The 71,366-nt window shown below is 35.4% G+C and overlaps 5 protein-coding genes across 8 annotated transcripts; 3 read left to right on the top strand and 2 right to left on the bottom strand.

The window, feature by feature from the left end:
- The first annotated feature begins 18,911 nt into the window (after window positions 1–18,911).
- LOC136804329 (radixin-like) lies at window positions 18,912–22,828 on the top strand. The gene is made up of 5 exons (XM_067061036.1): window positions 18,912–19,508; window positions 19,865–20,108; window positions 20,407–20,973; window positions 21,195–21,365; window positions 21,776–22,828. The coding sequence occupies exons 1-5, from the start codon at window positions 18,955–18,957 to the stop codon at window positions 21,938–21,940; spliced, it is 1,701 nt and encodes a 566-aa protein (XP_066917137.1). The 5' UTR covers window positions 18,912–18,954; the 3' UTR covers window positions 21,941–22,828.
- A 2,608-nt stretch (window positions 22,829–25,436) lies between these two features.
- On the top strand, window positions 25,437–36,200 carry LOC136804328 (radixin-like). Of its 2 annotated transcripts, none has more exons than XM_067061034.1 (9): window positions 25,437–25,581; window positions 31,189–31,510; window positions 31,913–32,135; window positions 32,529–32,772; window positions 33,316–33,575; window positions 34,223–34,351; window positions 34,584–34,761; window positions 35,312–35,482; window positions 35,885–36,200. In XM_067061034.1, exons 1-9 carry the CDS (start codon window positions 25,507–25,509, stop codon window positions 36,047–36,049), a joined length of 1,767 nt encoding a protein of 588 aa, XP_066917135.1. In that variant the 5' UTR covers window positions 25,437–25,506; the 3' UTR covers window positions 36,050–36,200. The 2 variants fall into 2 exon arrangements, with proteins under 2 accessions (XP_066917135.1, XP_066917136.1); XM_067061035.1 differs by lacking the exon at window positions 25,437–25,581 and adding an exon at window positions 29,415–29,532.
- An 8,404-nt stretch (window positions 36,201–44,604) lies between these two features.
- LOC136804430 (uncharacterized) lies at window positions 44,605–45,275 on the bottom strand. Its single transcript, XM_067061142.1, has 2 exons — window positions 44,997–45,275; window positions 44,605–44,855 (listed from the first exon to the last, which is right to left on the bottom strand). Exons 1-2 carry the CDS (start codon window positions 45,226–45,228, stop codon window positions 44,608–44,610), a joined length of 480 nt encoding a protein of 159 aa, XP_066917243.1. The 5' UTR covers window positions 45,229–45,275; the 3' UTR covers window positions 44,605–44,607.
- Window positions 45,276–47,019: 1,744 nt separating this feature from the next.
- On the top strand, window positions 47,020–57,199 carry LOC136804429 (uncharacterized). Of its 3 annotated transcripts, none has more exons than XM_067061138.1 (2): window positions 47,020–47,301; window positions 47,429–47,731. In XM_067061138.1, exons 1-2 carry the CDS (start codon window positions 47,070–47,072, stop codon window positions 47,674–47,676), a joined length of 480 nt encoding a protein of 159 aa, XP_066917239.1. In that variant the 5' UTR covers window positions 47,020–47,069; the 3' UTR covers window positions 47,677–47,731. The 3 variants fall into 3 exon arrangements, with proteins under 3 accessions (XP_066917239.1, XP_066917240.1, XP_066917242.1); XM_067061139.1 differs by lacking the exon at window positions 47,429–47,731 and adding an exon at window positions 56,887–57,153 and having other exon boundaries at window positions 47,036–47,301; XM_067061141.1 differs by lacking the exons at window positions 47,020–47,301; window positions 47,429–47,731 and adding exons at window positions 56,489–56,768; window positions 56,887–57,199.
- A 3,436-nt stretch (window positions 57,200–60,635) lies between these two features.
- Window positions 60,636–65,580, bottom strand: LOC136804327 (uncharacterized). Its single transcript, XM_067061033.1, has 2 exons — window positions 65,466–65,580; window positions 60,636–62,267 (listed from the first exon to the last, which is right to left on the bottom strand). Exons 1-2 carry the CDS (start codon window positions 65,563–65,565, stop codon window positions 60,907–60,909), a joined length of 1,461 nt encoding a protein of 486 aa, XP_066917134.1. The 5' UTR covers window positions 65,566–65,580; the 3' UTR covers window positions 60,636–60,906.
- Between the last annotated feature and the right edge of the window lie 5,786 nt (window positions 65,581–71,366).

The raw sequence follows: 71,366 nt of genomic DNA, 5'->3' as shown, positions 1-71,366 counted from the left end.
CTTCAGACAAAACACGTTTGATCAAAAATGGTCTTATAAATTATGTTACGTCACGCCACGACCCATGCACCATTTAATAGCACCCATAGAGGCGGTTCCAATTCTGGTTGACGTTTACTAATAATGGCCGTATAATCAGATATATGTTGTGATGTGTTTTTGAATCCTTATTCTTAGGTCTCTAAAAACGCCGCCTGGCTAATTAATTTTTTGAAAATTTTCCATCCAGGACATTTCTACTCCAACCCTCCCCCGCTTATTAACTTTTGCAAAAAATATTCTTAAAACTTCTTTCTCTTGTCTGAATTCTTCTATATCAGTGCCTTTTTTAGTGATTTTCCATTTTTATTGCAAGCCCCCAGCAATCAGCTTTTGAAAATACCTCCAACCCCCCCCCCCCCCTTTATTGGCAAGTTTTCAGGAAAAATTTATAAAATGGGGAGGGGATCATTATAAAATGATTTTGGGGTGAAAAATTGAAAAATGCAAAATAACCCCCCCCCCTACAATTACGCAGAGAAGAGTATCCAATCTTCTAATTTTCACTTTAATTTTTAACTCCCAGCAAAAGTGATGATGTCATAAGGGGGCAGGCCAAATTTGGTGAATTGGGTTCACCATCACTTTGTGATCTTTACATGGTGGCCGCACATTTTTTGAGGTAAAAATCCAGCTATTTTTGCCAAAACGTCTTGGAATTGGTTGGAATAAGTACCTTTTTATGGAAAATTTTGGTGATTTTTGACCTTTAAAGCAATCCAAAGTGATTTTTCGAGGACCCACCAATTTTTTAAACTCAATAATCTCAAACTAGCTAATTCAGCTACGAAAATCTTGAAAATAGTTATTCCAGTTTTTCCAGCTTGCATGCCCACCCTGCTTTAGGGCCCAACTAATCATTAAAATGTTAGTTTGCAAGTCTGTGCACACCAAGAACACAGTGGCTCTCTTTTTTATGAGGTAACTGAGAAAGAATTGTTTGCTATTCAATATCAAAAATCTATAAATTTTACTTGTTGTGTTTGATTTTGGAGGCTTCAGGCCTTGGTGGCCCCAAAAAACAGCATACTATCTAGATTTTTCAGAAGATTGTAATTGCACTGGTTCATAAACCCATTGTAAGTGTCCAATGGCATTTTACAAATTACTCTTCTTACCTCATTGGTTATCTATAACATAAAAAAGAAGAATATTGATGTAGCATTCTCTATGGGGCAAAATTTCCCAGAGACTAAAATTTGATATTGATAACTGTACATATTTCCCATATTAGAGCATTTTATGAGGATACAAAACAAAACATTGGACCTTAAGAGAAGAAATTAAATTTCTAGGTTATTTGCCAAAATTAATTCTTGCCAAATTTGATTTTCTGACATTTGCCTCCATTTTATCTAAAAATACCATTTTACTTCTTTTTTCAGGTAATATCTAACTAATAACAGGCCATTCGCCAAATTGGCTAATTGGCTCATTTGCCAAAATTTCTTCTCTTAAGGTAGACTTCCAGCTAGGCAAATTTCCAAGCCTAATTCTGATGATTCCGTTGAAAGTGTCGTAAGAAACGTGTTTTAAAGCATGCAAAGGCTATGATTTGAGCTTTAAAGTACAATAGATCTATAATTATGGATGGAACAATAGATATTCAAGTATTGCTATTGGCATCCTCAGCTCAGCAAGGAGCCCCATGTTTAGCCCTCTAACTAAAGTTGTGTATTTGAATCAATCGTCCAAACTTTTTGAAATGAGACAGGTTTCTGGGTTGAAGTAAATTATCTAACCTCAATAGGGTCTTTCAGCCAGGGATATTCTTTCAAGAAGGTTTCATTGAAATTGATAACTTTATTCTTTTTCAGTTTCTGGAGAAATTATCTTCTTCCTTCAAAGGTCTTGTTGAGATAAAAGTTGATGGTTGAATAGTTTGGTTTATTTTTCTTTTGCTCTTTATCGAGCAGAGTTTTGATTCGTTTATGTAACACTAATTCAGTTCACATTCAGATTCATTATCGAGGGCTACATCACTAATTGCTCCATCAGTTCCATGACTTATTGCTGCATCACTCATTGTTGCGTCATTCATTGCTGCGTCACTCATTGCTGCGTCACTCATTGCTGCGTCTCTCATTGCTGCATCACTTTATTCTGATGGAGATGGAGGCTCGTTGGAGGCTGATTGAGGCTTGTTGGAGGCTGATTGAGGCTTGTTTTCTTTGTTTCCTAAAGCTATATCAAATTTAGCATAATGAACGAACTTTTAAAATGAACGAGAGGCATTATTAACTTAATGCTTTTTGTGAATTTTTAATCGACTTGGCCTGGAGAGAAGTGTTGTCTAACCCCACCCCAAGGCAAGTCACTTCCACTTTTCCCTAAAATATAGATTGCAAATAACATTCTTTCGATTTTTTCACTTCAAAATCGCTTTATAATGACCCACCATTTTATGACTTTGGCCCCAAAAGTGTCAAAAAATTTTTCTAGGGAAAATTGCTAAAATCACCCGATAATATCCCTTCATTATGACCCCCCCCCATTTTATGATTTAACTTCCAAATGTCCACACCCTGCTTATTTGATGGCCCCTACAATTAAGCACAGAAGAGTAATGCTTTCCATAGATGTTTTATTCGGCCTGGAGAAGTGTTGTCTACCCTGTTCGACACTCCGGAAAAAAATCATAAAATGGGGGGGGGGTCATAATTAAGTGATATTTGAGTGATTTTGCCTAGGAAAATGAAGGTTTTTGACATTTTGGGGGCAAAAGTCATAAAATGAGGGGGGGTCATAATAAAGTGATTTTGGGGGTGAAAGTCATAATAAAGTGATTTTGGGGGTGAAAAAATCGAAAAAATGGAAAATGACCCCCTCCCCTACAATTAAGCACAGAAGAGTAGATTACCTGATTCAGGAGCAAAACGAATTTTCTTGGTTGGAGCTTGGGGGGATACCAAGGTTGTATTTGCCTTCCTTTTCCTTTTTATTTCTGCTTCCATTTCACTGATGGCTAAAATAAAGCAAATGTGAGATTGAAGTGGACAAATTTTCACGGTTTTCGGGATTTCACGTAAAGACCATGTAACAACACATTAAATCAGAACAAACCGAATTTTAGGCAAATTCCTTAGAATACTTTACACTTGGCAAAAAACACTTAATTCTTACATAAACAGCATATATTGAAATATTTTCCTTTAGAGGTTATGAATAAGACACTTAACGTGGACAGACATTAATACCTTTGCAATTCGGATCGTTATAGGTTCTTTTTGTAAGCTTCGTAAGAAGATCGTCCTAAAAAATAAAATGATTATGTTATTTAGCTGTTCTTATCTACACAACAAATGTTTTGTAAACCATTTTGGAAAACTTTCTTTCTAAAGTCACTGTGATAACCACTAGACAAAGAGAACTTCAAATGTTTGGTAAGGTGTAAGACAAATAAAACAAAACAAGCAACATGCTGAATGGACCTACCTTATAGTTAAGGTTAGATGAAAGTAGGAAAAATGACAACAATAGTAATAAAATACAGACTGCAATTTGTAAAAATGACGACAATTCGTTTTATGGCAGTTTCCGGCTTCTCATGCGATTTTGACAAAGTTCAGGATAAAAAAATTTATATAATAAAAATTAAGTCATGCTAAATTTTGGCATCACCATTAAGAACCTTTTTTGTAAATAAAGAATTAAATAAGTTGAAAAAATGTCACGAAAATAGGAAAAAACGGCGATTTCCAGCATATTTCCGGTTCTACAGGCCAGAAATTTTCGACACTACTAATGTGCGTCAATGTGCCAAAAATCAGAAAAAATTAATGACAAAATCTTGAGAAAATCCAAAAACTTTCTTCGGGACATTGACATTGACCAGAAAATTTCTTTTTCAAAAATCGGGCTCCGTCACATTTTGGGCGTTACCATTTTGCATCATTGTGCAAAAAATCAGAAAAAACTAAGGAGCTGAGGCCGGCCCTAAAAATATTTTCGTTTCCGGTCCACCGGGTGACGAAAAAAAACTCACACGGACGACCGCAAAAACTTTTTTTTCTAAACTTTGATCCCAACGCTACTGATCTCATAAACAAAAATAACGTGATTATAAAGTCACCGTGAATCGAACGTTTCAGAAGAAAAATCAAAGGTGTAAACAAGTAAACAAAAGTTTAACGCAAGAAAGCCCATCGTGTACTGAACGAAAAAGTACAAGAACATTTGCGCCCGGCTGACAATGAAAAAAAAAATTCACCCAATAAGTAAGTTTCCACTTCGAACATTGACTCTTGAAAGCCTCATAAGTTTCAAATACAACAACCTCAACATCAGTTTCTTCTTCAACCACTGGTACAACCGGAGTTGGATCTGCAACAGGTGATGGAGGCACACGAACAAGTACCCTTCGAGAAGTAGTTACCTTTTTTTATGAGATTTTTCAGGAAGATTGATCGTAGGCAAGGCATTTAACTTTGGTTTTTCCCACATATCCAAACTTTAGACCTCTCAATTCTCTTTCTTAAATCATTGGCAATAACGTCCAATAATACGATATTTTTTTATCACATCCACCAAATTTTTCTTCCACTCAGCATCAATTGGCCTAGAAGGCAGCTTGAACAAACCTACTCCTTTATATTGTGGAGACCACGATAGACAGGACAGCCAGGAAAGACACATCCATCTCCTTTCACCTTCACCGTTTTTTTCTATTTGAAAAGAAAATTGTTTGATTTCATATTTTGAAAAAAATGTTTTGTTTTTGTTGTTGTTTGGGTGGCTAATTATTTTCGTCCGAAAATATTATAATAAATTACAATAATTGAAATCATTAAAAGTTTCAGTCCTAAAGTAGCACCTTCGCCTCCGCAAATTTTTTTTCCGTAGACGGGCGGAAATATCTTTAATGGTCAGAAATATCATAGCGTAATGGTCGGAAATATCATTTGATGGTGGGAAATATCTTTTGATGGTCGGAAATATCCAAAACTCTGAAAATTTGAAAATTTAATGGTCGGAAATATCATTTGATGGTCGGAAATATCATTTGATGGTCGGAAATATCTTTTGATGATCGGAAATATCATTTGATGGTCGGAAATATCATTTGATGGTCGGAAATATCTTTTGATGATCGGAAATATCATTTGATGGTCGGAAATATCCAAAACTCTAAAAATTTGAAAACTTAATGGTCGGAAATATCCCGCGCTTTTGAAGATGCTTCATCAGCAAAAAAATGTAAACAAAGATGGTAGCAAAGGTGGTGTTGTGTGGCCAACTTGTTGTGTGTGCCAGACAAGCTTTTTAGGGAGAGAAAGTGGTATTGACCTTTTCATTCAAACACGACTCTTCGTTCTTTCTTGTCTTTTTTATATCCTTTCCTCCTCTAGCCCCCACTGTATGGGTCATTTTTGTCCAAGTTTTCTCTACATGCACTGCCAGCTGGATGCACTGTAAGGGTTCGATTTTGGAAGCCAAATTTTCCGCCGAACGTATGGTCGTTTTCAGATCGAGTGCTCCCCCCAGGGTAAGGTCTAGAATGGGAGGGTGTCCAGGTAGGGTTGGGACTAGCTTTAGGGTGATTTGAGAGCAGTGGGGGCTAGAGGAGGAAAGGATATAAAAAAGACAAGGAAGAAAGAAGAGTCCTGTTTGAATAAAAAGGTCAACACCACTTTCTCTCCCTAAAAAGCTGTTTACGTCTTGTGTAAAATACTGTATAAAGAACTAAGAAACAGAACAGTTCTCAGATAGTGGCCTAAAAACTTAAAATGAAAAACTACTCTTGTCTGGCACACAAAACAAGTTGGCCACACTACACCACCACCTTTGCTACCATCTTTGTTTACATTTTTTTGCTGATGAAGCATTTTTAAAAGCGCGGGATATTTCCGACCATTAAATTTTCAAATTTTTATGTTTTGGTTATTTTCCGACCATAAATGATATTTCCGACCATCAAATAATATTTTCGACCATTAAATTTTCAAATTTTCAGAGTTTTGGATATTTCCGATCATCAAAAGATATTTCCGACCATTAAAGACATTTCCGCCCGTCTACGGGAAAAAAATTGCTTCGCCTCCTCCTTCTTCGCCGACTTCTACCCATGCGTTTCGATCACGTGACCAAAATAGAAAAAATCTCAACCTCGGGCTTCGCGCAAACCCGATTTCCTGAACAGGTATTTCTTCTATTTACTATGTTTCAACCATGTACTGTCCATGCTCACGTCTACTTCAGTATAATTGACAATTTTTTCTGGATTTTTTTCCGCAGTAATGTCATGTTTTGGTAGGAGTTCATTGCATATATCCTTAGCTTTGTCAGCTATTTTGTCCTGAATTATTTCACAACAGGTTTCGGTGAATTCATTATCACGCAGAAAGTTTCAAGTCAAATAAGCTGTGCGGCAAGGACAGATCTGACATTGACGTCATAAAATCGTTTCTATCATTTACTAGATTAAAAGTTTTTTTGGAAAAACCACAATCTGTGCGTGTGAGTCTAAGAGATTCGGACAGGCCCTTTTTATTACATAAAACTTTGCCTTTTAAAATTTGAAATATAAAGATCCTTTTTGAAGTCGATACGAGTATGAACAATGGAGGGGGGTTATCTAAAGAATCCTGCATTACTAAAACTAGACAAAAAGAACGGCAAATTTCATAAAAACGACATATTTCGCCATCCACAACCCCGACCGAAAGTGACTGTACCACCCCATTCGTTTATCAGGGGAATTAACTACACGTGGTCTAAAAGAACGACAAATTACGCATGCGTGTTACAATGCAGGATTCTTTAGAGGAATGAATTTTGGAATAAATGATCATGAGAAATACATTACTTTCTTTAAATAATGAGATTGTATTTTTTTGTGAGATATTATATTTTTTTGTGAACATCTATAAAACTAATTGGTTGCGTATTAACATAAAAATAACGTAAAAATAGAAATTTGGAAATTCAGCAGATGGTGGCTTGGTTTAAATTAAGTAGGTGTGGTGGAGTGACGAGGGTGCGAAGTTCTGTAGCGTTTGCATAATCCTTGGAACATGAAGTGGACGTGTTGGAGTTTTCGGTGTTGACGTGGTAGTGGTTGTGGTGTTTGTGTCGTTTTCGTTATGTAGATGTGATGGGATTTTTAATCCGAAAATTTCGTCGTCGGTGATGGTAAAGTCAAACTCTTGTGAAGTGGACATCTGAGGAGATAAAAGTTGATTTAAAGGATTGGATTGGTTCCTGGTGTGGTTAGAGAGGGTTTTCCAAACCTTTGTGGTTGTTCGTTTCGGAAGCATAAAAAACAATTAGATTGGATCTAGGCTTTTTTTATTTCATTTTTGAACACTTCTTCTTTTAGTGTCTTTTGCCAATTATTCTTCGTTGCACCGATAATGAATGACGTTATTTCTTTTCATTTGCCGGAGACTCTTCCTTGTAATCCAACAAGGAATTCTCCAAACAAACACCTAAGGTCTAAGGGGCTTTCGCCAACCTTTTCATTGCCATTGACACTACTTCCTGTTTGGTTGGACTAGTGAGAGGATGTTGATACTCTAAAGCCTGTTCCAAAAAAACTGGTAGTCCATATATGTGGATACATAACTCTGTTGAAGGAGAAAAGATATAATCAAAAGTAATACCTTGTTGAAAAGGTAATCTGGAGCGGTTGATTTAAAGGCTTTTAAGGGATTCAACTTTTGATCCAAAAAAAGATATAAAAAATCTGAAAAATATTTGAAATCGGCGAATTTCAAAATTTTAGGAAAATATAGGTTCAAAACGTTTAGCCCAATAGAAATAATCCTCATTTTTTTCATCTTCATGTTGCAAAGGAGGAAGTCAAAACCATGGTTCATTTTGTATGTAATTTCCACAGATTGCCCAGAAAGGATAGTGGCACAAAATTCTCATTTTTGAAAACTTTCATAAATTTCCCCAAATTTAGTGATAAGCACCTTTAAGTTCAAAATTCTGATGATTTAAAACTGGTATAGCACAAATGGTATCTGCATTTTCTTAATTTTGTTTAAAAAGAGAAATCACTAATCTTTGTAAATTAGAAAATTTTATCTTTATGTTTTTAGTAAGAAGGCATTTTTATTTATTTGATTTATAATTTTGAAAATTTTGTAAATATGAGATAATAATTTTTTTGCAAAGATAATATTTAGAAACACGAATTACCTAAGCTTTCATGCTTTCATGTTAAAGGTCGTGGTCCACTTAGCTTTTTTTGGTCGCCGCACAACGCGCACGGCTCGATTATTGCATAAATTAAATAAATTAAGCCTTCAAGGCTTGTCGCAATGAACGGCGTGAGCTTTTTTGAAAGTTGAAAAATTTCAACTTTGTGCGCAAAGCTGTGCGTCTCTTCTATTGTTCTTTATGAAGTAGCCAATCAGAGAGAAGGTAAACATACTGATTGTGTGTTTATTTTCATCATGTACGATTGCTTTTGTTTTGATTTTCTCTTACGCGCAACTTTTTTCTAGTTTTCAATGGAAGTATAAAAGCGCTCTGGGCACAATGCGCTCGAGCCGTGCGCATTGAACGGCGACCAAAAAAGGCTAAGTGGACCACGACCTTAACTGAATTCACGATGTTCACGACCGAGCTACCCATACTTAAAACACCTAAAAAACACAGTGCGTTTCCCATTAATTCTATTGTCTATTTTTACCACCATATAGCCAATACACGTTTTTTTATAAGAACACCCAAAAATTTTTAAGCCTTCGGATGTTCTTAACTTTTTGGGTTTTAAGCCTAAAAATGTTCTTAATTTCACCCTTTTGTGACCATTTTACCTAACCTATATTCCGAGTCTTTTGTTCTTATATAATTTGTTCTTATGAAAAAACGTGTAAAGGTAAAACAGGTCTTTTTGGGCGGTTTCCGCATGCAGTAATACCTCGTTATTATCATAAAATTGACTTTTTTCTCTTCTGGTTATTTCATTCGATTATGAGAAACCTCCGTTGATTTATTATCCGAAATAAAAGCTAAACTGATGTTTGAAACAGATTTTGTGATAAAATGTCGTGACTAGTAAAACCCTTTAAAACACAGTTGTTCTGACCTAAAGGAGAATCTTTTTCGGAAAAAAAAATCATGATAGATGAAAATGATTTCTTGATTATTTGTTTTCACTTTTTAATGAAACTTCTAAGAGAAGAAAGGTTTCTGAGGGTTGCAACACTCAAAAGCAACGAACTCTAGAGGCTGTTATAAATTTCGTTTTTGTATTTCTCTAGATTTTTATATTTCAAAAAAGATATTTCTTTTGTTGGTGTGTGCGGACATCTTTTATCATACTTATAGATATGTTCGCCTTTTTAAATCTCTAGCATATTTGAAGTGAAGTCGAGGAAAATACATGCCCATCTTCTGACATGGGGTATTGGGCATTACTGGTGGTGGTGGGCACTGTGGATAGAGGGTTTCGAAAATGACCAAATTTGCGCGTACAATCTTTATGAATAGCTGTAAGATAAAATACGCTAAAATAATGCATTAAGATACGCTGAGTTGAGTTTATTGTTGGTACAGTAAAGTCTATAATTCGAATATCTATAACTCGAATGTCTCCTTTAACTCGAACGAATTTTCTTGTCCCTTCAGTTAACAATGCCTCATAAATCTTCCTCTATAAATTCCTTAGTATAATCATAGTATAATCATATAGAGACACTGTTGTATTTCTTGATCGCGCCATCCAGTAGTCTATCAAAAAGCCTTGAGTGGACCCCGTACGTTTCGTTACATATTTTCTCAGATCGCTAAGTGACTGCACAAGAAGAAGTTATCCCCCCTCAAAACACAATGTGAAAGTTTCTTTCGCACAGATGAGAAGATTAGCACTTAATTCAATTAATAATCCAAATTTATCTGGCCGTTTGCGTTTCTGTGTTTGACGAGTACATTCTTTTACTTGAGAGATATAATGAATAATCAGTTCTATATTATGAAATAAAAGAGATAAGACACACGCTAATCGATCCATTTTCATAGAAAAGTCTTTTCGATAAAACACGACGAAGAGATATTCTTTTGTCGGAATCTATGCAATCTATCTGTCTACCTTATTCTCTCTTCAAAAAATGAATGTGTAGCATTGTATGGGGTACGAATCTTCCATGATATTATATATTATGAGACTTTCTACTCGCCAGCCCGGGCAATGCCCCAATGAGTAAAGAGCGAGTATGTCTAAAAAAAAAAACAGAATAATAATTTGAATAACGTTCTGGTTACGACACTATTCATGAAGTACACGCTTTTTTATAAGAATATCTTCTATATGAAAATCAGGGTGAAAACTGGCCCAATCGTAAGAATACCCTCTTATGGTGAGTTTCCGATAGTTTCACAGAATTTGTAAAATCTAAAAATACTGTCATTTTGCCGTTTTTTGTATTTGGCTAACAGATAAAACTGCTTCTTTTGTCTTAAATTTAAACTTTAAAAAAGAAATATAATGTTAGCTAAGGGTCTCTTGAGTGCCAAATTGATCATTTCTCATGTTTGTATAGAAGACCCATAAAAGTCAAATTTAAAAGTAAGAATACGCTAGCTAATATTTCACCCTAAATTTCGGCAATTTCTTAAGATAAGAATACCTAACCCTCATCCAAAGTGTACTATTCTTATAAAAAAGTGTGTACATGAAATTGACCATCCTCCTCCCCTTTCATTGATGACTAAGAAAATGAATCCAAGTCAAATGTTGTTTTTGAGCTTTTGTTGTGCAAGCAAAGCAAAAAAAACCGCCATGTGGAAAAGAAGAATTTCGTCCGACATTTTCCCTCTCGCCCCTCTTCTTTTTTGCGCTTTTTCGGCTTTAAAAAAACTGACATATCGAGGCACTTCCGCTGTTTTAGTAACCCGACACGGAGCCGAAAAGTCAAAGTGAAAGCCTCGATTGCCCAATCTCTTTCATTTTCTCACTCTCCCCAGACCACGCCCGCCCAGAATCGTGTGGTTCCGTAAGCAAGTGAGTTGAAAATGTAAATAAGTGATTTTTGATTTGATTATGTGGCTGACATGGTTTGCCCACTTCCCAATTTCAAACAAGTGTTACATTGTGCTTTCTCGTGTATGATGGTAGGTTTTGTAATCCTTGAAACTAATGATGAATAAAGTAGACCTCTGAAACTCCTCTTTTTGTAGTTGACATCAATTATCGATCTATTTTTTATATTTTTATGGTCGTCTTCTTTTGCTTTTCTCTATAATTTTGCTTCATCATATAATAGCTATATTTATACATTAAGGTATAGTTAGCCTTACTAGTTTTGAGTAGTGTCAAATATATTGAACTTAAATACGTTTTCCTAGCTATCAGTTAGCTGACAAGTGATATGAATTAAAGTTGAGCAAGTCAAATTTTCCAACCTTTCAGACTGGGTACAGGGTTTGTTTGGTTTTAAATAATACTCCTGTAGGCAAGTGCGAAAGTCTATTGCATTCTAATTACTGCAGATGAAATTATGATACCTCCATACTTAAGTTGATGCAAGTAAAACCAGCAAGAAATTACTGTCAGTCAGGCACATCCTGGCAATTGAACGGGGTGAGCATTTGCATGGGGTATTCGTCACCCAGTGTAAATGAGATAGGACGTCTCAGGATAAAAGCGTGAAAATGAATAAAAATTAACTTCAAACTGAAAAAGGGAAAAAAGGAAGAAAACTGGGAACTTTATTTTTTCGTTAAAAGTTTCTTCAATCTTCGAAGACAAAATTGACCCATGGAAAAAAAATTTCATCTATGCAGTTCTTTGAAATGAAGCAAAATATTTCTAACCCGGTTCAATTCTTCATGTAGTCTTGAATCATGCTTTGCTGAAATTATCCTACCAAACAGTACCAATATCATTGTTGGTACTATATATCGCCATCCAAAAATGGTTGGCTTCAATCAAGATTTTCTAAAACCTCTGCTTAGTAAAATTTCTTCTGAGAAAAAGCAACTCCTCCTTCTTGGAGACTTCAATCTTAATCTTTTAAAATGCGAGGATGATTCAGAAATAATGTCCTCCATGGATATCCTCGATTCTAATCTTATACTTCCACAGATCCTTTTACCAACAAGAATAACTGAGGACTCAAGGACTCTCATTGATAATATTATTTCTAGCCCATCTGATAATGGAACTGTATCTGGCAACATATGCTTTTCCATATCAGATCATCTCCCCCAGTTTTGTCTCTTTCCATCATTTGAAGGTAAGTTTCCCGGTGAAGATAATACTTTTTTTCAGCAAGACTGGTCTCGTTTCAACCGAGAAGAATTTATTCTGGATTTTCTTGAAGTTGATTGGGACACCCTTTTTTTGAGATTTGGTCATAATCCAGACTCCTGTTTCAATATTTTTAATGACAGAATGAAAGTACTTGTGGAGAGACATCTACCCACAGTCAAACTTACCAAACGTCAAGTTAGATCAAAAACAAAACCATGGATAACGCCAGGAATTTTGAAGTCAATAAAAAAACGTGACCACTACCAAACAAAACACGCTAAGGCTAAAACTAAGGAGTCCAAAGATCGACTCTATGAATTATATCGTAGGTATCGAAATATGATAGTCACTTTGACTAGACGTAGTAAAAAAAACCACTACATCAGATATTTTGATTTCCATTCTAAAAACTCTAGAAAAGTCTGGTCTGGTGTTCGCGATATAATCTCAACAAGGGCTAACTCAGAATCACCCATTTCAATCATCACAGGTGACTCTTTGACATCAGATCCTGAGAAAGTAGCCAATTCCTTCAATGATTTCTTCACTACTATAGCTGATTCTATTCGTGAAAAAATGCCGCCTTCTTACAATCACTTCAGCAGTTTCATGAAAGATCCAAATCTGCATTCCATCCTCTTAGCACCAACCACTAATCAAGAAATTGCGAAGGTGATTGGCTCTTTCTCATTAAATAAAGCAAGTGGTCCTCATAGTATTCCTATAAAAATCCTTAAACTTTTAAGACTTGATATTTCTGTGCCAATATCGGCGCTGATAAACTACTCCTTTCTCAGTGGTATTTTTCCCTCTACTCTCAAAATATCCAAAGTTGTGCCTGTCTTCAAACACAAAGGTTCTCCCCTTGAAGTCTCTAATTATAGGCCAATTTCACTCTTATCTAACATTGAAAAAATTTTTGAGAAAGTGATGTACTCACGTCTTTCTGATTTTCTTGAAAACCATAATCAAATCTACTCTCGACAATTTGGTTTTCGTAAGGCTCACTCTACTGAGCATACACTCATTAATATTGTCGAACGTATCCGAAACTATCTTGACAATGGTGGGTTTGCCTGTGGTGTATTTGTCGATCTACAAAAGGCTTTCGACACAGTTGATCACGAAATCTTACTTGAAAAACTTGATCACTACGGAGTCAGAGGCATTGTAAATGACTGGTTCCGATCTTACCTCACTAACCGCTCCCAGTATGTTTCTCTTTCAGGCTCAAATTCCCTTTTAAAATCTATTAATCATGGAGTTCCTCAGGGTTCAGTCTTGGGTCCTCTGCTGTTCTTGTTGTATATAAACGATCTTCACCGCTGTATAAGAACCTCTGAAACATATCATTTTGCTGATGATACTCATTTACTAAATTTTTCAAAAACTGTATGGAGTCTTTGTGGGAGGGTTAATGCTGATCTCAGAGTTTTAGTCAGCTGGCTTAATGCCAACAAAATTTCTTTGAATGCTAGCAAAACTGAGTTTGTTATTTTTCGTTCCCCTTGGAGACAGATGGACTGTATTCCAAGAATTAAGCTTTGCGGGAAAATTCTATCACCAAGTAAGAGTGTGAAGTATTTGGGTGTTCACCTTGACAATCATCTAAACTGGAAGGTTCATACTTCTTTCGTTGCTGCTACATTGAGAAGGGCAAATGGGGCAATATCCAAACTTCGTCACTATGTTCCAATTCACATCCTTCTAAACATTTATCATGCAATTTTTGCTTCTCATGTTCGCTATGCTAGTCAACTCTGGGGACTGTGTGACAATACTGTCACACATAGAATTCTTACTCTTCAAAACACTGCACTAAGACTCATGACCTTTAGTGAACCAAGAACTTCTGCCACTCCCCTGTTTGCTGAACTTAAATTACTCAAAATCTTTGATCAGGTGAAAGTAATGAATATCTTATTTATTCAAAAATACCTCCAGGGTAATCTTCCATCTGATGTCCTATCAACACTTAATTTTGATGAAATTGATCACAAAACTGGCACCAGGGGCAAAGCTATTAAACTACTAAAACTTTCAACGGTCAAAACCACAAATTTTGGACTTAACTCTTTCTCTCGTCTTTCGTCAAAACAATGGAATGAGTTACTAATAAATCATCCTGACACTGATTTTCACAACCTTGATACTGATGAACTAAAATCTTTAGCTACAAAATTCTATTTAGACAAATACAAAGCTGAAAACGAATAATCTTTGTGTGTGTGTGTGTGTGTGTGTGTGTGTGTGTGTGTGTGCGTAATTGTGTGTGCATGAGCTTAGTGTGTTTTCCCAGGGTGGGAGGGGGTGGGTCGTGTAACAGGAAGAACTTTATAGATAAAACTACTCAAAGAAATTTTCATAAAATAAAAGTAAAAATATTTCTTATATTCATTATTTTGTGTCACTATTAATATTATGATAATCGTTTATTCATTTGTTCTTTAGTTCTGTAATAATTTTTCAGTTTCTTCTAGGTTCCCCATTGTATTAGAGAAATCTATTTTTTTTTTTGTAAGGGGTTATCCTGCTGTGTTGCAGCGAAAATATATTCAATTCAATTCAATTCAATTCAATTAAACTGGGTATCCGGCGCTATTACGTCACTTTCGTTTTCGACCCCGTTCATTTGCCAATGGTCGCAAGTGAAAAATACCCCGTTCATTTGCCAGGATGTGCCTGACTGACTGTAATTTACCGTAACTTGATGGTCTAATGTTGACATCCCTCATATCTATAATTCCGACACCCTTTTTATCTGTTATTGAAAGAAAGGTCAAAACTATTTTTTTTTTCAATCAGTGATTCAAACTTTCATATTATTGCTGTCTCTTAAGAAGGGTGTCAAAATTAAACGAGGGATGTTGATATTAGACCAAACGCTACCGTAAGTAAGTTGGTCTTATGTCGACATCCGTCTTCTAATTTCGACATCCTTCTTATAGGAATAATAAGAAGGTCGAGATCACTGATAGACTAAAGATTTGTCCTCTCATCGCGCTAATCAAAGTCAATCAGCGATTCCGACCCTCCTCAGTTTCTATTGTTCCTATCTCTAAAGAAGGGTGTCGAAATTAGAATGGCACGCTAACACTGTCCCAAATTAGCACGTTATAACGATGCGAAGCTTCCTGTGCGACATGTTATGAAGCATTTGGGTTTTATTTCCGTAATACATACAGAGCAGAATATTTCCATCCGGAATGGCTGGAGTAATAGTTGTTTTGGAGATCGCGACAGCCTATTGAATACCGTGAAGTCGGGTAACTTGCATCAGTGGAGGGAAACTTGCATACAACTCAAATGAATGACCTGTCTGGTCATGAAAATAAAAGTTAAATCAAAACAAAATGGTAGAGTCGAGCTGCGAGCGGAACCGCGTAGTTCATTTGATTTGAAATTTTATTGGTTGCTTTGATTAGTCAGTCATTTGATGGCTATGCAAGTTTCCCTTCACTGATGCAAAGTTACCTGACTTCACAGTAACAAATTACTCCACATATATGTAATGTATATAATGCCAATAAAAACGTGATAAATTATCCTGTCTCTAGGTAACTGCTATAGAGTAATTAGTTATTCAATAGGCAGTTGCATTCTCCAAAACAACTATTTAATACCGTCAACTGCTCTAACTTGGGACGATTGGTCGAAACATGGGACTGTTATATCTGGCTTGTATTTTCACTGACTGTTAAATCTCTTTGACAACAAATTTGTTTTGATAACTCCACCAAGTTTATCAATCATACTTTCTGTCATAACATTTCACGATAACTTTCACTTAATTTTTATCTCACTGTGTTTCTAATAGCTAAGTCTATGCACGCCAAGCTTAAAAGCACACATACAAATAAATATTAGGTTAAAAGTTAAAAATTATCAAATAGCCTAGCGATTGTACTTTTTAGCCTAGTGCGCAGACACTGGTATAGCAAATAAAATAGATGAAAATTAAGTGCGAAAGTAGATCTACTACAGTATGGAGGCATTACGTAATGTTTTCACTACTGGAGTCAAAATAGTATCGCACCTAGCCTAAGGTTTGTTGGAACACTATCTTACATTAGTGGCACTTGGGGCTAAGAATAGACCTTTACGTGAATGTGACAGTCTATTTAATAACAAATAACTAGAACATAATATTTTGCCCTCAGGAAGTAGCCACAAATAGGCACAATTATTCCAGCTCAAGGCAGCAGCTGTTCTTATTTTTAAGGCAAATCAATTAGATAATGTTATCATTTAAAAAGATTATGCTATGCTAGTTATTCTGTAGCATTTTGTGATCTCCTAAACAACTTAAGAGGCTTCCTGGGCCATCTCTATCTTTCTTAGTAAGGGATACATATCAGAAGAGTGGTTTTTCCGTGCTTCGACAAAAGTGAGTTGCTATTCTATGCAACACTTCCAATTGAAGCTTCTTGTAATCTGAAATCATGAACCCCTGGCAATATCACTTAATGCCTTGCGGGGGGAGAGCTATCTATTTTTCTTTGTTTGCTTTGTAAGTAGTATTATGTTCATAAGTGTAATGTAGTTTCTCAAATCATATAGAAAAAAAAATCATGAGCAACAAGACCAATTCTTTTGAAAAGACAAGCAAAATTAGGCAAAATCTCATATTTTTGAACAAAGTAGTCTTACTGCTAAGAATGATTGTTAAAAATCCCTTGGTAGAAAATTAAAAAAGTTAACTTTTGTATAATAGATAGCCTCTACCTTCTCTTTTTTAGTTTGTAAGTGGAGACATCATAGAATCATGTTGAAAACATTCCTGAACTATCAAGGCTTAAATTTGGTTATTTTTGTAATTTTTAGGGGGTATAATCAGCTGTAAAATGCCATAAAAACCAAAATATAAAATTAATAATGATTTTCAATGTTTGAACTTTTACAAAGAGTTTAATTAATATTCTATTTAAAAGACTGTCAAAGTCATTCTGGTTTTTAGAAGCCTTATCATGCAGTCAAGTTGAATGTTTGACTAATCCTACGGCCAAACAAAGGATGGTTGGGCGATATCTTTGTTGTCTGTGTAGAACATATCGGTCACTGTGTTCCGACAACAATCTGCCCATCACATCAATAAGTTGTCCCTCAGGAGGACTTTCTCTACTAGGGAGTTCCAGATATCTACTTAAAAATTTGTTGTTCGCTACAAACCTGTCATTGAGTTTAAATAACCATCGGCATGAATGTCGAAGAACGCTATGGATATTTGAATGAACCCACTTAAATTCCCTAAAACAAAGGAGATATTATGAATTACTTTAGTATTTATTGGTTAAGAATAATTATTTAGTTAATTGCTTTTCATTTTAACTTTTGCTTTAACTCACTCATGAAGCAAAATCAATATAGTAATTAATCTCCTATCAGGCTATGATAGTTAAGGTCTCCTAATGTAACATCAATCAGAAAGATGCTCTTAAATAAAAAAACTCCTGATCTTCTTTTGTCAATAAAGAGCAAAAATGGAAGGTTACAAAAAACTTACCCCAAAACTTCACATCTTTTACATCCTTAAAATACATCCTTTAGACTGCATTTTGGAAAGACGAAACACCCACACTACAAGTCCCTAAATTAGATGTTGACCCCCAAAAGCTTTTGGATCGTTATTCATCAGAATGACAAGAATTGGAAGCAAACAAAAGTGAAGATGAAAATTTGGGCTAAAAGATTTCAAAATATCCATTTTGATCAGGTCTACAAACAACGGCTGGTAATTACCGGTCATTTCGTAGTTTCTACCAGTCATTCTGGAGCTTACTTTTCACTTTGTCCAGTTAAAATTTGAAGGCTATAATAGGTTTATTCTGGTTTATAGGCTTCTTTTGTAATTTTTAATCATGTTAATTTAATTGCATTTCTTTTGGTCCTCATACATAGTTCGCACCCCCCCCCTTTATAAAGGGGGGGGGTAGCGATGTTCAGAAAATCTCAGAAAGGGGGGGGGTAAGAGAATTTTTTCTAGAAAGGGGGAAGTTTTTAGAAAGGGGGGGGGGGGTTCATCTAGAAAGGGGGGGGGGTAAGATGTCAGTGGTATGTTTTTTTTTGTGTTTTCCTAAATTAGAAGTTTTATTTTTAATTTACAATGCAACGTCTTCTTTATTAATTGTTTAGTATGTTTGAAACATTCGATTCAAAATGATTCTATTTTTTTCGCAATGCAGTGTGTTCTATTTTCTTTTGTAGGATTTTAAAATTTTGAGGGGGGTAGCATCAAATTTTAAAAGGGGGAAGAACCTAGGGTAGGGGGGTAGCTCTAGGGTAGGGGGGGTAGTGACCCCCTTCCGAACTATGTCATACATACTTACCAAATCATAATTATAAGAACTGGTTTAAAAAGTTTGTTCTTTCACAACCTTGCCTTGAGATGTTATCATCCCAAAATTTCTAGACCAGACCTCATGCTCAAACCGTACCGTTACATTGGCAAAACTACAAAAAATTTCTTATTTACAGCACTGTTGATTAATACAGATTAACAGTTTCCAGGCTGAGAGCATCTATCAAAATAGTTCATTACCATCATGACCTCATGAATAGGTAACCCCTAATACAAGTCTCGGCCAAGTGACTTCTGGCCCTGACTTCAGAAATCTGGCGCTGAAACTAAGTGCTCTTACCAATAATTATCAAATATAAATCTATGAGTTCCTTTTTTCTTTCACTAGGTAGATAACAAAAAATAAATCAAGATGCCTTCAAAGCCAATCAGTGTTCGCGTCACCACTATGGACGCCGAACTGGAGTTTGCCATCCAACCCAGTACCTCTGGTAAACAACTCTTCGATCAAGTCGTCAAAACTATTGGTTTGAGAGAAATCTGGTTTTTCGGTCTGCAATATGTCGATACAAAAGGTGATACAACGTGGTTAAAATTAAACAAAAAAGTGACGTCACAAGATATCAAAAAGGAAACACCATACCAATTTAAATTCCGCTCCAAATTTTTCCCTGAAGATGTCGCAAATGAATTAATTCAAGAAGTCACACGAAAACTTATTTATTACCAAGTTAAAGACTCTATACTAACTGAAGAGGTGTACTGTCCGCCTGAAACTTCAGTTCTTTTATCCTCGTACGCTATGCAAGTCAAATATGGAGATTATAAACCTGAAACACACACCCAAGGATTTTTATCGAAGGATCGTTTATTGCCACAAAGAGTATTGAACCAGCACAAAATGAGCCATTCTCAATGGGAAGAACGTATTGTCAACTGGTGGGCTGAACACAAAGAAATGCTCAGGTACATTGATTGATTGACTGATTGATCGATTTACTGATTAGATTGATTGATTGATTGATTGATTGATTGATTGATTGATTGATTGATTGATTGATTGATTGATTGATTGATTGATTGATTGATTGATTGATTGATTGATTGATTGATTGATTGATTGATTGATTGAGAGCTGATTCGTGAGTACTGTCCAAAAATAATTCACACAATAACCTGCAACAGCTGAAACTTTATTCTAAATTCGACACTCATCAATTTTATTTTTTCTGAATGAGTTTGTCGAATTGTCATATAAAATTTATAATCTGTTATAGTTTGCATTCCAACTTTTCTTTCTCATCAAAATACTTGATTTTCAGGGACGATGCTGTACTTGAATACCTCAAAATCGCACAAGATTTGGAAATGTACGGAGTCAATTATTTCGAAATCAAAAACAAGAAAGGAACCAAACTATTCCTTGGCGTTGACGCATTGGGATTGAATATTTACGAACAAAGTGACAAATTGACTCCCAAAATTGGTTTCCCATGGAGTGAAATCCGTAACATTTCTTTCAACGATAAAAAATTCGTTATCAAACCCATTGATAAGAAGGCGCCTGTAAGTTTTACTGTATTTCCTTTTGAAGTTAGGTATACAAAATTTTGAAAATCTTTGATTTCGTCTGAAATGAAAATTCGAACACTCAAAGTTATCAGCTCTTAATTTTACAGCGTCTTTAAAAAAATAACTACTGAAACATGGGGGCACGTTCTCCGGTGTCACTTTTTTTGCATTTTAGTTCATCTAACAACTCTTGAAAAAGTTTCTGGTTGATTTCTAACAAATTGCGTGGATCAGTCAGAAAACTGCCAATTAATAGGTATAGCGACTTCAAATTCAATATATGTTTTATTAGGAATTTGTATTTTACGTCGACCGATTACGAATCAATAAGCGAATCTTGTCGTTGAGCATGGGTAATCACGAATTATACATGAGACGACGAAAACCCGACACCATCGAAGTCCAACAGATGAAAGCACAAGCACGCGAAGAGAAATTGGCTAAACAACAAGAAAGAGCTCGATTGACGCGCGAGAAACAGGCCCGTGAAGATGCCGAACGTGAAAAGCTCGAAATGGCCGATCGTCTGAGAAAATTCGAAGAGGAAGCTAAAGTCGCTCAACAAGCGCTTGACCAAGCTAAAGAGGACGCCATCCGAAAAGAGGGATTAAGAAAAAGAGCTGAGGAAGAGGCTGCCCGTCTTGAAGAATTGAAGAGACAAGCTGAAATCGAACGACAGAAATTGGAAGAGGAAGCGGCCTCTCAGAGAATCGCTAAAGAAGAATACGAACAACGCGCCGCAGCCGCCGCCGAAGAAGCTGAACGCCGCGCGGTCGAGATCGAAGAGAAGCAAAGAGAAGCAGAGAGATTACAACAAGAATTGGCTGAATCTCAACGTCGTGAAGATGAACAGAAACAGGTAAGGGAACAAAAAGTCTTTTATTTTAGTCTTGCCCTATTCTTTACCGTCAACCTGTTTGGGAAGATCTTTGTTTGTCACCGCATTCTGCAAGTCTATTTTTTGAGAAAGAGTTGATATAAGAAGTTTTGATCAATTTTTGAAAATTTCTTGTCGTCAATGTTTTAGTTGTTGTTTTTTAATTCTAAGCAAGCTTTCTTTTACTTTCCATCCTTGCGTAGGAATTATTGAAGATCATTTCGACACCACCTACCATCATGGTACAAACAGATGAGGCTGAAGAAACCTCCAATGAACACGGTGCTGATCTGGAAGAAGCTGAAATGGACAATCGTGAATTGGAATACACTTCGGAACAAGACAAGAATGAACGGCTCAAGAACCAATTGGCTGTAAGTGATGTTGTTTGTCAATATATTTTGCGTGTTTGCTTTTCCCTGTCTCAAAGCAGTGCCACAGCGCGCAATGCATTATTCATGAAGCAATTAATTCTATGGAAATGCCCGGGGTTTTGGCAGTAGTGGCAAATTGAAGCTGTAGAAAAATTGTTTAGAATTTGACATTACTGAATCAGAGTTCACCACCAGGAACTTAATGGTTCCTCAGAAAAACTCTAATATAAGGCTTAATTTTCCGAGTATTTTATCTGGATTTTCGACTTCAACATTTTTCCATACATATGTCGGCAGTCATATTAATCTGAAGCGAATTTTCCTGCGTCTTCTAACCTGCAAACTTTAACTGTTGACTGAAGGTTCCTGACCATCAATGTTTATTCGTTATTGCTTTATTATCTTTACAGAGCCTGAGTGACGAATTGAATCAAGCTCGTGATTCAGCTCAATTAACACATGAAGATTTGTTGCACGAAGGGAACTTGAAAGAAGGTCGTGATAAATACAAAACACTTCGACAAATCCGACAAGGAAACACAAGACAACGTATTGATGAATTCGAATCTTTGTAAAAGAAAATGAACACGAACGAATGTTTCAAAATTTTTGGAACCTTTTTTACAGTTGCAGAATGAATTTATTTAAAACGAAAACCCAAGAATTATTTCCATCGAAAACAAAACAACATGAACACATGAACATTTCTGAAATTAAAAAGATTTTATATTAAAAGTATTAAGAAAAAAAAGTCTAGTATTGATTATTTTGGGACTAATATAGAACAAAAACAGGGACAATGGTTATGGCATTGGCCTTTTTGTGCAAGTTTGTTAGAAATTATTTTGACTTATAATTTTCAATTTTCATTTTATTTTGAAAATTCGTTTTCGCTCAAGGAAAAATCTGACAGGTTCCGATTTGAAGAACTAGAGGAAATAACTTTATTTTTTCTTCTATCTCAGTATGAATTTGATTTGATATTGAGATTCGATCAAGAATTTTCCTCATCTTGGAACTTTCCTCATCTTGGAACTTTAAATCTTTTTCACTGAAATTTTTTAAGTGATTTTTTAAACGTGAGCCAATTTTCATTTTTGTGCTGATTTTTAATTCATTTTTTTGTTTATTTTCTCATCAACAATCATAAGTATTACGTTTTGTTTAGCAGTTCTTTTTCATCAGATTTATATTACTACTACATAGTTAGTATTTGATTACTTTTAACTTACTTTCGAGATAACTATACCTTTTTCTGCTCCAACAAATCAAGTGAACTCCGTTTTGTGTGCAGTCATTGTCTTTTCAATTATTTCATATTCTGAAAGAGCTGTGGGTTTTTTTCTTTCTCTTCCAAACCTAATTCTCAAGATCTCCCGATTTCTTGTACGTAGAATTTAACAGAAATTTTTAAGATATATTTTCACCTTTCTAATAAAAAAATTTTCTTTTCATTTTTAGTTAGATTTATTTCTTTTTGATTTCGTCCTTTTTTTGTTGCTTTTGCCTAAATATGTTTGTTTATTCTCGTTATACATATTAGATAGGTTTTTACAGATTGACAGAGTTTTAAAGCTCCTTTGGTCCAAAAAGTTGATCATCTTTCGAGATACAATTTATGAATTTACGAGATCGAATCCAGAGTTGTTCGCCTATTTGTTAATTGAATTTCCATGCCTTCATACTTTCTATCAAGAGATCGTTAATCACATTAATTAGCTTTTAAAGATTTGATAATTTCACATGGAAGTATTAAAAATGAGCCTCCACCTAGCCTAGTGGTTTTTCGTTAAAATTTCAACCTGTTTTGATTTTTATAGCTAGATACAGGAAATGGGAAACGGGAAATGAAGATGTCATTCGTCAGAGGTAAGAAAATGATTAATTGTATGCTCTTATTCATGATATTAATGACGTAATCGTCAGCCGTGCAAAATTACTCGAATCGTTAATTGCACTATTACCACTTTTTGCACTCTTCGGCGGGGGGGACACTTTTGTCCCCTTATTCTTTTCTCTCCCAAGTCCTGTGTCAGAGACTTTTTTTACTATATAATAAAAAACAAAGAAATTTTACGTAACAAAGGAGAAAATACCGTAATTTGCACTCGTCCTTCGGACTCGTGCAAATTACTATTTTCTCCTTTGTTACTCGTGATTAATCGTTAATTGCACTCCAAACCATACGATTACTAGTACTAATGTTTTCTACGGAAGCATCCCGGTTTTCGCCAGTGCTGGCAAATTTTAGCTGGAGAACAAAGTTTTAGTTTGCAACTACTGGTTGAAATCCGTAGATAACACAATGTAATGAATATGATTATCATTGATTGCTCAGACCCCAGCTGGTTGTCACGCAAGGTTTCTTCAACGTTTGCTAACTTGCCTCACATTGAAGTCAGATGAACGTTATTTTCACGTGTTGTGTCAGCTGAGATAACCGAGAATGTTTCCTCGTTTTCATGGCTACTATCGCCACAAATGCATTCTTTACTGAGCATTATTGTAATTTGAATTTTCATTATCTTTTCAGGTATCAATAAACATGAGTTAGTTACTGAAACTAAATTATAATAAAGAACATACGCCAAGATTGCATGCTTTTTGTTTATAAGGTTGAAGTTCTATTTCTTTATGTTTTTTTCTTACTTCAGGTAAAAGTTAAAGATACAGATTGGTCTTAATTTGTTCTTTTAAAAAACTTTAAATCCTACTAAAAAGGTCTATGTTTTTTAAATCTAAAACAGAATTTTTAGTTTTGGTCGAGCCTTGGTCCATATCCATACTTGACCCAATAAACCTTGAATATTATTTCAACTCATAACTAGAGGCCAAAATCCCGCCAGGATTCTTTTATTTGTTTTGAGAGAAAACAGGTTAGATAGTCTGCTTTGGATCGATGTTAGCTTAATGATAGATGGTGTTATGAGTCAAGATGTTTAAGAACGAATAATTGCTTAATGTTGAAGATTCTAGATTTCTCACTAAACGTTAACCTTGGTGATTTCAAGAATAAATATTATCTTTCTGTTAATGAATATCTCTCTTGTCTAGCCCAAATCTTAATTTATATCTTCTTTGTTGATGTCATCAAGGTTGGAAGGTCTCTAACACAGAAACTTTGTGAGGATTTGCATTTTTTCACACTTTTGAGTTTTTAATTGTTCTTATCTTATTCTTTTTTTTTTGGTGGAATTGAAGTATTTTAGTTTTTTACCCTTTTACTGTTATATTGGCCTGTTTGTTTTAAATTCGACCAGCGTATCCTCAGGGATAGTATGAAATTGCTCAATCTTCGAGTCATGAAATCATGAACATAATATATCAGAGTGTAATGTAATTTTTAGAATAGTGGTGAGTCATCACAATTTTGGTAATTGTAATAACATTCCATTCCAAGCCATTTTGGAATACCATTTCAGCAGAGACCTCTTCAAAAAAATACTTTTTGAAATCTTTTATTTATTTTTACAAGGATCTTTTGAAGTAGCAGTTGCGTAAACAACACTCGTTAAATTTCATATCCTTATTTGGTTATTCAACTTATATTTACCAAAATTTGCGAACAAAATGGTAACCTAGGGGACTATAAAAATTTTCTTAAGATATGTTGAATTTTCACAAGTTCATAACAACTTGTTTAGATTTTTTTCCTATATAAGAAAAAATTTTCCCAATGCAATATATATTATACACTTCATAAATTTAGAAAGACTTTTTGAAGTGAATTTGATATTCTTCAATCTGAATTTTTGAAAATGGGCGTATGATAATTTTTCTGAAGTTCTATCAGCTTGCTTTATAATTTTTTTTTTGGGATTACCAAAATACTATTTAAATAGCCTATAACGTTATGTTTGTTCTTTGTTCCTTGAAAATATCTATTTGCTCATTAAACTGTTATAAAAACCAGGGGGTACATTACTAGGATTTACTTATATTTGCCTAATAAACGTTTTTACATCCTTCAACAGAAGATAGAAAAGACAAATGTCAATTTTGTCCCTTTTTTATTTCTACAAAACTTTGTGTATCTTCTTAATCTCTTTTCTTTATCTTTTTTGTTTTCATAGGAGCCTTTGTTGTGGCTGAATAATCAAGTTTACTTTTCTCTTCTTGAATTTCGTCGTTTTGTGAAAGAATGGCTTATTCGTCAACTAAATTTGCTCTTGATAAGAAGCGTACTGGAGACGAAAGCGTCAAAATGAAAAACAAGGTTTGTTATTTTTTACTATTTCTTCAAATTTTTTTGATGTAATGGTTACTTTGAAGGGTAAGGGACACGCACTTCCCAGTTTAAAGTCAAATTTCATGGATTAAGTGATGGCTATGTAGTTTGAAGGGGGTTTATAATTCAAAGTAAAGAGGGCGTTACGTTTTTTGTTATCCATAAGAGTTATTATTATAAGATCATTACGTAATGTTATGAAGTAATTGGTCTACAGTGTGTCTGTAAAAAATAGAGTAGAATTAGAAATTCTTTGTAATCTATTCCCTGCTTATTTTCTTTTAAAGATACTATACAATCTTCTTTCCTGTTTTTGTCAATACACTCTTTTTTTCAATTGCCAGTAATTTTTTATAAAGCTGGGCTGTTCTACTACTGTGCTATTTTTACTAATTTACTTAAAATTCATCCAGGCCCAGTATTGTTCTTAAAATGTTCTGTTTTTTAAAGAAAGTGTGAACTAGAAAATGATTTGACTCGTTGGTTTAAAAGGAATTTAGGAGGGTCAGTTTAGCTACGTTGGTTTCGACTAATCTTATTGAACTTAATGTGCTATGTATGAAGTTAAAAACAAAGATTTTATAATTTAACTAACACGGTTGCAATGTGTGAAAATGTGCCTACGATCTTCTATTAGGCCGGTGAAAGTTGATTTTCTTTGAAATTTGAGACTTTACTGTCTGAATCGGATCATTTTTACTTAATGTAGTTTTGAAAGGCCTCATCAATCCTTTTTTATATCACCTGGCTCTATACGGAGCTATCAAAACTTTTGAAAAATGGCTACAATCACGTGGAGTCGTCAGTCTTTTAAAAGAGCTCTTTCAGTAGATACATTTGTGTTGTTTTCTTACAAAACATTCTATTCTTTGCATACCAGGGACTTTGATATTGAAAGAAAATAAACCTCTCTCAGCCAAAAGAAGCATTTTTATGTTTGAATTGACTTTGACAGAGATGTGTTATTTTTGTCAGATGTCGTAATTCTGTAATGGCAGTGACTTCTAACTTCTCAAAAAACCTCTACGATGAAGTATTGTGTACCAATCAAAGGTGGTTCAGTATACCTTTAATTACAAAAATTGTACTGCTCTTCCCCACTTTGCTCATTAGTGATTTAATGTTTCAAATTACTCATTCTTGTGGTCAGGGCAGCGCCTCCTTTTGATTTCCGTTCGCGAGAAAAGAAGTGTGTTTTTGAAATTCTACTTCACTCAAAAAAACTTCATTTCAATTTATAGTAAATAAGACTAGACTTTCCAGTGTAAAGTGTATAAAAAATCGTATCCTTACAAATGTAGTTTTTGGAACTATTTCATTAATATTTTCTAACCTCTACATGAAAAATTGTCCTGGGTATTGAGATTAATGTTATTCGGTCAGTAATGTTTTGGATATCCGCAGCCATTTTTTTTTACCGAGGGTTGAATCTGTAAAATGGATGATATCCTAATACAACTTTGGAGGTTAAGGTGGTCGTTAACACTTCTGAGATAGGATCATCTTTTTCGGGTCGAATTTTCAATTTCGGGTTTAAATTAAAGATTGAACCTTGCTAAACAATATCCCGAAGTTTTATTTCATATAAAGAAGAGGAAAGTAGAAAACTTTAGGTCTTTAGACACGTACCTGAGCAGATTTTGTGGTCCGCCCCAAACGCCCACCCTGCCGCCCGTCACGAAAATCGCAATATTAGCCCTTCTGGTTCTTGGAGCGACTCCAAATTTTTACTGTCGCTACTTAGAGCCACAAAGAACATTCCCGGAAAATTTTACACCGGTACTGTTGATAGTTCCGGATTTATGACAATCAAAACAAATCCGCCATCTTGAATCTAGTCAAATTTCAAGTGTGGATTTTTGGGAAATGGCTGTGAAAATGGCTGTTTCATGGCTTATTTTCTTGTAGTAAGTGATGTTTGATGCTTCCTTTTTATATAAAGAGCTTCTCAAAACTCCAAGGAACATTTTTACTTGATAAACTTTCTAATTTCCTTCCCCTTGGGATCAAATTTCAGCGCCACACAATGTGTGACAGGTACGTGTAATGTTTCTTCTGTTTTCTCTCTCTTTTTAGTTATTTAATTGATAATTTATTGTTTAAAACGTCCATAACTTCATCTTGAAGCTATCCATACACATTTAGTTGGATTTTGATAGTGATATAGTTGATTTTGGTGTATTTCGGGGTTTTCGCAAAAGTGAAAGTGAAAGTGCTCTTTATTAGACTTGAGCGCAGCTTTTATTTCAAGTAATAGGGATAAAAATTTGCTTTATTACAGTGAAATGTGTTACTTTAACCAATGAAAGGGTTAGGGAATACTTTTCAATCACTTTTCACCAAATTTAAGCTTTTTCGCAAGCAAAAGTAAGGTTTACGCAACTTTTTTGTATGTTTGCGGTAATCTCAGGGTTCTGCCCGACACCATAAATTTGCTGAGACATGCAAAAGAAAATGGCTTTACTTTCTTTCTTAAGGTGAAAATTGGATCAGTGCATCAAGTTCAACTGAAATCTGTCAAAAATCCCATATTGAAAGCTTTTTTTCCTCTTTCTACAGCAAAAAATAGTTTTAAGGCCAGTTTGCGCAAAACAGCAAAACCGGGGGTTTTCAATCTTGTGGCGGAAGAATCTCAGGATTGGCTGGTCCGATTTACTTGGAATTTTGTACACAGCTTTCTCATAGTGCAAGGGGTGTTTTGAGTGAAACAGATTTTTCAAAAAATGTTTTGTTGATTTCAAAATTTAAAAAAACAGTTTTTTGCGTTTTTACCCCCGGTTTTTGATTTTTTTAAAAAAATTTTTCACTCAAAACACAGTAGGTCAATATTGTAACATAACTGCCAAATATCAAAATCTAACTCCATCTGGTTGTTGAGATTCTTCTGCCACAAGATTTTGATATCTATTTTTAGAAATGACGTCATGACCCCCGTCTTTGAAATTTCTAACTTTTTTTTCTATTTTTAGATCAAGATAATAATGAAGTATCATCATACAAAATTTCAACAATATATCATTTATATATTTTGAGATATTTCAATTTGAATATTTTTTGACATTTTCAAAAAGTTTGTTAACGACCACCTTAAACAAAGGTGATATCTCAGGATTTTAAGATGAAAGGATGGCCCCTCAATATTTTGCCAAATAAACATACTTCAAATGCTTCAATTAATTTTTCAAAAATTTCTTTCACATTGACTCCGATTGGGTCCTAGAGTAGCACTTTCAGCACCTTAAAATTCAAAAATCTACCTCTTAAATCAATATTTGATCCTCTCAGTTTAGTAGGGCCCCTAGAAAGGGAAAACTATGAAGTCAAAACCGAAATCCTCGATGCAGAGATTTCAAATGAGAAACTTATTTTAGTGTTATAGCTAGTCAAAGAAACTTGCAAACTGCCAAGGACTACGTCGTGGTTATGTATGCATATGTCTGACTTTGACTTTGAAAAGACTCAACGTCACATTTACTATCCTATCTTCACTTCCTATATTGTGTTCATTTATATTTCCGCATCCAATCAATGAACGAAAAGATGACGACTTCACTGTCATATCTCTATATTTGGTCAAATGCAAATTGTATATCCTGTTTTACTTTCCAAACGACGTCAAACGACTTTGCATCCGTGATCAGCTTCCCTTTTCATGGTCAAACGTACTCTAAATGAATACTTAATAACCTTCTGATAGATTCTTATCTTAGGAAGTGAGTCCAATCTTTTCTTCTTTCCACCATCGTATACCTATTTCTTTTCCTTAATATCTTCCTACAATCTTTCTCATGGCTCAAATCATAGTTAGTCGTTATAAAGGAAAGACGAAAACAGCATTCTGCTTGATCAAGGCAAAGAATCGAATTTTGAGAGCTGACTGATTGATAAAAAGTTCATACCAACATGCAAATCAAAGCCAAAGTTGACAAAACACCGAAAGTAAGATTAAAATCAATAGTAATTGTGATTTGATTTTGTTGTATTTAACTGGTTCTAGCTCTTGTCAAAACTTCTGGAGTGAGTTTGATTTTGTTGTGTTTAAATGGCTCTTGCTGCAAAGTCGCCATGAAGTCGCCATGAAGTCGTGATATGGATAACTTATGATGTGTTTCTTTTTGCCGGTTGTTGATTTTCAGTACTTTTTAATTGCTACTAATTGCTTAGTTTTACTTTCTAGTGAAGTATCTGATTACTTGAGGGGCTAATTGCATGATACTGCTTATCAGAGCTTTAGATCATATGTTTTATCATGAACATATAAACGACTGGACACCCATCTCATTTGTCTTTTTGTAGAAAGGGCTGCTAGCTTCGTTGCCGCCTCGTTAAAAGCATAAAATGAAACAATAGATTTTGATGATATACCACTTGGGAGTACCTTGCTAGCAACGTCGAAACTTCGACAAAAGTCTCTGTTGTTCTACTCTTCTCAAGTCTTTTATCTATACCATAACAAAGATAACAGAGGCAAAATCTTCGTCAGCTTGTCAAAACTCCGGCTAATATTTCTAAATTTTGACTTAAAAGTGTCTAATAATTTTAGAGAGTGTCGCATTCTAATTTTGATATTCTTATGACACAGTCTCTAAACTTTGGCAAGCTATTTTTTCAAGTCATAAAAAAAATTATTGGAGTGACAAAAGGGATTCAAAAGTATACACGCAGTTGAAATTCTGCATTTTAGAGTTGAAAATATTGATGAAATATATTACAAACTTGTAAAAAAATTCGAAAATAATTTTTTTGTCCATTAGGAGTAATGTTCAAGCTCTATCAATCTTTTTACCTAAATAATTCAAAGAAATAAAATTATGACAGAATATTGTCGGATTTTTCATACAAATTTTGAAAAACAGGCGGCAACGAAGCTCGCTTCAAAGAGGCAATAAAAGATAGATGTCCAGTCGTTTATATGTTCATGGTTTTATACATAGGAAAAATAGATCATGTAGGGATGATTTTGGGGCGCAATTTTTCTTACATTGAATTTCGAATCAAAAACAAAGCCAATTCTCCAGTGGGTCTGGGATTGTAGGGAATTTTTCCCATCATTAACGAATAAATTTTTGCCAGATTCTCTAGCGGGGCGGGCCTCCTACCGTGTCTATGACAAAGGGGTGTATTTGAGAAAACTCATGGCTCCGTTTCCTAAAAATATATTTAAAGGTAACTTTTTTCACTGATTTTCTGATTTTCATCGATAGTTAAGTTAATGTTATCTTTTAAAAACGAACCACAGAGACCTTGTTTGGAAACATTTTGAAAGTTTTGCAAAATTAAAGTTTGAAGACAAATCACGCTTTTACTCAAAATTGTATGTGCTTGTTAGACATTTATTTCTGATTGGTTCGAATTTATTGTCACTAATAAAGCTATCAGCTGTAAGTTGTAAAGCAAGTAACATGGTAATAAAATCACGTGAACTTTTTCGAGTAATCACATGTTGTGACTATGCATTGCAATCCGTGTATTACTTGTACCCAGATCCACTTGCACCAAATTTTAATTCTACTGATTGGCCTATAGCGCTATCAAAATCATGAAAAGTGAAACATGAACTGGGAATGACTTCAAAACATTTTATTTCTCTTTTAGACCAACGTTAAAGTAACCACTGTTGATGCAGAGCTTGAATTTCCAATCGCCAGCAATGCAACAGGAAAACAACTTTTCGATCAAGTCGTCAAAACAATTGGCATTCGTGAAATCTGGTTCTTCGGCCTACAATATGAAGATGGTAAAGGCTACACAGCATGGTTGAAACTAAACAAAAAAGTCTCTGCACAGGATATTAAACGTGAAAGTAAAGACGCGCCATATGAATTTAAATTCTTAGCCAAATTTCACCCTGAAGAAGTTGAAGGAGAACTGATTCAAATGATCACACAAAAGTTGTTCTTCTCCCAAGTTAAAGAAGGTATTTATGGGTTTTAAACTTGCCTCAGTTCAACATTGTCTACTAGACCTAAGAGTACCTGCTCTTACACCCCTATCAGTCCAACATTGACAGGGAATTTGATTTTGAAAAATTTCTTTCGTAGAATAAATCACTTATTCCAAAGAACATTTTAAATATATAAATCTAATCCGAGTTTACCTTCTTATACAATTTAATAAATATGAAATATTTCGGACACAGTCAGTCATCAAATCCTTATGTTATTAGCGCGATTAAGAATCCGGGACGAATGTCATCCAGGAGTTACCCTTGAAGTAGAATCGATTCTTGCTAGTGGAAACTCTCTTGTTTTTCCTTACTAAAGACAATTTTAAGGATACATCCAAACGTGGTAAGATATAAACTATTTTCGCTTTCTAGGTGTTCTCAACGAGACGGTGTACTGTCCACCAGAGACATCTGTCCTCTTAGCATCATACGCTATGCAAGCTAAATATGGTGATTATGATGAAGCTTCGTATAAAGTTGGGGATTCTAAAGAGAAATTGTTACCAGAGAAAGTAAAAGAACAACATAGTTTAACAGATGCGGAATGGGAGGAACGGATCATTCAATGGTGGAAACAACTTAACGATATGATGAAGTAAGTGTCAAAGGAATTGCCAAGATCTGTCTCTAAGATTTGTCGACCTGGCATTGTATATTGATAACAATATTGATGAGCAATACAAAATTGTATTATTATCTTTCTAAGATAAAAGTTACAGCCTTGTGTAGAAGGTATACTAATAGAGACCAAATTTTGCTCAACGGTATTGAAAAAGCATACGAATTTTTTGCTTCAGTTTATTATTTCTGGGTTCAATTCCTTTATCAAGGATCAAGCTCCAAAATTTCTTGTCACATACTAAATTGGCCTGAAAATGGTTGCTTGAAGATCCGAAATATTCTGTAATAATAACATTCTTTGATTTTCGAGCTTTAAAATCTGAAGTTGTACTTAACTTACAATTTTCAAAATTTCTTTTGCTACTAGAGAAGATGCTCGAGTTGAGTACCTTAAAATTGCACAAGATTTGGAAATGTACGGAGTCAATTATTTCGAAATCAAAAACAAGAAGGGAACAGAGCTCTTCTTAGGTGTCGACGCACTGGGATTGAATATTTACGAAAAGGAAGATCGCCTCACACCGAAGATCGGTTTCCCTTGGAGTGAAATTCGAAACATCTCATTCAGTGACAAGCGATTTAATATCAAACCCATTGACAAGAAATCGCCAGTAAGAACGCCTTTTCTATAACTTGTTAAAAGAAAGCAGATATCATAACCCGGGTGGGGGCACTCAAGGTAAATACGTGGAGCCCTTAAGGGTATATTTTCCAAGCTTCCTAAAGTGCACTGTAAGGGTAGAAATGAGCAAAGGAGGTATGCAGCAAACATGAGAAAAATTGCACACAAGGGTGATCTGATCATATTTCGAGTGCCCCCCCCCCCTCTCCGGGTATGATAAATACGATGGAAAGGTTTTGAATGTGTATTTTTTAGCAATAGTCATGGGATAATCTAATACTATTAGGACTGATTCTAATCGAAAGTAAACAATCTTATCCGTGAATAATATCAAAATTCAGAGTCAGTGAAATATAAAAATTTCTAATTTCGGTGAGAGTTAATTTCGCAGGAAAATGATCAATCAATTTAATTTCGGCGGGAAAAATTGTTAACGAATCTTTTAAGTGAATCAGCAATAGTTTTCTTCTCTCAAAGTATGATTTTGATTGACAAGAATTGAGGTCGTTGATGGTTTTGTGATTTTTTTCAGGATTTTATCTTTTACGTCACTCGACTTCGAATCAATAAACGTATCTTATCCTTATGCGTTGGAAATCACGAATTATACATGCGCAGACGAAAAGCCGACACCATCGAAGTCCAACAAATGAAATCGAAAGCGAAAGAGGAAAAAGAAGCACGACGCGCCGAACGTAACAAATTGAACAAAGAAAAACAAGCTAGAGAGGACGCGGAAAGAGAAAAGAAAGAATTGGAAGCTCGTCTAAAACAGTTTGAAGAAGAAGCAAGGTATGCAAACAAAAAAAAATAGAATGCCAAAATGATCTTTCATCCAACTCCGATGCTTACAAATTTTGCTTGAGACCCTTAAGTGCCGCATGAACACTTTCGATTGTGATTGACGGCATTTTAGTAATACAGACGCGCGGGCTCGTTGACGCGGATTCTTTTCTCATTGAATTTGCACATGTTTTTGCATGGTTTCTTTAAACGGTATTGGACACTTCAGCTCGTCAATTCTTTGCCACGGAAAGTCATGTGACATCTTTTTCAACCAATAAGATCTAATGATTTCGAGGGTAAAACAAACATTATGGTTTAAACTCACTAAAAGATTATGTTTACTGAAAACACATAATTAATCTTTAGTAAGTGCTCTGTTGTACCACAGCTCTGACGTCATGCCGTGGCGAAGAATGCTTTAACAACCAAGTATTACTTCCTATGTAACGATAGTGAGTTGTTATTAGCCATATAGTTGCTTTATCCTGTTGCATGGATCAAGTTCCCAAATTTCTTGTCATTTCTCAGTTGACTTGGAAAAGGGTTCTGAACGATCCGAAATTTCTTTACATGAAAATATTTTTTTTAATTGAAAAATACAATTTTGTATATGAACTTAAAAAATTAAATGTTAAATCTCTAAATATTTTCAGATTAGCACAGGAGGCTCTTGACAAAGCGAAAGCAGAGGCGGAAGACAAAGAACGAAGGCGGAAAGAGGCGGAAGAAGAAGCTGCCCGTTTACAACAACTCAAACTAGAAGCTGAAGAAGAACGAAAAAAGTGAGAGCTTTTACTTCTTTTTCTTTTCTAAACGAGGTCTCATGATTTCGCTTTGTAAGTTTGGACTGAAGAGCTGTCCAGCGGCAAAACGTTTCAAATTTATACGATTTCTTTGGACAACATAGATGTTGGCACCTTAAAAGGGTCCCGATTCACTTTTTATTCCCTCGCTGGCCAATCCAAAAAGAATCAAATTGTCGGCCCTTCTAAAAATGAATGTATTCCTCCACAGACTTGAAGAAGAAGCTGCAAACGATCGTATCGAGCGTGAAGAATACGAACAACGCTTGGAGGCCGCACGCTTAGAAGCTGAAAGTCGTGCAGCACAGATCGAAGAGAAACAAAAAGAAGCTGAAAAGTTACAACAAGAATTGGCTGAATCTCAACAACGAGAAGAAGAACAAAAACAAGTAAGTGGCCATAAGAGTAGAAAGTAGAGTATCCGGCTAAGGTGCGCAAGCGTTGTGGGTTCGACTTTTAGCCGGGTTATACCAAAATGGTACTTGATGACTCTCTGCTTGTTGCTCAGCAACTTAGGAGACGAATCAAGGGTAAGTGGAGAAATCCACGGAGTTGCGCCCTCCCATATCTACACGCTCAGAGAAAAGAGAAGCTTTGGGTCGCCCTCGATTGCTTATAGATCACAACCTGCTCTGTTTGCATATTAGCCCATTGAAGGTTAAACCGGATGAGCATCCTCATTATCCTAACCAGTTACTGGGGCTGCTACTGAGTGGGTTTTGTGACGCTACTCCAAACTATCAGGATTTTTTCAATATATATGTTGAAAACCTTTGGGTTTGTGTAGTTACTATGGTCAAACCTCATCAATATCAATTGGTTGCCAATGAACGCTTGCAGAAGGTGGTTATGGAAGAGAATTTTCGACTGAATCCTTAGAGATCCTTTTTTGACTCTGCTTTGTTTATCTTTTAATAATAAAATCGTTCTTGATCTTAGGAATTACTGAAGATCATTTCAACACCACCAGCAGCTATGGTGGAAACGGATGAAGGTGATGAAGATGCTGAGAATGTTGGTAAAGATTTCGAAGAAGGAGAAAATGATAACAGAGAACTAGAATATACATCTGCTGCTGATAAAAATGATACGTTACGTGCTCAACTGAAGGTAATTGTGATTCTTTTGAATTCCTTACTTAATGTGTGACTCTTTTTTGTTTTTAATACACCATCAGTGATTTTAATTTTTCTTTGATCGTCTAAAGAAACCCTTTTAATTCGTGAACTGTCTAATTTCTTTTACCCAAAAAAGCAGTATTTAATCTAATGCCTTTCCATGGTATCCTCGAACCTAAATTTGCCCTTCTTAAAGGAAAATTAGACCAGCTGGCACACAACGTTGTTTCAACGTTTTTCTAACGTTCACAACGTTCATATAACGTTAGAAAATCGTTGAAACAACATTGTGTGCCAGCTGGGAGAATGCTTTTATATAATGAATGTAAGGAATTCGATATTAGCTGGCTCATGATTTGGTATAATATTCTTTCACTTTTAATTTCGTTTTTAGTCTCTTGGTGAAGAATTGAATTTGGCAAGAGATGAAGGAAAATTATCACGTGAAGATTTGTTGCACGAAGGAAACTTGAAAGAAGGTCGTGATAAATACAAAACACTTCGACAAATTCGACAAGGAAACACAAGACAACGTATTGATGAATTCGAATGCATGTAAACATTCAAGATTCATGATAGTTTTTTTGTTTATGTTTGTTTGTGTCACGTCAAAGTCAACAATCGTTTTTCAATCAGGTTGTAGCAGCTTCATGTATCCTCATGTATCCCCTGTGTTTTAATTGGTGAGGACGATTAGTTTTTCAATTATACAGATTCCAGCAGGCTGAGGAGTAAGCGGGGAGTAAGTCAGCGCTATCACCCTCGAACTTGCTGGTCAAAACTGTTGGTTGTTTCAAACCATTTCAGTTGCTCCTCCGACTTCAAAAGGGTAGATACATAAACTCGCAAGTTATTAGGTTTGTGGTAGAAGCTTTGACTTACCTTGCTTAACTGTATCGGTGATTGCCAGCAGTAAAAGAAGCTTAACTATCAAAAGCTAATCCCACCCAAAGCATGTATTATGGGGGAGGTTTCAGGGGGTACCCGATTCCGCAAGTCCGTCAATTTTTTCTCCAATTTCCGTCAAACCGTCTTAAATTGAACCAAAATTCCGTCACCGAAAATTCCTTTGAAATTCAATATTTTTGTCGAAAATTCCGCAAATTTTGAATATCTTTTACTAATTCCGAAATTCCGCAAATCTTTTTGCTAATTCCGTTTTTCCGCACTAAAATTGTCTAATTTTCCGTCTCCGTCAGAGAACCCAATTTCCGTAATTCCGTCTGAGTTTTCGCCAAATTCCGCCACTCCGTCCGAAAAAAGGGCCGATTCCGCTCCTCCGCCAACCATGAAACCCCCCCCCTATTATTGCAACTTCAAACGCGCCAATCTTTCATGTTGGACCAGGACATCAAAACAACTTGGGTTTATTTATATTTGAGAATTTCAAATGACAAACCTATTTCGTTTGCTGTAAAGTTGTTAGAAATTTTCCTGTTTCATGTTTACCGTTTTTCGTTTCTTTGAATGTAAATATTTTTCCTTTATTTTATATTATTTGGATGTGCTGATTTAGATGTCTTTCCTCATCTGAAAAAAAGTTGCCTTACTATTTCATTGATGAGATATAAAAACAAACTTGTCAAATTATTTTTACACATTATAAATTATTTTTAGTCGTATTGATAAGAAGAATAAATTCTATTATTTTCATGAAGCCTTGCAGTATAAATTTTCTAGCATGAAACTTAGTAGGGCTTGAACTTCCCAGAAAGGTTTTACAGGCAGGTTTTGTTTGACTAATGCTCTAACCCTTTGGATCCGTACATTATTTTTGTATTTTAGGGTTCCCTTTGACACCTAGGCAAATGCGATGAAGAATGACTTTTTGATGGCTTCATATACACCTGTAAAACTATATATTTTCTGAAAGCATATGAAATGTAGAGTCTGAATACATATTCGAAAGTTTTGATATTTTGCTCCTAGCAGCCAGCCTAGGTTGCCTAGCAACCAAAATTTCGTCAATTTTCAACTTTGGAGTCATCTGAAGAGTTGATTAGTTGAGTTTAGACTACGAATATCCCCACAAATAAGACCCAATTTAGTACTGACCAAATGCAGAAAAAATATTTGAACAAGCTTGTCTACTGAAGCTGAAAGTCAAAAGTACTAAAAATGGGTAATTTTTCCTTAGAAAATTAGTACGGCTATTTTAACCTGTGATAGAGACCTGTGATCTTACAAACCACTCAAAACACATGGTTTTCAGATGGGTATATTTTCTTGAGACCATCTTGGGAAAATTTCATAGAAATCCAGCAACCTAATCAGATTTTATGGTAGTTTGTTTTTGACAGGTCACGAATCCAATTGTCTCGCACTCAATTTCGCTTATATTTATACACCCCTGTCTCACAGACCCGCTGGGACCCCAGCCCTACTGAAAATTTTGGCCAAGTTTTTGTCCCCGGTGGACAAAATACCCCACAATTTCAGCTACACTGGGTAATTGACTTTGATTTCATCCCCATTCGAAATTCAATACAAAAAATTGCTGTCCAAAACCATCCCCACTGGATATTTTAAGCTAGGTAGACAATAGAATTTCTATCCCCATTGGGACTTTGATAGAAAATTTTTATCCCCACTGTTGGATAAAGTTCCACCGGGGCTGTGAGACATGGGTGTGTTCATGTAAGTCTCAGAAGAAGCGTAAGAGACTGGATATACGATATAAAATGTAACTGATAAAATGTAAAATATAATGATAAAATCAGTTTGAGCTTAACATGAGGGTATGTGCTTTCCAACTTCGACTTTTCCATAGAAATGTGACAGAGACATGCGCGATGAAATTCTTATAGTTTATCGTCACACGTTAGATTTCCCAGAGAATGCTAAATTGTGTAGTACCCACTGTAAGTCGACGCTTTCTTATTGAAATATCTGCTATTCGACTTTTCCAGTACAGTAATTGTGTAATTCGAACCAAAAATATTGGTTCGCTAAGCTGGAAGGTTGCATAAAGTAGTTTCTGTAATTCGAATAGATCTTTTTATAAACTAGCCATAGCTTTCACTAACTGCCACCCGCTAGTACAAATGATTGTAAAAACTAATTAATGCTAATTAAGGCCCGGGGGGTACTACCCTTGTCGACCGACGGGGGTGCTCCGCTGACGTTCGAAAAATGGACCCTACGTGGGACTCGAAATTTGCGATAAAAGTGACCCTGAATGGGAGTGAAATTCCAAAATTTTCTCAAATTTTCTACTTTTTCCCCAAATTATCCAAAAATAGGCACCCTACGGGGGACTGATTTTTCTATTTTGGTGTTTTTGCGACCCTACCTGGGACTCGTGCAGGTCAAAAAAGGTACCCTGACCAGCGGAGCATCCCCGTAACCCATCTTGCCCTAGTACCCCCCCCCCCCGGGAATTAAGGCTTTTTAATGCTTTATAGCAAAAGTTTGGAAATGATTTGGAATAGTTAGAATGATTCTTCTCAGCATTTTCTTTGATATATCAATGAAAAAGCTAACATGAATGAAACATTTGTTTTCTAAAAATGTGAATTACTTTTTACAAAGAATAAAATACGAATCTTAAAACATTCATTAGGAAAAGTGTCCAGGTAGAATCAATTACAGACAGTTACAGACAGATACTAAACCAGTCAAAAGACATGCAACTACATTTGTTTCAACCAATTTGAAATATAAATGAATAGAACCAAACAGCATAAGAAATGCTATGAGCCAGAAACATAACGAGCAGGAACCAAAAATTGACAGGTAACAACGTACTTCAACGAGTTTTTCCAACGGTTTAACAAAGGATATCGTGATCCAAAATTGTTTACATTAAATGGATTTACCAGTAATCTAGAAGCTGTAACAGCATTGTGTAAAGGATGGAAGACGATAGGACGTAACGTGGTAATAGTATCAGTAACGAGGCAATATTAATGAGCAGGAAGCAGGTATTAACAGGAAATAGCGTACATTCAGAACTTTTTCCAACGGCATAATAAGGGATCTCATGGACAAAATTGTTTACATTAAAAAGATATGCCAGTTATCTTGCAGTTGTAACAGCAATATCGTGTAGAAGGATGGAAAATCATGCGCGTAAGGTGGTAATAGTAGCAGTAACGAGGTAATATTGCGTTGTCAATGTAAACGAATCCTCATTCATAAAAAGCTTAAAGGGAAAATAAGAATCATGAAATTAGATGATATGGCGGTCATCGAAAAAATGCTCTGTTCGCGTTGCAACGGGTGTTAAAAATGTATGCGGGCGGTCAAAAACATTCCCGGGTTTTTTGGTTTTTTATGACGCCAGTAACTCAGGGGTGGGTGGTAACGCAAAACAATTTTTCGATGGTCGTCAGAGCAATTGAGAAAAAAGCTATAATTTAAAAGAACAAATTGCTTTTCCCAGATTTTTTCCGCATCTCCGCACCATTGAGTTTCAAGCCGAAGGCTAGAGGTCAATCTCTAACCTTTCTCAGGCAAGAAAAATTGAAGCCTTAAAATATGCGCCGTATTTTTGATGACGGATTGAATCTAGCAATTCCTTTGTTTTCGAGTGATATATTTTTCAAAATGAAGCGGTAAATTTTAGTTTCAATCTGTCATTTGTGTAAAAACCAGGCGGGTCGCTCAAGGCCGCGCAACTTTGGTAGGATTTGTTGGCTTCAAATCCTACCAAGGAGATTGACCTCTAGCCTTCGGCTTGAAACTCAATGCTCCGCACCGGAAAATCAGCAGAAAATTTGATGCGGGCGGGTGACGCGAATAGAACAATTTTTCGATGACCGCCTATATGGTGAGTGTACTGAAATTTCCTCAAAAATTGTTCACAAAAGTTTCTTTCAATCTTTGATAATAATTTCCCAAATAGTGCCTGGTAAGTATCAACAAGAACACAGGCTAAACATAAAAGATTAATAAAAGCAAGTCTTATAAAAGTACACAAAGAAAAAAATATTTGTACTTACTGTCGAAGTACCATAACACAGGATCTTTAAGCATTCTTGTTGGGAGTAGAGAATGTTGAATGACGATTGTCGAATAAATTTAGTTACAGTGGAATTTCGTTGCCAATTCAACCACCAACAATAATCACTTTTTGTCCATATTCAATCATTGTTCTACTATTATAATTCTAATCATTGTTCATTATTGGGGACAAACTGTTTGGGTCGAAAAATGAATCAATCTCCTGAATGTCTAAGACATTCCGAAGGAGATATTCCGAAAGTCAAAAGTAAAGCCTGGGAATCCATGCTATGATTTTTTCTTTGATAAACTGATGGCGAAATGTATAGCATGGTACGGGCTGAGAATTTGAATTTCTCAGATCCTAATAACGGTTGAAAACATAGCCAATCAAATTTTGTTATTCTTTTACTGGTCACACTTTCTTAGAGAAAGCGCAACTTTCGAAATTTGGTTTTTATTTTAGTAAGTGAGGACAGCGCTAAATTCGAATTTCCCACTGTAAAAAATGTGAGTCCAATATTGGACTCACAGCTCGAACCCGTCTTGTGTACATCAATTTATAAAAAAACACACGACGGGTCTCCTGTCTAAAAGTAAATGCGTATAAGTATTTTGACGAGAGCTTGAATTTAAAAAAACTTCCAGAAACTTCTTCATTCCATTTCCTGCATGTTGACCAATCGGGCAAAATTCTACAAGCGGAATAGAATCTACTGTCGAAAGCTGAGTAAAATGCCCACGGCGCTTGCTATTATAAAGAACAAGTTTTTAGGCTAGCAACTGCCGTCCCGGAAAAAAAACCGAACATTTACGGAAGAGACTAACTACGGGTAGGCTTGCGCGACAAAACAAAACAAAACAAAAAACGCAAAAATTCGAGATTCCAGTCCAATATCTATGCGTGAAACTATAAGTGCCTCCTCGTCGCTGCGCTCCTGCGGGGGCAATTACGTCACGAACATCACTTGCCTCGTATTATTTAGAGGCGTGATGGCATACCGTGTATTTCCATATTTTAATTTGTATATCGGATGGAAATGGTTATTTAGGTGTATCAGTCGAAAGATATCAAACAAAGTTATAAGCTGATTGACGTTTATAAGAGACAAAAAAAGGCTCTAACTTTTGATAGAATTCCAATTAGATAGCAATTCTGTGCTTTAAAAAGATAATTGTGAGTGGAATATTATCTAGTAAAATATTTGGAAAAAAAAAGAAAAATGAAAATGAAAAATGAAGAAGAAAAAATACAACTTCTTTTAGAAATGTGGTATAGTTACCATTTTCATAGGAGTGATTCAACAATCTTAGATCATCATCACTGTGAAAAAAATTTTCAAAAACATTCATTCAATCAAAAGTTTATTGCTGGTTGACTCTATAAAGTAATAAAAAACAACAAAATTCGTTCGAATTATTTTGAGACAGACTTTAGTATCATAACTTTATATTGAATAAATATTTAAGTGAAATTTCTCTACAAGGAATCTTGATTTTTCTTCTTTATTTTCATCTTCGTTTTTGGAATTTCTTTAAAAAATTTTTTATTTCAAATTGTTCCACTCACAAATATCTTTCCAACGACACCAAATTTAAAAAGATTGAAGAATTCCTTCAAAAGTTATAGGTAAAAGAAAAAAGAGTGCACACTCATATTGTGAACAGACTTTAACAAAGGTAGAAACGATTCAATGGAAGAGTGTCATCTCAGAGACATAACCTGCATATCTTTCCATAATTCCTGGGGATGTACTAAACTAAGTTTGCAAGGTAACGTGACGTATGTCCGAGCCAAAGTTTAAAAATCAACCCTTCAAGAGAATGAATTTTTTCCATAATCAGACCAAAGATTTATTATACATTGGATAAACGACTCATAAAACGATGGAGGGCGATCATTGTATTTTCATTGTTTTAGAAAACAATTGATGTTCAAGCTTTGTCCGCAAAGGACAACTGTCATGGCGGCTCAAAGATGTCGGATTTAAAAAAATGTTTATCAGTCTTATTTTAAAAAAGTTCTCTAGCTCTTTCTTTTTGTACATTTGCAGAAAAAAAAGTTTGAAAGTAAAGGCTAGCATACCAAGCTGGATATACATATTTGTGAAATCTGGTGTGAGAAAATCATCATCAGACAAGAAATTCAAATAAAATGCTGATAGTGACACGAAATTTTCAATTGGAAATATCTTTCCAAGACTGTCCCCAGGAGAGCTGAAATTAGCATACATAAGACTTGAGTGTCTTGGCTCCACTGTGGTATGACAATCCTTTGGAGGCACGTGGTGACAAGGTCGTTTTTTTGAGGTTGAAGTTTGAAAATTTCCGGTGTCAACATTCAATTTCTTATACACAACACGTCTTTTGCATCTTTCTCACAGCTTGAAACGTCATAACGACTTATAATTATCAATTAAGTGGAAGAATCTGACTCTCACAGGAAAGTTTTAAGTCTCTTTTGGGAATTGGATGAGTGGTTTTCGATAAGGAATGCAATAAAAATGCTTCGAAAAAACATTTAATGAGGGAAGGAAAGTGAACAATAATATCATTACTGCGGACATAGCTAGTACACGAGAAATCGGCAAAAATCTGTTACTTGTATATCCAGTGTATAATAAATTCTTGATCAGACATACCGACTCGCTATCTGAAAATTTATCTGATATTCTGATAGCGTATTGGCGGCCACCCACGCTAAAGCTCTAAAGAGGCGGACCAATATACCATCGGAGAGGTTTAGTAGTCGGGTTCAATGACTACATCTTCGTTTCCTCAAGAAATTTTGTTTGTCCCGACTGAACAAAAATTTAGCATGAAAATCTCTGCTGCGCCGACAGTCAATAAGTAATTTTACAATTTATATATTATAAAACTTTCTACTCATAGTTGTGTTTCGACTCGATACTTTAATTAGGGACACCCTGTATTTGCATCAGATTTGTTATAACTATGAGTAGAAAGTTTTAAGTGCGCGTTCACAAAATTGTATTTTAAGCTCTCCCTCTTTTTTCTTTGTCATTACGATTAATTTATACGTTGTAACTACCTTTTCTAATAAGCCTGTGTGATGGAGAACGTTCTTATATTTTAGCGATAACACACACAAACTTTTCTACTCAATCGCATGTTCAAACTCGATACTTTAATTAGGGACACCCTGTACAGATAAAAGTTTGCTCCTCAACTCTATCGGACTTTTCCCATACGACCATTTTTTTACAAAAGAATCCCACTGCCCATTCTGCTACTTTAGATAATTTTCCTCGAGAATATATTTTCAACGGTGTATAATTTTTTGATATGATGCAAAAGTGTGTTGATAAGTTTCTGAAAAAGGAAAAGCACCCACTTTCCAGAAAACTCTTTATTACGCACACTACAGGAGTACAAACTTTTTAGTCAAATTCGCGAAATTATATGGCGTAAATTTCGCGATTTTTCAACCTGAAAGTTTCTACCCGAGAGAGTTTGTACGCCTAAAGTATGTCGATTTCTTTGAAATCAAAAAGTATGGAATGGAGATTAAAGCTAAAGGCACTCCCCATTGGTCACATGAGGTGCCGCCCCTTAACGCGAATGTGTTTTTTTTTTAGTGTTTCGACATAAAAAATGAGATGGGACGCGGTCAGATGGTCCTACTCTAAAATCGAAAACTTAAAAAAAAACTACTGTAATTATTTAACTAATTTTCATGATCTTGATGACATCACAAAAATAAGAACGTGAATAACTTCTCGTACAATCAAGCTCCTAATTTTTGAGAAAAAAGGGAAATTTCCACGACACCCTATAGCCATAATCAATATAGAGGCGCTCTAATTTACGTAGGAGCGGTAGAGGTTTAGGCATGAGTTTCAACGCTAGACTTAAGACCTTTAGGATCTGAGGACGTAACCATTCCATACGAGGGCATCAAAATGGGGATAAACTGAGATTGTCTCGAAGGTCTTCAATTCTGGGGAAAGTTGGACCATCTGACCAAGCCCTTTTTCTTTATCTATATCAAAGCGCTTCGAAAAAACCTAAAAAAAAACATTTATGTAAGGGGGCAAAACCTTACGCGGCCATTGGAGAGTGCCTAAGTGCTAAGTGTTAAAACATCAAATTAAGATTTTGCATTTATTGTAATCAAATGGTCTATTTCAAATTTCAATTTCAGTTAATAAATTAATTGTAGGTGAGTCGTGCACGTGGGAACACGGTACCGCACAAATAGTTATCACGCCATGTATGACCCAACGGTTCTGATGGTTCAATCCATTGTATGCAATGTTTTCCAGGGATTGGTCCAGCCATCGACCATTCAAAAAGGAAGGGGCTGTGATGTGGAACGCATAGGTAGTTATCTCGCCATGTGTGTTTGGCTGGTGAGCTGAACTCGATGATTCGTGTGCATCTCATGCCAGAGATTGGACCTGTTGTGAGATGAAATACTTATCAATTTTTCAAAGAATATTTTCTGTTGCTAACAGGAAGTTAGTAAAAGTCTGAGATTCCAAAGAAACTAAGGTGAGGTCCGAAAAACGTCCAACGATGAAAAACGTTACATCACTTACCAGCGTAACTCCATCTCATACCACTGGCAATGTAGGCTGGTCCTGTTCGCTCGCAAAAGTAATTGTCCTCCCATGTGTATGGATCTGATGGTTCCAAAATTCTTGTGCATCTCCAGCCATTACCAAGATGTCCTGCATATGACCAACGAAATTCACTTGGCCAGTGTGGATATCTTGGGCATTGCCCGTATGTTAGACCAAGAAGGCCAAAGATTAAAAGTAACTTGATCATTTTGTCAATTGTTGTTTTTTTAATGAATTATCTTCTTTTGAAGTTGTCTTTTGATTATTGCCTGATGTTTGAGTTTGCAAGGATCTTTTATATACAATATTGACATTGTAAGGCAAACCCCCTGATTTTCTAGTTGAATGTATTCTTATTTTGTATATGATCAGGGGGTAATCTCGGGGTTCTTTTGGATTTCCGTTTGAAAACGCATGGAATGATAAAATAGTAACTATTAGCTCTTTTGGAGATGAGCCAATCTTTTAATAACATTAATTACAGAAACCACATGCTTGAGTGAGGTACCTCATTAGGGATAAGGGGAAAGTATTTAGCAACATAAACTAATCTTTCAGGAAGCTAACAGCCAATTATTATTGTTGCGCTTGACCCAAACTGAAATATATCTAGATAATTCCAAGCCTTCTTTAAAGTTATTTTCCCTGACTTTTTATGAACAATTCTCCTCTCTTCCCGGAAAACAACTTGGTAGATTATGGTAAATAGTGATTACAATTTAACCCTTCGAGGAAGAACTTCACCCCTGAATTTTGAGTATTCTTTCAGATTTTCAACATTTCGACCATCATTGTCTTTTTCATATCATTGTTGAAAACCAGATATAAGATTTCTCAGTTTTTCATTTTTGTTGAGAACGTTCTTGCAACCATTCAATAAAATTTACCAGTATCTTTGTCCGAGAAGAATTTTTATTGGAGAGTATTAGGCTGGACAATAAATATAAAGCCGATTCTTCCCGGGGGGGGGGGTCGATCTAGGTGTAAATGGATCTTGGTTGGAAACAAACAATAACCCAGCATATGTAGTACCCAATTCCTCAATGTCTAGCCATGTTTCCCGTTTTAAAATATCAAGAAATGTGCACTTTCTGGAGCGCCTAGGGCCAGCAGGACACCAAAGTAGGATCTCAGATCTAATTTCATTTTCTGCACAGAAACAGTGACCTGAGAAAGAAAGCATCCTACTGGTCAAGACAGAATAAATTCGTGGAATTCCATGATAGATCTCTTGAGTGGTTGGGTGGTTGCGCCAATCAAGATTCTGAACTTTTTTTTAAAAGGTTTGTATAACGTAGAACAGCCATCAAGGCTCTTCAGCATGGTTTTTGTCATGGTCAAAATCTCGGTGCCATATAGAAGAATGGTCTTGACGCGACTTTTAAAGGGCGTTTGAAGTTTGAGAGTGTTAGACAAATTAGAGTGCCATAGTATTTAACATAGAGAGAATTCTAAGGAGAGAAACGAAGAAACAGCCACCAGTAAACTAGAGTGATTTAAGCGAAATTCGCCTTTACTTCTTCAAAAATTAGGATTTAGACACGTTAAGCTTGAAACTTTCAGTGTCCAAAAGCTACTGGAGGATAGAAGTCACGTCATTATGAATGTTCAATGGACTTTTAATGGACGTTTTGTGAATTGTGAAGTGACGTATTCTGTTAATTGGTCATGTAATTAATAAGCAAAGTTTCTGTTTCTAAATCTTGCGTTCTCTTAAATCCCCCTCAAGCATGCTGTTTCTACATCCTATGATAATTCTGAGAAACAAATCAGCTAATTTCTAAACTGAAGGAGCTAATTGATACTTTTTATATCATTCCATGCGGTCTCAAAAAAAAAGATAATGATGTAAAGCTATAAACCCCCTTGTCACGTAAGTAAAAAGGTACAATTCAAATCAACAAATTGAAGAAAACTAGGGGGTAGATCTCCTAATGGCAATATCTCATATATAAGGTCCTCAAAACTTTGAAAAAAAAATCAAACAACTACCAAAAGACATTCAGCTTCAAAAGAAGATAATTCATTCAAAAAACAACAGTTGACAAAATGATCAAGTTACTCTTAATTTTTGGCCTTCTTGGTCTAACATACGGGCAATGCCCAAGATATCCACACTGGCCTCGTGAATTTCGATGGTCATATGCAGGACATCTTGGTAATGGCTGGAGATGCACAGGAATTTTGGAACCATCAGATCCATACACATGGGCGGACAATTACTTTTGCGAGCGAACAGGACCAGCCTACATTGCAAGTGGTATGAGATGGAGTTACGCTGGTAAGTGATGCAAATTTTTTCAAATGTATTGTGAAATATTCTACGCTAAGTTTCTTCTTTTGTTTTATATGAACAAAAGGGATAAATTTTGCGAAAACATTGTAATTATTTCTTCATCTCACAACAGGTCCAATCTCTGGCATGAGATGCACACAAATCATCGAGTTCAGCTCACCAGCCAAACACACATGGCGAGATAACTATCTATGCGTTCCACATCACAGCCCCTTCATTTTCGAATGGTCAATGGCTGGACCAATCCCTGGAAAACATTGCATACAATGGATTGAACCATCAGAACCGTTGGGTCATACATGGCGTGATAACTATTTGTGTGCTACCGTGTTCCCACGTGCACGACTCACCTACAATTAGTAATTTATACCTTTAATGTTAGGTAGACAATGAATACAAATAATTTCAAAGTATTGTATTATAATTTTTGATTGCTCTTTCTGAATTAAACAACCATTAAAGTCTATTGCTATGATCTTCATTTATGTATCAGAGACTCTCCTCCAATCTTAGAGCGTCATAAATGCAGAAAAAGATTAAAAAAAATATTCATTCAATCATAGTATAAGAAAGCTGCGGCTGTCTTATACTATGATTCAATCAAAGGATACAGCTTAAAACTATGCCCTGGTTGACTTAAAAAAGGGCTCTTTTTGTTGATTTTTGATGATTTTTGAAGTCAACCATTGATGAACTTTGGACTATATCTTTCGATGGAATAGATTATTTAAAAAATTTTTTTCCCATGAATGATATTCTAAGATAAAAAAAAACCGCTCGTGTGAAAATGATAATTATAGCACGATTATTGAAGAAGTTGGTTTTCTTCATCTTCATTTTCAATCTTCATTTTCCGATCTTTTTTGAGTTTTTTCTTCATGACAATATTCCACTCCTGTTTGTCTTTTCAATGAGCACAAAATCGCTACTTAATTCAAATTCTATCAAAAGTTATTGAGGTTTGAAAAAAGACTGCCAGCTAATTTGAAATAGACTTTAATAACATCAACCCGAGGCCCGGGGAGGGTACTAGGGTTGGCGAATGAGGAGTATGTGCGGACCAGGACCTCCAAAAACTGACCCTCAGAGGGACTAATTTTTGCTGAAAAGAAATTTTTTTTTCGATTTTTGAAAAAAGTCATACCCTTAGAGAGATTTTATTACAATTTTATTTTTGATTTTTGAAAAAAGTCATACCCTTAAAGAGACTTTATTACAATTTTTTCTCTGGAAATCAAAAAATTTCCTAAACATCCTGAATTTTCCGACCCTTAGAGAGAGACCCTAATTTAAAACTTTCTGATTTTTTCCAACCATTAGAGAGACTTTGAAAGGTGAAATAACCGATCCGTACCTGTCCGCACATACCCATCATCCATTTTTGCCTAATTACCCCCCCCCTCCGGGACCCGAAGCTTCACTGCATAACATCTCAAATCATCAACAACAAATCTAATCCTTGAATTGACCCATAGAGGTCCCAATAGGTATAAATAAACATTCCGTAAAATGCCAGGACAGGACAGCTCAGAATAATGCTATGTTTTCAGCCAAAATGTCCCCGTTGTTGCTAAAGTTTTTACCTGAAACCGACTATAAGGTCCAGAATCGAAGTTTGAAGATTTCAACTCTTATTGGATTGGTGTTTTTAATGAGCGACTATCGAAAGGCTAAGAAACTCGTTGATACCTTTTCTCATCGTCATGCTTATCATCTTATAGTTTATGAATGCGCATTAATCATTTGAAGTAGTTCCTGGCCCTACAAAATATGAAAAATAGAATCAATTAGGTCAAAAATTAGACGATGATATCGGTACACTCCTGCCTCTGTTGACCTCACTGTCATCTCTGTAAAAACTCTTCTAAAAAAGTCCATTTGACTCATTGGACAAATCATTTGGTCCCTCTGGAATTTTGTTGCCCCACTGAAAATGTTTGAAATATTCATACATAACAAAATCAAAATGATTCTAACGCACCCCAGTAGAACTTTTCTTTCAAAAAATCACCCTAATGGAATCTTCTCCTCTCAATTCGTCTAGAATTATTTGAAGGTGGAAATACCCAAAGAAAGTATCGAAATGTTTCACTTCAATGTACTGTCCAAACTTCTATCGAAATTTTCACAGTGTTTGTTGTCGTAATAATCGACTGCTATCATTAAATCTCATTCCTTTTTATGAGCAAATTTGAGCTTTTAAACCCTAAAATCCTAAGGTTCGAAGACTAAAGTCTCATGTTAAAACTCAGAGTTAAAACTCTACTTTCCCCAACTGTAGTTTAACTTGCTTAAAAGTCATTTGTGGTGTTAAAATTTCGCAGGGAAATTCCCTTTGTCCCAAATATTTTGTCCACGATCTTTGCATATATTTGAAATAAATGAGGTTCAAATATTCTAATAGGTCTTTTCATAAATATACCCCCTGCTCACAGACCCGATAGGATTTTTTCAGCAAGTGGGGATAAAATAAACGGACCGAAACTCGATGGGGATTTATATTCCCTTATGTTTTATGGCAGGGGATTTCAATTTTTTTTTTTTCAAGTCAGAAAAATTCAGTAGGGATGGAAAAATAGCATAATATTCTGCAGCAAGGATTGGTTTATTTAATCATTTTCAGTGGGGACAAAAGTAGGAGGATAATTTTTCACCGGGGACGATATTTTGGCCAATTTTTCCAGTTGGCAGGGTTCCCAGTGGGTCTGTGAGAAGGGGGTGTATAAATTATTTTGAGTGCAACGACTGCCTCAATTTGAAACCATTAACATGGCTATCAAATCCCTTGAGTCTTCAAGTGATACTTTTATAAATAGAGTGAACAAACTTCATGTAAATTATTCAGGGAATCAATTACCATAGCTATATTTTGAAAACGAGGTAAGCATTGCTCGTGAGTTAATTTGTAAAAAAAGTCTAGTGCTATGTTGTGAGTTTTAAACCAGTTTTCGACTTTACAATATAAAAATCTTTTTGATAGATTTTTCGCCTTGAGATGAGTATTTTCCAAAGAAAATTGGAGTAGAAATTAAAGATTGGAGTATTTAAAAGTCAAATTAAGATTTTGCATTTATTGTCATCGACCATTCGAAGATGAAGGGGCTGTGATGTGGAACGCATAGATAGTTATCTGGCCATGTGTGTTTGGCTGGTGAACTGAACTCGACGATTCGTGTGCATCTCATGCCAGAGATTGGACCTGTTGTGAGATGAAGAAATAATTATAAATTTTTTGAAGAATATTTTCTGTTGCTAAGGAAGATAGTGACAGATTCGAAAAAAGTTATATTTCAACGTTTAAAAAATGTTGCATCACTCACCAGCGTAACTCCATCTCATACCACTGGCAATGTAGGCTAGTCCTGTTCTCTCGCAAAAGTAATTATCTGCCCATGTGTGTGGATCTGATGGTTCCAAAATTCTTGTGCATCTCCAGCCATTACCAAGATGTCCAGCATATGACCAACGAAATTCACGTGGCCAGTGTGGATATCTTGGGCATTTCCCGTATGTTAGACCAAGAAGGCCAAAGATTAAGAGCAACTTGATCATGTTATCAATTGGTATCTTTTTTATAGTCTTCTGAATTTTGCCGACTGCGTTAATCGATATTTTAGGAAAGTTTTAAAGCCCTTTTATATACGATACGACCTTTCGAAGATCATACCCCCTGGTTTTATTCTTTTGGAAGTTGAAGTACTCGTTATGGCTAATGCATATCCTTCCTCTAATTTGAAGCTTGATTCGCGAAACAGCTTTTAAATTACAGGTTATTGGGCTTTATCGTTTCTGTATTCTTTGTAACCTTTTTTGGAGAAATTTCTAATATGAAACAAAAACAGGCCTTTATCATGCAAACGAGGCCAATTATTTCTTGCTGCTTGTGATTTTGGGAATCTTTAATATTTTGAAACCAGTATGCTCACTAAAGCCATTTGCGCTATGTAGTTCAGTATTTTTCGTGTTTTGAAGAGAAATTTATTAATTACTCTCTGAATTAGGTGTTTCGGTCGCTTGAATCTTTAGGATTTATTTAAAACTTAAGTTAACTTAGGATTTTGGATGAAAAGCCCGGGGGCACTCGATTTCTAAACAACGGCATGTGCCGCCAAAAAAAGGGCTTCCAAAATCGGACCTTTACAGTGCCACCCTCAGCAATGAAAAGATACCCTTACAGCCCTTACAGTGCATTTTACCTTTCTGACCCTTACAGTGTAGTTTGATTTCATATCTTATTTTTCTAAAGCCACCTGAAAATGAGACTGAGATATGTTGACACAATATGTAAAACAAATGAAAATGGGTGCGAGACAAAACTATAGAGATACCAAAGATTATTACTTTCAAACTTGCAATTCAGTAGCTCCCAAAGACACCCTTACAGTGTACCCAGTTAAAAAAAGACCCTTCTAGTGCACTCTATCAAAAGTACACCCTTACAGTGCATTTCGAGGGTCACGAAAAACCTACCCTTAAGGGCGGTCAGACGATATTAGTGCCCCCCGGGCTGAAACGATACCATCATAATTGGATAAACGATTTCTGGTGAGAATTCGATTGACCACAATTTTCCTAAATGTCCTAAGTTTAGGTTAAATAAGTTTAGGTCTTCCCGTGTGCAAGAGCCTGTGCAAAGGTATTTTATGATTGATTATTGTTCCTTGAATTAGAAGATCTGAGAGGTGGGACCGAGGATGACCGGTTGTGACCACCCGTTGCCATGGAAACTGACGTCATTGGTTACTATGGCAGTCTACGAATTGGAATTTCCAAACACACAACACTTGAATTTCGAATAAAATAAAAACATTCGAATTTTGAATAAAAACACTATATTTCTAAATGAATTGAATTCACATTCAAAAATTAAAAATATTAGCCTTTTTGTCTTTTTCGTGAAAGAAAACTTCCCAAACTTGGATTTTTCTACACACACATTAAAATTTTAAGTTCACTTTTTCTAAAAAAGTCCGAGATAAAACTTGCTAACTCGAAAACTTGTGAACTTAAAATAAATTCCGAGTTAGCTAACTCGAAAAAATTTTTGCGAAAAATAAAATTCGAGTTAATTCTAACTCGAAAATCCTTTTTTGAAAATAAAAAATCGAATTAGAGTCAAGTGACGTCATTATTTGCACTTTTATGACGTCATAGTTTTGCTAACTCGAAAATTGCTAACTCGAAGTTTTCTAACTCGAAGATTCCGGGCCTCAATATCAAGTATTACTACGAAAACATTTGAAAATTCGTTGATATTTTCAGTTTTTGCCTGTGGAAGGTTAGAGCTTGGGGCACGCTCAGCCCAGCACGTTACAGGCAAAAATTTAAAATATCAATTTTGGTCAATAAACTTTTTAAAAATAATTTTCAGTCTTTTTCATAATAATATTTTATGTTCACTGGAAGGTATTTTTCTATTGCAAGGCCTCTACTATTACTAAAAGAATACAGAAAATCTTTTGATTTTTAAGGGGATTCCATTCTGTGAATGGCCGAATTCTGAAATGTTGGAGTGGATTTTCTCAAACTCCCCCCAACCACGCCAGATTTAATCCTCACCAAAATAAATCCATAATCTCGAAAGCTATCAACTGGCGACATTATGAAATCTATCTGAAACCGCATGAGATGATATACAAAGTATCAATTTTCTTCTTTGGAGATTATCCAATTAGATATGGAAAACCTCATGGTCGCGAGCGCCTGATGTGATGAGGGGGTAGTATTTTGGAACAGAAACAAAATTTGCTTCATCACTAATTATTTTACTAATCATACTGCGAATTATTTACGCAGCTTATTAACTTAGTTAGTCTCTTATCAATGCCGGGTCAACGCTCTGTTCATCTTTGATCGTTACTTCACTTAAACGTTTTTTTATAACAAACACCCAACATTTTTGAAGCCTTAGGATGTTCTTAACTTTTTGAGCTTTAAGCCTAAAAATGTTTTCAACATGTTTTTATTTTCACCATTTTTTGAGTGTTTTTGTCCATTTACCTATGAAGCTCGGTGTTCTAGAGTGCACAAAACCTTAAGATGTCTTTAACTTGTTCTTAACATTTTGGCCTTCAAAGCCTTATGTTCTTGTATAGTTTGTTCTTTATAAAATATTGTATTCGTTTGTCACTAAACAGCAAACACAAGTCCATGTAACGTCCAACTGGAAAAGAAACTTCCCTCACTAATTCAAGGAAGTAGCTTTTTTGGATTGTAATGTTAAGGTACAAGGAAGAGAACCACGGTGTGCTATTTTTAAACCAGCCATAAAGCAAAAATGATACTTCTTTCAGAGGGGTAGCCAGGAGTTTCCATTTCAGGAGATGAGTTTGCAAAAATCTTTTGATTAAAATTCTTTTCGCAACTCTCGTTGTAAGTTATCTAGATACATGCGTATCTTTTTGTTGGTAAAAGTTCAAACAGCTCAAAGAAGGCATTAGAAAGGTCAAACCAAGGAAAAGATACTCGAATTCCATGGCTGGAAAAATACCAATTTAAGGTCAAATCTACCCTGGATTTCTTTTTGCTTGATTTTCTAAGAAGACTGGAATTTAAATAAACGGGTGTTAAAATTGTTCTTTTCCAGCCTTTCAACACAAAAACTCTTGTCTGGAATTTCATTTTCCAGGTGGAAATTTTCCAGGCTGGAAAACAGTAAAATTCAGGTGTGATTTTTTTGTCATTATTTTCAAAAAAATTAGTGACTTGAAAATCCAGCCCTAATTAGATTATTACTTTCCAGGGTGGTAATTTTCCGGTTTGGAAAACAGCCAAATTCAGGTCTGATTCTTCTTGATATTGGTCAATACACTGATACTGCAGTAACTTAGAGACAGTAAAGGCGGTATTTACTCTTTCAATAATTAGTAAAAGTAGGTAGTTCTAAAAATATTTTCTGCAGCATCGAACGATTGAAAATTTCAGGCAATCTAGGCATTCTAAATTTTAAATTTTTTCTTGGGCGAAACTCTTGGAACGCTGCACCGGGTACGGCAGGTACGTTGCTTGCCGTACCATATTTTTCTTTTTGCCAACAAATGGTCAGTCTTAAAGGGGAATTAACGTTTGGAATTAACCCTGTGATTTTTTTTCGAAATATTAAAGAGGAAGAAAAATGTGATCGAACAAAAAAAGAACCACTTCAAAATGTCTTTTATTCATTGAGTTATTTAATCTTTAATTTCTCACAATTTTGACTCTACAATGGAGAAAAACTCCCCCTCTGTGTATTTTGTGACGTAAAGTGCGCCCCAACTATTCTCACTGTTACACTCTATTTGGTTGTTAAAGAGATATAAAACGTTAGAAATTAATCTTTTTTAGAGTAATTATAGCAAAACGTTGAAGACATAAAACTAGGAGAATGTAGTTAGTATTCCAAAGGTGCAGTAAATTCTCTTCTCTAACGGTAAAAAGAAACTCAAAAACTGCATTTTAAATCATCATTCACCACTCTTCCCTTATAAAAAAGAGAAACACAGTTCGCACCCTACGTCACATTTTTCGTATCCATAGCAACACAAGAGAATTTTCAAACAACTCTTATTCCGGATGTAGAAGAGTAAAGCCCTATAAACCAAATATATTTGAAATCGTCTCAATGAGCTCTATTCGAATCTGTCATTTGTTTGTTGAAAAATTTGAAACGTTAATTCCCCTTTAAATAAATCAAAAATTGTGTGACCAAACAAGGCATACTTGGCTAACAATAGCGTATTAAGGCCGTTTTTCAATAACAAAGGAGAGCGAAAATTGCCGAAAATTTTTCACCCTTGCTTCGCTCGCCTTCTTATTTTCCATTTATTTTCTTTCCTCCGATAGGGGAGGTTACCTTTAGATTCCACGTCCTCTAGTTGCACCACAGCACCACCTCTATGAAGCCTGTGTTGAAGTCTACGGCTTCTCAGACCATGATTGGCCCAAACCTCGATTTTAAATTAGTTCTCAAATAAAAGACATCTTACGGGTCTGCGAGGAAGAAATTATTGGGGGAAAGGCTTAATTTTGCATTTACCTCCCGTAACAAGCAAGTAACTTTGGCGCGGTAGACCTAAAATGTTGCTTTATGAAAGCTCAAAAAAAAACTTTATATATTGGCGAAAATGTTTGGTATAAGAATAGGCCAATTTGTATAAAAGAGACCATAAAAAGGTTAAATTTAGCCCAATAAGGTCACACTCGTTTAACCAAAGATGTAAAAGCAAAATTGGTGCGTGAACGTGAAAATGTTTTTTTTTCGCGCGTGAATACGTGAATTGGCAAAAATTTGTGCACGAATACCTGAATTGAGGGTTGACTGGGGGGCCTCGTAAAGTACGAGACTTGTTTGTACAGTTTCTAATTTGTTTTATATTAGTCTCTCTCAGGGTCGGAAAATTCAGGATTTTTAGGAAATTTTTTGATTTCCAGAGAAAAAATTGTAGGGTATGACTTTTTTCAAAAATCGAAAAAAAGGTTCACCTTTTCAGCAAAAATCAGTCTTTCTAAGGGTCGGTTTTCGGAGGTCCCGTCCGCACATACCCCTCATTCGCCAACCCTAGTACCCCCCGGGGTTACTACACAATAGATTTGATAACTGAAAATTCATTATAATATCGGTATCGGTATTAGGCTTCATTCACCGACGGTATTACGGTATTTGACCCAAAATATTGTCGGTATGACGGTATTTAAGACCCCTGAAACCCCCCCTTCTAGGCTAGATTCCAAGCCTTATTGGAGCAGATTTGAGTTAAAACCTGACTTTCCAACTCTAGTTTAACACACTTAAAAATCATTTGTTGTGTTTAAAATTTCACTGGGAAATCACCTTTTTCTCAAATATTTTGTGTAGGATTGTAGCTGTCAGCTTCCTTTTCAATAAATATAACAAGATAAAGTAAAGTTTGTTTCTGTTTCAAAATGCTTCCCCTCCTCCATGGTTTCTACGATTAAGTGTTCTGGGGAATTAACTGGCTCATTTCCAAACGAGCTAATTATTAATTGATACTTTTTTTATCATTCCATGCGACTTCCGTGGGAAATGAAACAATACATTTGAGATAACCCCCTTGTCATAAGTTTAAAAGATAATACATCTAACCTGAAATCGATAAAAACTAGGGGGTAGAACTTCCAGTGACCGTATTGTATATAAAGGGTTCTCAAAAACATTGGAAAACAACAAGCAACACTCAAAGTGTAAAAGAAAAAAATTAATTCAAAAAGCACAGTTGACAAAATGTTGAAGTTACTCTTAATCTTTGGCCTTCTTGGTCTAACATACGGGCAATGCCCAAGATATCCACACTGGCCGCGTGAATTTCGTTGGTCATATGCAGGACATCTTGGTAATGGCTGGAGATGCACAAGAATTTTGGAACCATCAGATCCATACACATGGGCGGACAATTACTTTTGCGAGCGAACAGGACCATCCTACATTGCAAGCGGTATGAGATGGAGTTACGCCGGTGAGTGATGGAACATTTTTTAAACGTTGAAATATAACTTTTTTCGAATCTGTTATCTTCCTTTGCAACAGAAAATATTCTTCAAAAAATTGACAATTATTTCTTCATTTCATAACAGGTCCAATCTCTGGCATGAGATGCACACGAATCATCGAGTTTAGTTCACCAGCCAAACACACATGGCGAGATAACTATCTATGCGTTCCACATCACAGCCCCTTCATTTTTGAATGGTCGATGGCTGGACCAATCCCTGGAAAACATTGCATACAATGGATTGAACCATCAGAACCGTTGGGTCATACATGGCGTGATAACTATTTGTGCGCTACCGTGTTCCCACGTGCACGACTCACCTACAGTTAATCAACTTCAAAAAGTTTCAAATTCTTTGTATTATAACTTTTGATCGATCTTTCTTAATAAACTTTCTTAATAACCATTAATAATGAAATTGCTTATTTGTTTAGTATTAATATGGTGTTTCATCTCTCAGAACTTTCGAAGAGTGTTTCCAAAAGAAATCTGGTCCCCAAAGAAATCCAGATTTACTTAACTTCATAAATTTGGCAAAGAAATGAATGGCTTCTCTTCCATTGCAAAAGTGAAAACCTTTGTGATTTAGTAACTAGTATCTGCCTCCAAGGTTAAAAACGTAGTGATATTTAAGTTGACGTGACATCAACACAACATTTTCTAACAACTCCGTCACGACATGCCGTGTAAACATGATAATTTGAAAAAGCAATATCATAAATGGGGTCGTGATTGGATCCAATAAGTTCTTTGGTAATCAAGTTTTGTTCTTTGTATGAGTGTTGGTTTGGGTTATCGAGAGAAATACATGAACAAGCACCATCACCTGAAACAACAAACATCTGACCACTAGGACCTTACCCTTATGGAAGAATTGCAAACATTTATGTTACCCTCATAAAAGTCCTGAAAAAGTTTCAACGCTTACATAATAATATAATAATAATAATGTTTTACAGATTTCCAGGCCACCGTGCAAGCACATGGGCCTCTATAAATCGCTCATACATTGGTTTGGTTTATTACAAAGGTTAACTTTAAACAGATATGCAACAATAGTGACAGTTTCAATCATACTCAAACATTTTCTCTTTCCAAGCTAGACCGAGGTTTTCTTTAAACTCTTGTATTGTAGATTATTTAACTACTTTTTCAGGTAGGCTATTCCACTGTTCAATGCCCCGATAGTAAAGGGAGTTGCTCTGGGGTCCACGGACACCATCGTTCCCGAAAATTCTTACCAGTTCAGAATTATGTGTTCTCATTGGTCTTATTCGTTGGTTAAATTTCTTAGGAACACACGATTTTTCATAGTGATTTAAATGTTTAATATAGAATTTTAACATAGAATTCCTCCGAAGCCTAGTCTAGCATGCTAGACGACTTAACTCAGTAAAAAATAGGAAGTAGAAAACTTGACAGGAGCATCAATATAGTCGTCTAGAATATTTTGTGCACAAAAAACTTTTCATAAAAATTCTCTTTTTTCATGTTTTTGGAAAACATTTCCAGGGGGTCTTGTTGGTTTGTTTTGGTTTGTTTTTTTTTCTTTCACTTAGAAATTCTCATTGGCTGAAATTTTTATTTGTTTATATATTTTGTTGTATATGATTGTTTTCCCACCCCGCAGAAATCTGCGGGCCCTGCTGGAACTCCCGTAAGCTACGGAAACCACCTTAGCCCAGTCGTTTATATTAACCATATCCCGACATAAAAATTTCCCGCTTTCAACAAAAACGTTATAAACGACTGGATTCCCAGTCTATCCGAAGCCCAGTTTTAGTTGTATTAGTAGACAATAAACGTCCAAAGGGTGTACATCTGACATCGCTTCTATGACGGCAAAATGACAAATCTGAATACTAGTATCTACTACCATGAGTATTTCAACCTCTGTAGACCAATAATAGAAATTTTATTGCGCATGTGTGAATATAATTACTGTAGAAAAAATTAAAGATGAAGAGCAAATATCACCATATTAATGTTTAGCAGACTGTATCAGTATGCAGTTTACTATTCACGAATTCCCCAGAAACCTCCAAGTGTAATTGAAGTGAGTTTCTTTCGAAAGAGATCTTTTACATAATCCCCAAATGTATAACAGTAATTACTAAACGTTTGATTATGGAAATGTCACTTTAAATGAATCGAAATAATAGACAGACTTTATGTTATGATTCTCTATCACTGACTCTTTTTAAAAAGCAATGATGACATTTTTGAGTTGTGTTTTCAACGACGGGAATAAAAATATCAACTTTGAACTTCATCCAAGATCTTGGATGGTCGTCATGGTTACTTTTCTTTGCATTGATTGCGCGCTGAAGAGAATCTGGATTGGTCGGCACAGCGTCTATATATAATTTCGACCTGTGCTTTTCAAGGTAAGTATCTGCTGTGACGTAAACTGCCTCTGTTATAGAATCTCCAAGTTTAAGGTCAGCTAAATAGAAAGATTTTCAGAATTCTGGATTTGAGATTGGTCATTACATCGTAACAAAAGCAAAATGAAATAATAGGATCTTAGAATAAAACAATGCAACAACATAGAAATTAATGAATTTCGGTCTGACTTCGTCGTACAAGAACTCAATTCTTATAATACGTCTTGACTTAATTAATCAGTGATTTGCCATGCTTCAAAACATATTCAGCTTTACTGTAAAAGACAGGGATAAAATTTGTTGGTTAATGGCAATGGGAATCGAAATGTTCAAAACGACGTGCAAAACCAGTCCATCTCCGTTTTTTACCCTCTTCTACTAAACTGAATTTTACGCTTATCGACATGCACGGCTATAAATAAGGCAATAAATTTTGATATTTCCTAAGAAGACACTTCATTCTTTAGACCATCTGGGCTCCTGCCTAATGGTAATGGCAGGGGTAATGGTTTACTTTGGATTTCTTATGTCAGCCACAGATAAGCTACCATTTTGTTGTCCAGCAACAACTCGATGTTCATTGATGAAACAACAACTGTTCAAAGCTGAAGCATATTTAAGTTCAAAAAACTGAAAATGAAATAATCAAAATATATAAAATAGAAGTGCACGTTAAGGCGCTACAAGAGAAGAATTTTAAATTTTTAAAATATTTATCATTCCCATATTAAATATCCGAACTTTTTAGAATTGCTTGTTATTGAGTTTTGACCTCATTTTAAAATCCACCAGTGCACGCTCGCTAGATCGACCACAATATAATCGATATCTTGAATTTCCTTTCTGTCTTTTTATATGAGGTGTCTTCTCCGAGTTAAATTCTACATGTAGAGTACACGTTTCTTTTGTAACAGCAAACTATATAAGAGCAGTAGGCTTCGATGGCCAAAATCTTAAGAACAAGTTAAGAATATTTTAAGGCTTTGCACCCAATTTCTTAGGAAAATGGACCATAAATACTCACAAAATAGTGAATTTTAGGATTAGTTCTGAACGTGCAGAAATCTCAAAGGATGCGCGAATGTTCTATTTTACGAGCTGCGCAAAAATCAAAGGCGTGCGAGAATTAAGGGAATCAAGGTACAAGAAGGAGGTCAGCTATCCTAGAAAACTTTAAGCCGCTTCCAAAGGAGAATGTATTATTCTCGTTCGTTACCGAAAACACTTTTTTGGCCGTTTTAGTGCTACATCACAGGGCTGTAAAATTTTATCTAAAAGAAAAAATCTGAGCACATCAAATATTTCAAAAATCGTCGGGCGTGAATCTTGAACCAGTTGAAACATTTTCTTCTTCAATTTTCGACTTTAAAGTATAAAAATAAATCTTTATAGCCCGTCGTCACAGGTTAGATTTTAGAGAAAGTTCACGCGGTTCAACAATTGTCAATTTCCATAAAAAGAAATTATTTCACATAAATAAAAATTTCTTTACAAAAATCCTATACATATATGAATGGTCACAGATTTTAATCAACTCTTTCCAAAAATATATACATTGTGAATTTGTTGGAATTTAAAAATTTCTTTTGAAGTTTAATTAAGTAAAACTAGGCACATCAACTGTCTAGATAATCAAATAATTCAAATAAAACTTCAGATAGTGAGAGTGTCTTAGTCCCAAATCTCATTTCAATCATGTTTAACCCATATACTTGTCAATTCTTGAAATATCTTCCTAAATATTTTCCAATAGCATTATAAGCGATATAGGAAGAAAATTGTTGCATTGTCATATTTCTGGTGTCTTTCTCATAACTATTTCTCACCAATTCTTTACTCAATTTATTGCTCAAATCTTTTGTACCATGTAGAAGGTTATGCATGAAATTATCGAATTCGAATTTTGAGAAATGACAAGGACTATGCCAGCAATGAATATGATATGCTTCCCAAATACTTTCTGTTGAGCATGAGGAATCATCGAATCTTCCTTGATTTTGGTCGGAAATTTGTGGTAGCATGTGGTTGATCGCTATTTCTCCACCATATAGCAAAGAAACCGGTCTCCACCAGCGGATCCATTCACCCTCGCTATTCTTAGTAAAATTGATGGTTTCTAAGCCTTGAGCCTTTGGCTTGAATTCGTTCAACCAAACATAGCGGGTTGTATCGTAAGTTTTATTGGCGATCGCGATAAACTGTTTTGTTTCGGCGCACCAAGTTGATCCGATACCATGTCGTCCACGATGAATCATTCCAAGTCGCTTAGAAACTTCTTTCAATCGTTTCATATTGAAGGGATCACTATAACCTCCATGGCCGAACAAGAATTTGGTCGGTTTTAATAAAAACAAAGCAGGGCTTAAAAAAACATCGTTATCCGTGCGGAGAAGATATTTATACTTCTTTGGTAATTGAGTGACGTCTTTTCTCTTAAACATGATAAATGAGTTTAGCGGGCCGTACCAGATATCCGTTTCAAAGGGTTGTTGAACGGCCCAGCATTTTTGTTTGACAGCATTACGGACTTTTGATATGTCGGTGATTTTAGTGCAGAATTGCTCAAGGTGGGGACAAATATTAGGGTGACAGAATGCGAGAAGATCGATACTATTGCGCGACTTACTTGGAATGTTTTTGTCTAAAAGTTTCTCCTCTTTGTCCGTGATATGTCTCCACGACGCATATGCGAAAGCCAAAAATTGTCTGGCGTGAGATTCGGAATTCGGGATGTATAAGATTACACCGAGGTAATCCCGAGATGTGGTTGGATCGTTAGTGGTCGGAGTTTTAGTCGTTGTCGGTAATTTCTTCGTCGTCGGTAATTTCGTCGTTTTCAGTACTTTTGTCGTTGTCGTTGTAGTTGAAGCTCTCGGTGTTTTGGCCATTTTCACATTCACTTTCTTAGTTGTCGACAGCATCAATTTTTGCTGGTTTAGATTTTTAAGGTTTTGTTTAATACTTTCTTTCATTTTTGCAGCTTTTTCAGGATTCTTTGGAAGTGAGATTTGAACCCTCTGTTCTTCTTCGATAACGGCGACGACTGTGTCACGTCCGTTGGTTAACACTTTGGGTACTAAAATATATTATAAAGACGGATCGTTACTCTTAGGTTCGGGGGGAGGGTCGAGTAAACGGGGGGTTTGAAAATTTTCGAGAATTTGATATACGGGGGGACCTATTTCCGGGGAGGGGGTTGGCAATTGTACCAAAAATAAAAACCCAAAAATAAGGTAAATATAGGCTAAAATCAGGCTATTCAGAGCAAAATAAGGGGCCTTCTCTGATTTCCTGACTTCTCTTGACAGCAAAGAATATACTTAAAAATTAATAAACGGTGGGGGGGTCCTAATAAGGTCTGAGGGGCTGGAAAATCTTCGAGAAATTAACAAGCGGGGGAGGGCCTGTTTATTTGGAACCTAAGAGGATGTGAAGATTGAGCTAGATATAAAATAATCTTGAAAATTTTGGAATTACCTTCGAGTTTAGCAAAATGCCAACACGAAAATAGTTCAACGACCTTAATCTAAAGTGGCCAAATAATATAATTTTATTTTGACCCTGATTTTCAAATGTTATTGCTTTACAGCAATCATTATAACAAGCGAAATTGCAAATGATGTTACAATATAATTTAGATTTCAACAAAATCAAGAACATTAGGACTTTTTGAAAAAAAAATCGCTAAATTCATGGTTAAAACAGGCTTAGAGAGCTGAACGGAGAATATCAGTTGCACACTCTATACGGGATTGCACACCCCCTTCTCACAGTCCCGGTAGGATTTTTTCATTTATTTGGGATGGGAAAAATAGTAAATATTTTGCATTAAGGATTGGTTTATTTTCAATGGGGACAAAAATTGGAGGGGGATGATATTTTGGGTCAGTCTTGGGTTTTTATAAGACACAAAAACTTCTGAATTTTACAGAACAGCAAGAAAGCATTCACTTGCTCACCTCAAAATTCATTTAAACAAAAGACTTTGGTTTCACAAAAATAAGAAATGTAATGTAAAATACAGAAATACTATTCCCTCTACAATATCTATCTATCCTAGGTCCAATAATGTATACCAAACACACCCCAAAATATACATACACCCCTAGGTCCCAAAGTCCCGAGGTAAGAATATACCAAATACACCCCGAAAATATGCATGTACCCCTAGGTCCCAAGGTCCCGAGATGAGAATATACCAAATACACCCCAAAATATACATAAACCCCCTTGATCCCAAGGTCCCGAGATGAGAATATACCAAATACACCCCAAAATAAATCATACACCCCTAGGTCCCAACAAGATGAGAATATACCAAACAAGACGATTTTAAGTCAAAAATTTCGCCTAATATTTAAACTGCATGGGGAAAACAAGTACTTGAGATGAAAGCTAATTCAAGATATACTACTACAAGGAAAAGATTAAGAGTTTTCGGTCATAAATTAAACACCCCCTTCTCACAGACCAACTGGGAACCCTTCCCATTGGAAAAATTGGCCAAATTATCGTCTCCGGTGGCATGAGAAATTATCCTCAAATTTTTGTCCTTACGAAAAATAATCAAATAAACACCAATCCTCTTGCAAAATATTGTGTTATCTTTCACATCCTTAGTGAATTTTCTGACTTGAAAACAAAAGAAGTTAAATCCACAGCCATAAAAATATGGGAATATAAATCCCCATCAATTTCAGTCCGTTATTTTTACCCCCCCCCCCCCACTAGCTGAAAAAATCCTACCTTTGAGAAGGGGGGTGTATTGTTGAACACAGCCAATAGGTGTTTACTTTATCTCACATTCGAGAAATGCAATCCATATACAAATTTAATAAGATTTTCATGGGAACGCCCCGAGCCAGGGTCTTATCTAAGACTAATTTACCAACTTTTTGTAGAATTATCTCGTAAGATTGCATCAATGAGAACAAAATCTATCGTCTATCAAGAGTTATTGATTTGATTCTTATAAAGTAGATGCTTATAAGAAAAATAAATATGCTCATATTTTACACCGTTCCTTGCTTATTTTGTAAAAACTAAAAGGGTATATTACCCGCTATCAAGCGTTATAAATTTGATTCTTATAAAGTATATGCTTATAAGAAAAATAAATATGCTTACATTGTACGCCATCCCTTGTTTACTTTGTAAGAGCTCATAAAGGAAGGGTATATTACCCGCTATCAAGCGTTATTGATTTGATTCCTAGGGGGTACATGTATATTGTTGGGGTGTATTTGGTATATTCTCATCTCGGGACCTTGGGACCTTTGGGACCTAGGGGTGTATGTATATTGTGGGGTGGATTTGGTATATTGTCATTTCAGGACCTTGGGACCTTTGGGACCTAGGGGGTGTATGATGTTTATCGTGGAGGGTATTTCTTTCATTCTCATCTCAGGGCCTTGGGACCTTTGTGACCTAGGGGTGTATGTTTATTTTGGGGTGTATTTGGTATATTGTCATCTCGGGACCTTGGGACCTTTGGGAGCTAGGGGGTGTATGATTTATATCGTGGAGGGTATTTCTTTTATTCTCATCTCGGGACCTTGGGACCTTTGGGACATAAGTAGGGGCACAAGTATTTTGTGGGGAGATTTTCATCTCGGTACCTTGGGACCTTCGGGACCTAGGAGTATAAGTATTTTGTGCAGGGATTTTCATCTCAGGACCTCGGGACCTTCGGGACCTAGAGGGTACATGTATTTTGTAGAGGTGTACATCATAATATCACAAATATAGAACTGGTTCGGTAAAATACACAGGAAGAAATCTTTAGCCGACGTTGTAAAAACTCCAGATCATCCGAATATTTTGGCTAATTTTTCCAGTGGGAAGGGGTCCCAGTGGGTCTGTGAGAAGGGGATGTGATTGCTAAGTAAGTAAGTTTGCGAACGCGGTCGAGGGCGACCCGAAAGCTCCCTTTTCGTATTGCTGTTTTTCCGAAGGTAAGGGAGGGTGCCACTCCTTTCCCTGGATTTCTCCACTTATCCTTGATCCGTCTCTTTAGTTGCTGAGCATAGAGATGTATCAAGTACCATTTTGAGAATTTTGGTATGACCGGGTCATACCAAAATTCTCAAAATGGTACTTGATACATCGGGAATCGAACCCAAAACATTGCGCACCGTAGCTGAATGCTCTACCTTTATGCTATGGTCACTGTGATTGCTAACTCAAGGTTCCAGATAAGTTACTCGAGTTATACTATAAAAATCAATAGAGACTGACTTCACCGTAAAAGCATAAAACACAAATGCCAACTTACCGACGTTCGAATGAAAGACTACATGATACATCACTATCATTGCAAATACTACAAAGGCAATCTTCAGCAAGTCTTTGCTTCCAGTGTTCAACCGATGCATTGTTTGTCTATTTCCTTTCCTGTTAAAATAAATTCAATAGAGAAGGTTAATTTCTTTTTAAGAAAGAGACCCCTGAAACATTCCGTCAGACTCCGTAATTTTCTACACGATAATGCCAGTCAGTTCCGAAATTACACGGGGTAAATGACGAAATATGTATTACATCGAGTTTCTTACTTTAAAAGGGTTTCTAGAACACGAAAAAATAAGTCACCTAAAGTGTTATTTCTACTAAATTTCACATATCTGTCGATTTCAGAATTTTAATATTAATTTTAATACCCTTGCTGTTTTAGCCATTAAATGTGTCGAAAAATAGGGCCTTTTCGTACACCGTAAGGATCTTATTGAAACCCAGTGAATTTCGAAATTTTCCGGTCCAAGGCACGAAAAGAATGACGATTCACCGGTCTGAAAATTCAGTTTCCTGCCTTAAGTATACATTCACGCTAAATTAGACACTAAATTATACGCCAGCCTAGAATCCATAATTCGCTGAAGTTAATTCTTTATTCACCAGTCTATCAAAAACATAAGGTACAACCCCTGGTAAACTGTAATGAGCACTGAAACGAATACAGTGTACTGTCTTCCTAAAATCAAGAGGTAAAGAAGGATAGAAGCATATTACGCCCAGTTATACTGTGACGACCTAGTCACAAATTGCTAAACCTGTTGTATTTTAAAATAGCTTTTAACTAAAGCTACTTCGAGGTATTAAAGAATTCGCAGTCGACTTTTTAAAGGAAACAAAAAAGTTGTCAGCGTGACTGTTTTAATGTAAAAACAGCAGTTATTCGTAAACTTTTCTTTTACTTTTAATCTATTTGAAAGTGACAATTTACACTCTTATTCTTATAAGACTCGACGCTTTACTTTTCGTTGTTTAACCTTTCAAAGCCGCTGTCTTTTTTTGAAAAAGGCCAAAAAGTTCATCATTTTTTTCTGGAAATTTATTCTTTCAAAGGCGATTTCTCGACCAGGACAAACTATTCAGATATCAACTTTGGTATTGTTGGAAAGCCCTTTCTCTCAGCTACAAAAAATAGCAGATTTTTTTTCTCTGAATCGCAAGTGGTCAGGAGTTATGACCAAAAGACTGTGTATCGGTAAAATGGCCTTTTCAAAACGTATATATACGTATTCTGGCTTCTAAGGGTTAACATAGACATGATTGTTTTTCATTTTTCATTTAAAATGCCTTTATCCACTTTCTCTTAGTACCAGTAGTCATTTTGGACAGTTTGGACCAGTTTGAAAGAATTAAAAATTTTTTTTAACCTTTCAAAGCCGCTGTCTTTTTTTGAAAAAGGCCAAAAAGTTCATCATTTTTTTCTGGAAATTTATTCTTTCAAAGGCGATTTCTCGACCAGGACAAAGTATTCAGATATCAACTTTGGTATCGTTGGAAAGCCCTTTCTCTCAGCTACAAAAAATAGCAGATTTTTTTTCTCTGAATCGCAAGTGGTCAGGAGTTATGACCAGAAGACTGTGTATCGGTAAAATGACCTTTTCAAAACGTATATATACGTATTCTGGCTTCTAAGGGTTAACATAGACATTATTGTTTTTCATTTTTCATTTAAAATGCCTTTATCCACTTCCCCTTAGTACCAGTAGTCATTTTGGACAGTTTGGACCAGTTTTAAAGAATTAAAAAATTTTTTTAACCTTTCAAAGCCGCTGTCTTTTTTTGAAAAAGGCCAAAAAGTTCATCATTTTTTTCTGGAAATTTATTCTTTCAAAGGCGATTTCTCGACCAGGACAAACTATTCAGATATCAACTTTGGTATTGTTGGAAAGCCCTTTCTCTCAGCTACAAAAAATAGCAGATTTTTTTTCTCTGAATCGCAAGTGGTCAGGAGTTATGACCAGAAGACTGTGTATCGGTAAAATGACCTTTTCAAAACGTATATATACGTATTCTGGCTTCTAAGGGTTAACATAGACATTATTGTTTTTCATTTTTCATTTAAAATGCCTTTATCCACTTCCCCTTAGTACCAGTAGTCATTTTGGACAGTTTGGACCAGTTTTAAAGAATTAAAAATTTTTTTTAACCTTTCAAAGCCGCTGTCTTTTTTGAAAAAGGCCAAAAAGTTCATCATTTTTTTCTGGAAATTTATTCTTTCAAAGGCGATTTCTTGACCAGGACAAACGATTCAGATATCAACTTTGGTATTGTTGGAAAGCCCTTTCTCTCAGCTAAAAAAAATAGCAGATTTTTTTTCTCTGAATCGCAAGTGGTCAGGAGTTATGACCAGAAGACTGTGTATCGGTAAAATGACCTTTTCAAAACGTATATATACGTATTCTGGCTTCTAAGGGTTAACATAGACATGATTGTTTTTCATTTTTCATTTAAAATGCCTTTATCCACTTTCTCTTAGTACCAGTAGTCATTTTGGACAGTTTGGACCAGTTTTAAAGAATTAAAAATTTTTTTTAACCTTTCAAAGCCGCTGTCTTTTTTTGAAAAAGGCCAAAAAGTTCATCATTTTTTTCTGGAAATTTATTCTTTCAAAGGCGATTTCTCGACCAGTACAAACTATTCAGATATCAACTTTGGTATTGTTGGAAAGCCCTTTCTCTCAGCTACAAAAAATAGCAGATTTTTTTTCTCTGAATCGCAAGTGGTCAGGAGTTATGACCAGAAGACTGTGTATCGGTAAAATGACCTTTTCAAAACGTATATATACGTATTCTGGCTTCTAAGGGTTAACATAGACATTATTGTTTTTCATTTTTCATTTAAAATGCCTTTATCCACTTTCTCTTAGTACCAGTAGTCATTTTGGACAGTTTGGACCAGTTTTAAAGAATTAAAAAATTTTTTTAACCTTTCAAAGCCGCTGTCTTTTTTTGAAAAAGGCCAAAAAGTTCATCATTTTTTTCTGGAAATTTATTCTTTCAAAGGCGATTTCTCGACCAGGACAAACTATTCAGATATCAACTTTGGTATTGTTGGAAAGCCCTTTCTCTCAGCTACAAAAAATAGCAGATTTTTTTTCTCTGAATCGCAAGGGGTCAGGAGTTATGACCAAAAGACTGTGTATCGGTAAAATGGCCTTTTCAAAACGTATATATACGTATTCTGGCTTCTAAGGGTTAACATAGACATGATTGTTTTTCATTTTTCATTTAAAATGCCTTTATCCACTTTCTCTTAGTACCAGTAGTCATTTTGGACAGTTTGGACCAGTTTGAAAGAATTAAAAATTTTTTTTAACCTTTCAAAGCCGCTGTCTTTTTTTGAAAAAGGCCAAAAAGTTCATCATTTTTTTCTGGAAATTTATTCTTTCAAAGGCGATTTCTTGACCAGGACAAACGATTCAGATATCAACTTTGGTATCGTTGGAAAGCCCTTTCTCTCAGCTACAAAAAATAGCAGTTTTTTTTCTCTGAATCGCAAGGGGTCAGGAGTTATGACCAAAAGACTGTGTATCGGTAAAATGGCCTTTTCAAAACGTATATATACGTATTCTGGCTTCTAAGGGTTAACATAGACATGATTGTTTTTCATTTTTCATTTAAAATGCCTTTATCTACTTTCTCTTAGTACCAGTAGTCATTTTGGACAGTTTGGACCAGTTTGAAAGAATTAAAAATTTTTTTTAACCTTTCAAAGCCGCTGTCTTTTTTTGAAAAAGGCCAAAAAGTTCATCATTTTTTTCTGGAAATTTATTCTTTCAAAGGCGATTTCTCGACCAGGACAAACTATTCAGATATCAACTTTGGTATCGTTGGAAAGCCCTTTCTCTCAGCTACAAAAAATAGCAGTTTTTTTTTTCTCTGAATCGCAAGGGGTCAGGAGTTATGACCAAAAGACTGTGTATCGGTAAAATGGCCTTTTCAAAACGTATATATACGTATTCTGGCTTCTAAGGGTTAACATAGACATGATTGTTTTTCATTTTTCATTTAAAATGCCTTTATCCACTTTCTCTTAGTACCAGTAGTCATTTTGGACAGTTTGGACCAGTTTTAAAGAATTAAAAATTTTTTTTAACCTTTCAAAGCCGCTGTCTTTTTTTGAAAAAGGCCAAAAAGTTCATCATTTTTTTCTGGAAATTTATTCTTTCAAAGGCGATTTCTCGACCAGTACAAACGATTCAGATATCAACTTTGGTATCGTTGGAAAGCCCTTTCTCTCAGCTACAAAAAATAGCAGATTTTTTTTCTCTGAATCGCAAGTGGTCAGGAGTTATGACCAGAAGACTGTGTATCGGTAAAATGACCTTTTCAAAACGTATATATACGTATTCTGGCTTCTAAGGGTTAACATAGACATGATTGTTTTTCATTTTTCATTTAAAATGCCTTTATCCACTTTCTCTTAGTACCAGTAGTCATTTTGGACAGTTTGGACCAGTTTTAAAGAATTAAAAAATTTTTTTAACCTTTCAAAGCCGCTGTCTTTTTTTGAAAAAGGCCAAAAAGTTCATCATTTTTTTCTGGAAATTTATTCTTTCAAAGGCGATTTCTCGACCAGGACAAACTATTCAGATATCAACTTTGGTATTGTTGGAAAGCCCTTTCTCTCAGCTACAAAAAATAGCAGATTTTTTTTCTCTGAATCGCAAGTGGTCAGGAGTTATGACCAGAAGACTGTGTATCGGTAAAATGGCCTTTTCAAAACTTATATATACGTATTCTGGCTTCTAAGGGTTAAGTGTATGAATTCTAAGGAAATGTGGGCGTGGCTTGGGGTGGTGGTATCGGAGAACATTTTCTAGGGTAAAAGGAGGAGCAAATAGTTGCAATTTACGAAACATGACATTTGAATGTAGATATTAAACATTATTCACTATATTGAAGCATAAGTAGCCATTTTTTGAAATTTTCAAGTTATTAACGGCCCTAATTGACGTAAGCCCAAAATTAGACTGTGGCGTGATAAGGGCCGGCGTAAAAACGGCCGATAAGGTACCTTAAGGGAATAAATTCGAGAATAAATAGATGTGGTATTAATTAATGCGAATTTAGGTCTTTTTCGCAAAATTAAATTTCGTAAAATTTGAAAGTCCCATTACATTCCCATTGATAAGTTCTGCATTTCTTTTCTAAAAATATTGATAATTTTAGAGGTGAAACCCCAAATATATTTATTTTCTGGACTCCAGGGCATAAGTAAAGCACTTGCATTCCCAGATTTGATGAATGACATTATGATGGAGGAAGAAATCAGAAACATTTTTTATGTTCTCAATGACAGGAATGAAGGCAACGAAGAAGATAAAAGATTTTTACGCGTTTTGTTTGTATTTCACTGGAAACTTTTTTGTTCGTTCTGTTTCTTGAAAAGGAAAAATATTATTTGAAACGCTATTTCGTATTAATTAATTCCGCAAAATCCCTACAATTGGCCTATTCGCATTATTTCACTCGCATTAATTTATTCTGCATTAATCTATTCTCACACTAGTTTATTCCCTTCAGGTAGTCTTCAAAGAAATTCCAAAACACTATCCAAAATATGTACAATGAAAAGATAAACCCTTAACATTTAAAAAAAAACAGCAAAATTTCCCATTAAGAACTTAATTCCATTAATTTTCGAATGCCTTTTATTTTCACGCAGAGAATAAAGGGCGCGCGAAAAAGGCCTATTTTTCGTGCACTTGGCCGCGCAAAAATTAAAGGATACGTGAATTAGAAATTGTTCTGAACGTGTAAAAATTTCATCTAAGGGCTCTTTTAATGAAATGGGATCTCGATTCATGTTAAATACGCCTCTGGGATGTAAAATTTAGCTTCAATACACACTTATAGTAAGTGAAACGCCCTCTTTACCATTAATC

Source organism: Clytia hemisphaerica, unplaced genomic scaffold (assembly GCF_902728285.1).
Source record: "Clytia hemisphaerica strain Z4C2 unplaced genomic scaffold, Clytia hemisphaerica genome assembly, whole genome shotgun sequence".
NCBI lineage: Eukaryota > Metazoa > Cnidaria > Hydrozoa > Leptothecata > Clytiidae > Clytia > Clytia hemisphaerica.
Note: the sequence above shows the minus strand (reverse complement) of the source record. Positions and strands in the feature narration are given on the sequence as shown.

Bases quoted from the DNA above. Each gene is read 5' to 3' on its own strand.
- LOC136804327 (XM_067061033.1), bottom strand. From the start codon at position 65,565: ATGCATCGGTTGAACACTGGAAGCAAAGACTTGCTGAAGATTGCCTTT. The intron at 62,268-65,465 runs GTAAGTTGGCAT...AATATATTTTAG, and splicing joins AGTCTTTCATTCGAACGTCG to TACCCAAAGTGTTAACCAAC.
- LOC136804329 (XM_067061036.1), top strand. From the start codon at position 18,955: ATGCCTTCAAAGCCAATCAGTGTTCGCGTCACCACTATGGACGCCGAA. The intron at 20,109-20,406 runs GTAAGTTTTACT...ATGTTTTATTAG, and splicing joins CCATTGATAAGAAGGCGCCT to GAATTTGTATTTTACGTCGA. The intron at 20,974-21,194 runs GTAAGGGAACAA...ATCCTTGCGTAG, and splicing joins GTGAAGATGAACAGAAACAG to GAATTATTGAAGATCATTTC.
- LOC136804430 (XM_067061142.1), bottom strand. From the start codon at position 45,228: ATGATCAAGTTACTTTTAATCTTTGGCCTTCTTGGTCTAACATACGGG. The intron at 44,856-44,996 runs GTAAGTGATGTA...ATCTCACAACAG, and splicing joins TATGAGATGGAGTTACGCTG to GTCCAATCTCTGGCATGAGA.
- LOC136804429 (XM_067061141.1), top strand. From the start codon at position 56,537: ATGTTGAAGTTACTCTTAATCTTTGGCCTTCTTGGTCTAACATACGGG. The intron at 56,769-56,886 runs GTGAGTGATGGA...ATTTCATAACAG, and splicing joins TATGAGATGGAGTTACGCCG to GTCCAATCTCTGGCATGAGA.
- LOC136804328 (XM_067061034.1), top strand. From the start codon at position 25,507: ATGGCTTATTCGTCAACTAAATTTGCTCTTGATAAGAAGCGTACTGGA. The intron at 31,511-31,912 runs GTATTTATGGGT...TTCGCTTTCTAG, and splicing joins CTTCTCCCAAGTTAAAGAAG to GTGTTCTCAACGAGACGGTG. The intron at 33,576-34,222 runs GTATGCAAACAA...AAATATTTTCAG, and splicing joins CAGTTTGAAGAAGAAGCAAG to ATTAGCACAGGAGGCTCTTG.